The 72,089-nt window shown below is 37.4% G+C and overlaps 2 protein-coding genes across 4 annotated transcripts in view; both read left to right on the top strand.

Moving 5' to 3' along the window:
• The window catches only part of LOC106861427 (ciliary microtubule associated protein 1A-like), a 3,199-nt gene extending 1,941 nt beyond the window's left edge, over nucleotides 1-1,258 (top strand). Inside the window, exons 3-6 of the mRNA XM_088166598.1 lie at nucleotides 1-18; nucleotides 370-491; nucleotides 900-1,037; nucleotides 1,148-1,258. The exon at nucleotides 1-18 is cut by the window's left edge and continues 84 nt beyond it. Of these exons, the coding sequence (XP_088022724.1) occupies nucleotides 1-18; nucleotides 370-491; nucleotides 900-1,037; nucleotides 1,148-1,243 (374 nt within the window). The 3' untranslated portion in view covers nucleotides 1,244-1,258. The remainder of the gene's footprint in view (nucleotides 19-369; nucleotides 492-899; nucleotides 1,038-1,147) is intronic.
• A 5,967-nt stretch (nucleotides 1,259-7,225) lies between these two features.
• LOC148223336 (uncharacterized) lies at nucleotides 7,226-26,129 on the top strand. Of its 3 annotated transcripts, XM_088167210.1 has the most exons (6): nucleotides 7,226-8,230; nucleotides 9,723-9,889; nucleotides 12,558-12,643; nucleotides 19,203-19,298; nucleotides 24,407-24,467; nucleotides 25,572-26,129. In XM_088167210.1, exons 3-6 carry the CDS (start codon nucleotides 12,581-12,583, stop codon nucleotides 25,661-25,663), a joined length of 312 nt encoding a protein of 103 aa, XP_088023336.1. In that variant the 5' UTR covers nucleotides 7,226-8,230; nucleotides 9,723-9,889; nucleotides 12,558-12,580; the 3' UTR covers nucleotides 25,664-26,129. The 3 variants fall into 3 exon arrangements, 1 of the variants encoding a protein (XP_088023336.1); XR_015804508.1 differs by lacking the exon at nucleotides 19,203-19,298; XR_015804507.1 differs by lacking the exon at nucleotides 19,203-19,298 and having other exon boundaries at nucleotides 24,407-26,129.
• Nucleotides 26,130-72,089: the final 45,960 nt, after the last annotated feature.

Consider the following 72,089-nt stretch of genomic DNA (forward strand, 5'->3'; position numbering starts at 1 on the left):
AAGGCTACCGAACGCCAGGTATGGAACTTGGGGAAACAGATGCTCTTACAGCCTGCGTGTCCTCCAGGGAGGATCTGCAGCTTCTTCAACAGGCCTAGCTAAAAGCCTAGGCAGCAGGACAGTTGTGTGCTCAACAAGCTTTCTGCTGTCCCAGAGCACCAACTTCTCCCACCATACAGAAGAACCGGTAGCTCCGGTTTCAAACAGCTAAGGCACACCACATGCAACAGAAGCCAGAGGCACTGGGACGAGGGGCAAGATACCCTTCCTGCTCCTCACAGCCACCTTGGAAGCCTGACTCTTTTCCACCCAGGCATTCAATCCTTTCCAATAAGCCTGACCTATGGTCTATTCCTATTCCATTTCCAGGTCCCGGCGCATATAGCCTGCCTAGGATTCTGGGACCCCGCACAGCATACACCCATGCCGAACCATGCTACTCCATGAGATGGAAGAGTCAATACCAGAGCTGTTTTCAAGACGTGGCAAAGGTGAGCTTTACTTCTGTGTTCTCTCACAGCAGCAGTAGAAGCTCAGCAGCTCTCCTCAGAGCTGAGGGGCCCCAGTGCCTGCTGTATCCCCACGTAATGCACACTTCCCTGCACGTGCAGCAAAGAGCAAGAAGCCACAGGTTCTCTGGCTCTGCTATTCCAAGCTAAAAGCCCAACACCTGCAGTCCCTCACTTCTCCACACCAGCAGTTCACTAGCACTAATGGCACTAATCCCCCTTGTCCTCTGGGAAATCTACCTCTCTTCCCAAGAAGCCTTCCTTTCCAAGGCTCCAGACCTCCCACACCACTCCTCTGGCCAGCCACCTAAAGCAGCACAGCACTCATGGGCACCCAGCAAGAATCCCCACTGTCTCTTATACCTACCAACCTCCATGCTTCTCTTGCAGACGCCAGGTCCTGCAGCATTTGCCAAGGTTGAACTGGACATCTACAAACCCAGAGCTCCCAAGTACACAATGGGACTAAAAACCACACCTGCTGGCAAGGGTCTGTTTCCAGGTCCAGCAGATTACAGTCTTGGAAAGGTAAGGTAACCTGCCCCATAATATGTTATGCTGGAAAGCCTTTACTTGAGGACAGCTTTGGAGAACAAGGCACCATATTCATCGCTTTTCTTCCCACTTTCTCTTTCCAGGTGTCAGTGACCAAAGGCCGGGATCCTGCTTACACTTTTGGACTCCGACATTCTGTCTACAAAGCTTCTTTAATACCTGAAACACATCCTGATTAAAGACAGATAGCCTACAGAGATGTTTTTCCTGATCCTCCTTTGTGGCAGGGTGGGGTTAGGTGTACCTGGGTGCAGACCACTGGCTCTCACTTTCGTATGTCTGTGCCTCAGTCAAAGCATGGCAGGGTGAGGATAAGGGGAGAGCCGCGAGATAACAATGTGAGCCAGGCTGACATCTCCAACAACACCATTTCACCTAACCAGAGCAAAACACTGTGGAAGTTTTCCAGCCCTGTCTTGCACGCTCTTACCCCATGGCCCATGCTGGCGCCAAGGACAAAGCCCATCTCAGCATCCCCCTTTTCAGTGCACACAAGTGGCATCTGCCCAGGGTGTGTCTAGAAACACAGCTACCCTGCATCACCTCTTGCCACAGGCAGGGGCTCATTTCCACAGGCAAGTCCCCAGAACACTGACAGTTAAGGAGAAAGAACCGTTATTCCCGGTCTAAAAATGCAATCATCATAGGATCCTGCACCAGCCCAGGTGGCAAGGGACCTTGGAAGGTGATCTCATTCAGCCCTCGTTTGGGAAAGGCAGCCTGGAAGACACAAGCCAGCACCCAGCCAACCACAAACTTGATTGTGTCCATTGATGGGACTCTACTGTGCCCTTGGGAAGGCTGTTTCTCCCTTCTGGCTAAATGTTGATGCCAAAAGGATTCGTCCCTGATTGCTAGGGAACAGTGTGGGAATTGGAGCAGGCAGCTCTCGCAGGTGCTCCAGGGCAGGAGCCTCTCTCAACTCTATGGCCAGCACTTCAGTCTACTCAGCCTGTTATAAATATACTCATAAAATAATTAATTTAAAAATTAATAAAGAAAAAAGTGTTAGTTATGATTGCAAGTAGAAAATAATGAAGCATATGTTATAGTAATGTTCACTGTGCTGCTTGTTAAAGTATTCAACCAGACTAACCTTACCAAGAAGTTACCAAATATCTTATGCCTTCTTCAAGAAGCTATGGATATTGTCATGCACACCAGTTAATCCACTTGGAAACCGCCTACCCTTCCCATCTTAATTTGAATATGAAGGATTCCAATCAGTAGATCTCAGTAGATAAGGCCAATGCTTGTCTTAAAGTAGGAATATTATTGAAGTTATACAAATAGTGAAACCAATAATTCTAAAGGTTAAATTTAAGAATGAGCATATTTTGCATACTATGTAAAAGAACTTATGTAAAAATGACACAGCAGAAAGAGCATACACAATGAATGATTTTTCTTTGCTAATCAGAACAAAATTGGAGGAGTAATCCCCCCTGATCATGGCATTGAAACAGAGAAGTGTCTGCTTATTCACAGCAAAATGGTGTTGGATAAGTTTCTTTAATCCTATTAGGTGAAAAAAAGCCCTGTGCTCAGGCACCACTGGACTAGAAAGGGCTGTGCTGGGTCCCTGTGCACATGGGGACACAAGCAGCTCTGTGTGAGGACAAACTGGAGCTGCCTCACATCAGACTGTGCCAGTTTCAGGGCAGCCCCATGCCCAGCCCCAGAGGAGCCCCACAGGCAATACAGCAGCGCTGCAGCACGAACAGCTTAAGAGTCTCAACATCACAGTGGGCTTTGCTCATCACTGGATGAGAATGGTCGTGGAGATGTCACCTGGCGATGGACATCAATGATAATGGCTCCACCTAGCAATGGATTATGATGTCACTGTGGAGCTGGCATCCTGTCTTACACCTCACCCAGTCAGTGCCACATTCCAGCTGAGCACATTCCCGTGTCCATGTGCTGGAGGCTACCACTCTGCTAGGTGGCCAGCGCTGCATTTTTCCTCTGCTGCTGGCCTGGCCAGCAATTACTGCCTGAGGGCACAGCAGGGAGATTTTGCTGCATCTTTGCTTCTAACTTGCTGCTTCACTCCAGTTCTTCCTTCTCCTCCATCTGCTACTTGTTCTTCACTTGCTGTCTCTTTCGTGATGCTCGTTTCCCTTTCTTCCTGCTCTGGGCTACAGGAAAACTCTGTACCAAAACTGTATCAGAGAAGCCCCTTGGTAGCTCTCCTGTTTTTCCTGTAGTTTCTCTAGCCACCAGCATGGAGAAATCCTGGGTAGGCACGTGGAGACCTCATCCCCGAAGGGGTCCAATCCTTGCAGAGTTCAGCACCCCAGGTCCCAAGTATGGCCTTCCTGGGACAACAGGTAAGCCAACTATCATACGGAGGCAGTGGCAGGCACATCACACCACCTGCTGCCACTTAGAAACTTGCTTTCATTACACAGTTGCAGGCACAGGTACTTGCACAGGCTTTTCTTCCCAGGTCACCCAGGTCATGATCCCACCATGGCAAGAGCTCCTGCATACTCATTTCGAGGGACCAAATGTCCTAGTGCAGAGACCTGCTCACCAGGTCCTCGATACTTCATTGATTCATCCATCACCAAGACTGGGAAGCATGTGCCACCTACTGCACTGGTGACAGCACGTCCGAAGACCAAGATAGCAGTCACCCCAGGACCCAGTGAGTAGTATTTCTGCAGCCTTTCTTCCAGGCCAGACGAGCAGCCTTTCTGCTGCCCTGTGCCACTGGGGCACAAACCCCTCTGTTCATGCCCTGAATGCGCTTCAGAGAGTTCCAAGCAGAAAACAAGCAAGATTGAGCACCTCCTCCTTACTTCTCCTCTTTGGCTTGCAGTTTAGGTCCCCAGATTCAGGTCTTCTCTCACCTCCTTCTCTGTCCCAGGTGACTACACCACAGAGCCTGCTAACAAACATGTCTACCACACTGCACCAGTGCGGAGCCTGATGTCCCGGCCCAAGGACATAAAAGGTTTCCAAACGCCAGGTATGGAACTTGGGGAATCAGATGCTCTTACACCCTGCGTGTCCTCCAGGGAGCATCTGCAGCTTCTTCAACAGGCCTAGCTAAAAGCCTAGGCAGCAGGACAGTTGTGTGCTCAACAAGCTTTCTGCTGTCCCAGAGCACCAACTTCTCCCACCATACAGAAGAACCGGCAGCTCTGGTTTCAAACAGCTAAGGCACACCACATGCAACAGAAGCCAGAGGCACTGGGACGAGGGGCAAGATACCCTTCCTGCTCCTCACAGCCACCTTGGAAGCCTGACGCTTTTCCATCCAGGCATTGAACCCTTTCCCACAGGTCTGACCTATCCTCTATTCCTATTCCATTTCCAGGTCCTGCCGCCTATACCCTGCCTAGGATTCTGGGACCTCGCACAGCGTACACCCGTGCTGAACCATGCTACTCCATGAGATGGAAGAGTCAATACCAGAGCTGTTTTCAAGACTTGGCAAAGGTGAGCTTTACTTTTGTGTTCTCTCACAGCAGCAGTAGAAGCTCAGCAGCTCTCCTCAGAGCTGGGGGGCCCCAGTGCCTGCTGTATCCCCACGTAATGCACACTTCCCTGCACGTGCAGCAAAGAGCAAGAAGCCACAGGTTCTCTGGCTCTGCTATTCCAAGCTAAAAGCCCAACACCTGCAGTCCCTCACTTTTCCACACCAGCAGTTCACTAGCACTAATGGCACTAATCCCCCTTGTCCTCTGGGAAATCTACCTCTCTTCCCAAGAAGCCCTCCTTTCCAAGGCTCCAGACCTCCCACACCACTCCTCTGGCCAGCCACCTAAAGCAGCACAGCACTCATGTGTACTCAGCAAGAATCCCCACTGACTCTTATACCCACCAACCTTCATGCTTCTCTTGCAGACGCCAGGTCCTGCAGCATTTGCCAAGGTAGACATGGATGTCTACAAACCCAGAGGTCCCAAGTACACAATGGGACTAAAAACCGAACCTGTTGACAAGGGTATAGGTCCAGGTCCAGCAGAATACAGTCCTGGAAAGGTAAGGTAACCTGCCCCGCAATGTATTATGCTGGAAAGCCTTTACTTGAGGACAGCTCTCGAGAATGAGGCACCATATTCATCTCTTCCCACTTTCTCCTTCCAGTTGTCAGTGACCAAGACCCGGGATCCTGCTTTCAGTTTTGGAATTCGACATTCTGTCTACAAAGCTTCTTTAATACCTGAAACACATCCTGATTAAAGACAGATAGCCTGCAGAGATGTTTTTCCTGATCCTCCTTTGTGGCAGGGTGGAGTTAGTTGTGCCTGGGTGCAGACCACTGGCTCTCACGTCTATGCCTCAAAGCATGGCAGGGTGAGGACAAGGGGAGAGCAGCGAGGTAACAATGTGAGCCAGGCTGACATCTCCAACAACACCATTTCACCTAACCAGAGCAAAACACTGTGGAAGTTTTCCAGCCCTGTCTTGCACGCTCTTACCCCATGGCCCATGCTGGCGCCAAGGACAAAGCCCATCTCAGCATCCCCCTTTTCAGTGCACACAAGTGGCATCTGCCCAGGGCGTGTCTAGAAACACAGCTACCCTGCATCACCTCTTGCCACAGGCAGGGGCTCATTTCCACAGGCAAGTCCCCAGAACACTGACAGTTAAGGAGAAAGAACCGTTATTCCCGGTCTAAAAATGCAATCATCATAGGATCCTGCACCAGCCCAGGTGGCAAGGGACCTTGGAAGGTGATCTCATTCAGCCCTCGTTTGGGAAAGGCAGCCTGGAAGACACAAGCCAGCACCCAGCCAACCACAAACTTGATTGTGTCCATTGATGGGACTCTACTGTGCCCTTGGGAAGGCTGTTTCTCCCTTCTGGCTAAATGTTGATGCCAAAAGGATTCGTCCCTGATTGCTAGGGAACAGCGTGGGAATTGGAGCTCTCCACGGCAGGAGGCTCTCACAGCTCTGTGGCCAGCACTTCAGTCAGACACAACCCATTTGACAAAAGCCCTGTTCTCAGGCAGCGCTGGACTAGGAAGGTCTGTGCTGGGTCCCTGTGCACATGGGGACACAAGCAGGTCTGTGTGAGGACAAACTGCGGCTGCCTGACACCAGACCGAGCCAGTTCCATGGCAGCCCCATGCCCAGCCCCAGAGGAGCAATACGGCAGCGCTGCACTTCGGACACACCCGCGGCTGCCCCGAGCACCCCGCCGGCAGCGCCCAGGCTCTGGTTAACCCGAGGGAAAGGCAGGGTGTGACGGGCTGCGGGCAGCCAGAAGGCAAAGTCCCGGGACCGCCACTCACAGCCGGCCCCGAGATGCAGGTATCTGTGTCCCGGCAGTGCCGAGATGGAACATGGTGTGTCGAGGCGCTGCAGAGACGGAGCTTGGCAGAGCGGGCCCCGCGTGGGAGCCGGCAGCCGTGGGGGGCAGCTCCGACGGCCGAAAGGGAGCAATGGGTCGGTGGTAGTGGGGTTTAATTTCCTCACTATCTAGATAAATAGCAGTAAATTACACTAATTGCCTCCAGTCGAATCCCTTTCACGCGTCGTTATCTCAATTCACGAGCTTTTACACCTTGTTTTCCGTTCCTGTTTTCCTGCTGAGGAGGGGGCGCGGGGACCTCGGTTGCCTGCGGCTCTTCTCAGTCGAATCCCGAGCAGACATCTTCCTTGCCAGGGCTTCAGGTGCCCTTCTCTTCATTTTGAAACGCCTGTGGTTCATGGGAATTGTTTTAACTAAATTTATATGGAGATCCAAGCGAATTAGAAAGATTAGGAGAACATAAAGAATAGGAAAAATATTTTTAGAATTGCTGTTGGAGGGGATGGACAAAGGCAAATGGAGTTTTGGTTAACAAACTGGATGTTCAGTCGTTTTTCAAGCAGGAGAATATCGGAACTTGTTTTTTTAATCTACAAAAGAAGTGTCCTACTTGCATTCACAGACGAGGTCAGTGATGCTGTGCTCTATGGGAACAGTGCTGAGGCAGCACTGGACAGATTTTGTTTTGGACAGGTTTTGTGCCCCATGAGTAAGGTGTTCTTGTCTTGCCCGGAAGAAGAGCTGGAGAAACAGTACTCAGGGTGACCTTGGCCTTCATATTGGGACATCTGCAGATGTGCAGTGCTGGAGCTGAGCTTACCATTGACAGTGACACAGAGATGAATGTAGTACTGAGTTCTTGCAGAGCAGCTGTCTGGGATGGGATGTTTGGCTCTTTGCAATGTGTTGAACTTACACAGTTTTTTAAGTGGAAGCAGCAGATGTGCTGTAATCCCCCAGCTGTTCCCCTCTCACTCTGCCCATGCCCCATCCTCCATTATTCCTGGTTTACCTGTCATCTCAGGGACTGTGTATGTGAATCCCAGGTTGGTGAACTCTGCCATGATGTGGCCACATGGGTGATGAAACCTCCAGGTGCCCACCCAGGCTCCATCCATATCGGTGTCTACAGGGCTTATGGCAAGAATAGGAGCCTGGGGCCGTGGCACTGCCAGGCCCAGTGCCACACAGGAGCTTGTTCTGATGGCTCTTCTCGATTTTCTCTTATTGCCAGAAGGCTCAAGGGTGATCCCCTCTGCTCAGCACTTGTCGGGCCTCATTCAGGCATTATGTCCTCTTTGGGTTCCTGGAGACAGGCTGGCATATTTAAGAGGCTCAGGGGGGGTAAGGAAGGTCTGTGTGGGTAGGATGGTTCAGAATGGAGTAGAGAAAGCCTTGATGCACCTCGCAACCTGGTGCCTCTGGGTAAGGCACCTGATATGTTTTCCTCTTGAAAACACAACAAGCACACGTTGATGATGTCTGCAAGGCAGAAACATGCAATGAGAAAAAGAACAATGTGATTTTGTTTGTTAATCTAAAAGCTGTATGTTTTTGTAGTTTAGGTCACATAATATGACTGAATGTTTGAAGGCCTCAGACTTCTGTTTCCTGTCTTATTTTTCAGTAGTCCCTTAATTTATGTTTTTTCCTGGAGAGAGTGATTTGAGCCCGGTGTTTGTAAGCAAAATTTTCTGCTGAAGATAATATTTAGGAACACCTCTGTGCTGCCACTTTTGGGAGTTTGACAGCCTGAGCGTGCAAATAAAGGCAAGAGAAGCCTTTCCCCAGAGTGCAGAAGAAATGGAGCAGACTCCTGTGTGCATTCTCAGGTCATGAAAAGAAAGCTGGATGCTAGTCCCAGATGCAAAGTGTTTTCAGACTTCTCCCCAGTAAGTAAATGTAAATAAATTCTCCATACATTTGAACTGCCAGTGTGCTTAGCAATTATCAAAAATACTGGTGGGTCTAATAAGTTATTTTCATGTTTAAGTTTGCATCATACTTTTAGGGAAGAGTTATTGATGGGGAATTTGTCAAAAACATTAGTGATAGTGTTATTAGCTCACAGTCCTAGTGATGGGAAAGCAAGCAGCAGGTACACTCTAAGACACTGAATGTCAACCACCCAAAAGGCAAGGCCCGATACAACTAATTCTCTTCCTGAGACTGTGACTTGTGATTGATCTGGGTTGCTGAGTTTTCTGAGCATTAACCTGAATAATTTAAATATTTCCAGACTGTAAAGCTTTTTCTAGTCAGAAAATCTGAAGTGGCTTCCACTCCTCTTTAAGAGAAGCTTGTGTAGTTCACTTGTTATGGATTTGCTTGTTCTGTGAAAGTTTACAGAGAAAAATCTTTATCACAGCTCTGTTTTGTTTTCTTTAGTTGTTTTTGGACAAGCATGACCAGAGGGAATTGCTCTCTGTCTGGGGGAAATTCTTTTTTAGACTAAAATGTGATGAGGTGGAGTATCCACTTTAATATGTTCCTACATTTGAGAATAAAGGATAAGCTATGTTATACACCAGAAAAAAACCCAAACAAAACCAAACATCCTTATTCCATCTTCATTTTTTCTCTGGAAGGGATTTAAGGACTCTGGCCATCTGGATGTCTGGCAACTCAGTCAGAGCTGTGGCTACTGTGTGTGTGCAGATTAACTGTGTAGCACATGCACAGTAAGTCCAATGTGTCCAGTACACATCAGACCTGCTGCACATGTGCTGCACAGATGGTCTGTGCATACACAGTAAATCAGCTATGTTAAACCTACTGCGCATATGCAAACCATCTGTGCATTGCACATATGTATATTTTTGCATGGGAAATCCCTAGTCAGAGCATGAAAGGTTGTGGCAGAGAGGAACTCCAGTGGAAGAGAGACCGTGAGAGAGTCTGACAGTGGCATAAATTAAAGCAGCTCCTTGCCTGGTTTTGTTCATGCCTGGGCCAAAGCTGCAAATAAGTTCTTCAGAATCAGAAAATGTGACTAGCTGCTCAGTAGTTTCAATCTCTGCAACAATTGGCTGCAGGAGAGAATCTGTATCAAAACCATTATTTTCAAAGGCAGTCATTATCAGCTAGAACTGCAGCTAGTTTGTCAAGTAGCTCAAAATGAGCAAGGTCCGGAATTTTACTTATCCAATAAAATAGTGATGCTTATGGTGCAGGCCTCAGGGGTATGTTTAGCCAATTATCTTTCTTTTATTTCCCAGTAATCCTTTTGCTTCTCATGTGACTTTCAGCATTTTTACATAGGCTGTTTCAGCCTGACAAAGGATGTTTACTGGGTAGTACATAGGCACAGTTTAGATATGTATATAAAAATAGCATCTTTTCAGTGTATATGCAAGTTATTGCTTATTATGTTTACCTTCACAGGCTTGAGAAGTAGGCCAGTTTGACACTCCTGAAGTTCAGAAAGGTCAAGTGAAAGGTCACACACCTGAATTGGAGCAATCATCATTTTCAATACAGCCTGGGTGGTGAATGGATTGAGAGCAGCCCTGCAGAGAAGGACCTAGGTATACTGGTGGATGAAAAATCAGGTATGAACCAGCAATGTGCATATGCAGCCCAGAAAACAAATTTTACCCTGAGCTTCATGAAAAGAGGTGTGCTGTTCATTGGGCTGGGGCTTTCCCCCACTGCAGCACTTTGCACTGTTGTCTTGCCTGTCCAGCCCACTCTAAACAGCTTGTTCATTTCTACCCAACCTTCTCACCAAACAAGTCCAAGCCTTACCCGTTTGAATTTCCAGTCTCAAATTCTCAGTATGTACCTCCTCTAAGAAGTCATCTTCCTTTGTTAATATTCTCTCCCCTTTCCACTCCTACCTGTCTATGCTTTATGTTATATTTCTGCTTTTATTCCTGGTTTCTCATTGAAAATTGTCAATAGCTATATGCAGTGAATTTATCCCTACTTTTATTCTGAGAAGAGCTGTAACTTTCTTGATCAAGAACTTCCAGAAAAAAATCATCTTCAATCAAATACTATCAAGGCCAGGTTTTACAAGTTTATTAATACAGTAATAACACTACTGTGTAGTAAATCATATGAAGTCACTACTTGAAGTGCTAGATTCCACTATGCTGTAAATAATCCCTTGAACCAAAGGGAAATACCCGAGTGAATAAAAGAGGCAGGGTTTTTCTGTAATACAAATTAGAAACATATACCTCAGATTTGGGGTGATTTTGAAAGAAGACGCTGGAAATGTGATAAAAGTGCAACGAACAATAAAGTGTGACATATGAAGTGATCTGTCATTTCTAGTCAGAGTTCCAGCCTCAGTAAGCTGCAAGATAGATGGGGCACTAAAAGGGAAAAAAAAGAAAAAAAAAGATAAATAAAGGAAGGCTCTAAGGAAAGGGGGATAGGGATAGGGTTAGGAAAATTGTAGATTATTTGAGGCCATCTCCTTGACCCTAGCCTACCTCCACTGGTGCAACCGCTGGTCAAGGTGAAGTAAAACTGACAATAGCTATTCATCATACTGTAGACTTGAATGTAAAATGAAAACCACAACTACCTCATATGATGCAAGTACATACAGGAAGGGATTAAATCAATGAAAGATGTTATCCCAAAGAAAAATAGGAATTCCTATTAAATTCAGTTCTTCCTAAAAGGAGCTGATATTTCCCTGCCTTGAGCTACAAACACATGCATGTAATACACCCTCGTAGTCAAGTGTGTTGAAATTCTGTAAAAGTCTCTTGACCCACCCTCCAATTGCTTTTTGTTATTAAGCTGCATAATGTTCCCATGAATGATTTGCTTTACAGGATGAGCAAATGATGTACAGTGAGGATAAATAGTAATTATTTGCTTTTAAAGAGACTGCTTGGTTTTCCCATCTTTGTTTACTTCAAAAACTGGTAATGGTTTTATTTTTTTTGCCTGAATGAAGGAATTGAAAAAATATCCTTAGAACACCTGACATTTCTTTCTGCAAAATCTTCTTCCTTGAAAAGCAGAAGTACAGCAGGTAACAGATCATAGTCAAGGAATTTCTGCAGCTGGGCTGATGCATGAAAGTAAATGTTCCCCCCTGAATTATAGAGATAATGTCAGTCAGTAGAGAAAAACAGCTCCTTAAAAAAAAAACAACAAAACAAACCAAAGACATACTTCTGTTCTTCCTCCTGTTTTTCAACATCCCTAAAGGAGGAAAATTCAACATCAAGTGTCACAGTACCATGGTGTTAATATCTCAAAACAGTCTATTAATCTTGGCTAACAAAACACACATTTTTCAAATTTCTCAAGGCTGTGCTGCAATCCTGGGGCAGTCTGGGAACATCTTAAAAAAAGTGTGTGCACATGTATGCACACATTCTTTGAATGACCCCTTCATTCTTCAAAGAATGGGATTGTCCAAAATTTCTGCTCTTTGTATTAAAGTAAATTAATTAGAAATATCTTGTTTATGTGACGTTGCTATTTTTAGACCTGCAAAATGGATTATCCACATATAACTACAGCTTCACTGTTTAAACTTATTCTGTCTTAAAATAACTGCAACGCCTTCTCTTCCTTCCTTTAGCCCTAAAAATAACAATTGTCACAACCAAAGAACACAACAGTACTTCAGTTATTTGTCACAAATCACTCCCAGACAACAGCTTCAGTTCCTTGTTATAATTGGACAGTGAAAATGTTGAAGGGTTTCTAAAATAGAGGTGTTGGCCCCTTTGATTGACAGGTACCATCGAACTGCAGTCTGTCCAACCTTCTTCCCAAAAGCCAAGATCTCCTTCAAAACCATAGGAAAATTTTTATACTCAATAGAAATTGTCTATTTAAAGCATTGGTGCATGGAAATGAGTAATAAATCAATCAGCATTTGCCATTGATCAGCAGGTGGTGAGCAATTACATTGTGCATCACTTGATAAGTTGTTTTTCTTGAATGTTATCTCTCTTTTACTTTACTGTTACTGTAATTTTTTTTGTTTAGATTATTTAACTGTTATCTCAGCTTAGAAGTTTCACTTTTGCTTCTTCTCCCCATTCCACTGGGAGAGGGTGTGGAGTTTGGATTTAGTGAGCAGCTGTGTAGTGCTTAGTTGGCAGAAAGATTGAAATAACTACTGCTCTGGCCAGAGTGTATTAAAAGAAATTTGTTATAAACATTCCCTATATTGGTTTTATAGACAAATGTTGGTTACAATGTTGATTTCTTTGCTCTCACAGTTGTGCTTGTTTTCAGGGTTGTGTCCTGGAACACCCGTGATGCCTTACCTGCAGTATGTGGTGATGGTTATTGTCCTTGGGGCCTGGGCTAAGACTATCACGGTGGGTACTTTCTAGCATTGGATTATGATCTGATAGCATTGCTGGTTGGGAAACCAATCTGTTGTATGCATTCAGTATTGCAGGCACCTCTGTTCTCTGGGAGTGATCTACTGAGAACAGCTAATCACACCTTTTCTCTTAGGGAAAAGGCCTTTTCTCCTCAGAGAGATGACTTACAGGAGGGGATACCTTCCTACATCTTTCTTCCTTCCTTCCTTCTTACCTTGCTTCTCCAGGCTGATTACAGTAGTGTTTGAGAATTTTAAAGATGTTGGGTAATGTTTAAATACTTTTGAACCCAGCCTGGTCCTTTTACTAGGAGCCAGCATGTTGCTGCATATGGTTTAGGTCTTGTTTAAGGTCAGACAATTAATTAAGAAGATAATCCAGAGCTCTGACCAAATATTGGCTAGTTCTGAGCGGTAGGGTGTGTGGGATAATATGGGCAATTATCTGGGTGGGCACCTCCAGTGTGTTTGAACTTCACCTCTGAACAAGTGTTGTTACCTCAACCCTTCCTTCCCCTACACTGAGCTCCAATTAAGGCTGTCGTGGTTTAGGAGCAGTACTGCCCAATTTAAATGGAAAACCACAAGCTGGTTCCCCTTCGCCCCCATCCTTCTAGTGGGAAACAGGAAGAAATTATGGGTTAAGAACAGGTTGCTGGAAACAGCAGGGAAATAAGAAACAGCAACAATATTAATAACAAAAGTGTACAAAGAAAGGGTGATTTACATTCAAAAATGCTCAGCAAGCCCAGGACAATGATGTATAAACAATGGTGGACAGCTCCTCTGCATGCCATGCTTTCCCCCGACCACAAGCCATGTCCACCTCCTTCTTGGCCATGAGACTCCCTTCCTTCTGCCCAGCAGCAATGAGGTGAAGTGCAGCAACCTAGATACTCCCTTGCAGCTACTGCAAAAAAATTAACCTTATCCTGGCTGAAACCAGAACACATGGCTGTAGTCCAATTCAAGGGCAAATCAATGTAGTCTGTGTTATGTTCCATGAATAAAAGGGTTGTTTGCAGTCAAGTGATAGGGAAAGACTGCTATCTTTGGAGATATATCCAAGATTAAGGTAATACCAGCTTGAAGAGAGAATTTCAGAATTTTCTTGCATTTAAAGCCAATGAAAGGAGAAGACAGCAGCCAAATTGCTCACACAGATAGAGTATATGGCCCAATCCACTGCCCACAAAAAATATATTGGTGCAAATAAAAGTTTTTCTCAATTAAGGAGGGCAGAATTGGGTCTTGAGAGAGTGCAAGTGGTTAAATGGAGGAATGCACTTACAAAAGTGTAGTTAATTAAGTACTACAGTTTGACTACATTCATTTTATGTTACTGAGGTGGTTTGTTGGTGGAAAATGATGACGATTATGGTGCAGTGATTTAAGAAGTTCTATTGGTATTCATTGGTGCTAAATGTAAATATATTTGTGAAGCTGAGCAGGAACCAAAATAACTGTTGTGAAGAAAGTGGGTCAATTGGATGCATCACTGAACAGAGGTTCATCCTGTCTTTCTGAAAGATCTGGCTTTAAATAAAACTATTCTTCACATCTAGACGTAGGTCCGAATTTCTTGTGGCCTTCTGGCTAATATTCACATCCTGCTTTAAAAACTGTGCTCTTACTAGCTTCCCAGACTTGCATCAGTCTTTTGAAAAAGTTTTATTTTTCACAATGAGCAATTCACACATTCATTTTTAATCAGGAGAAATAAATATATTTCATCCTAAGAAGTGAGCTAACACAATATGCAAGGAAATGCTGCTTTATTGTTTTGTTTCTGGGCTGTTTGTTTTTTTCTGACAAAAAAAAAAGATTAAAAGAAAAGAAGTTAATATGTTTTACAACCGGTGAACTGAATTTGTATTTCCACTGCTGAGAGCCAAAAAGTGGTGAAAAGTAAGAACACCCAAGTTAGGGCTCTTGGAACCCCTTGCAATGAGTAGCACAGGCAAGTTAGTAGTCCGTAAGTCACTTTTTATCTCATGATGTTCTGAGTCAAAAGTCTGAGCTCTTGGGGCACACTTACCACTCAGATTACCCAGACACTCTTGACCTTCCTGTTAGCATGTTTCCTGATACTTATCAAGAAGCATGGAAGCCTGTAGAGCTCTGAATCAAGGAAGAACTTGTAGACTTATGGCTTTGGAAACCCTGATGTCTCTGTGGCTACAACCTTCCATATACTAATAAATTAAACAGGGCTGGGACATGAGTTTGGGCATTATTTAGCAATCATTTAGACTGTTTAATTGTAGACCAAATCACTGACATGGTTTTAGTCCAAGAAAACTTCAGTTTCCTAGTCAGGATCTGGGCAAGGTTCAGGAATTACTTTAGCCCAAGGAACAGAGAATGTGCTGGGTATTGTGGTGGATGAGAATTTTTTGTGGTAGAAGAGAGGGAGTTTTGTTTCCTAAATACACACCATGCCGTGGTGTTTGGTTTAAAAGCCAGAGAACAGTTATTTAAGAATTTGGTATAATATGTATCTTAGCCTCAAGGTATCCCGTCACATCTAGATTTTACAGAGTTTGCCTGTCATATTTTGCAGGTGTTGTGGTTTAACCAAAGCCAGGTTTCCAGCTCTGGGTTGACTTTGCCAAAGGGACTGCCACAGATTTAGGACAGAAGGTTTCACTGTCTTGGGCTAGATTGCCTGTAGTGAAAGCACTCCAGATAACAGGGTTGTCCTAGGGCTATGATAATCCAACACTTCAAACATATTCCTGCCCTCCATACCAAGTATGACCTTACTGATGCTCTGTAAAATGGTACATTGATGATGTTTCTTTATTTATATCAGAGTTTATTAAATTAATTATTTGATTGCAAAATATGAAGTTCATATATGTGTTTATATATAAGGGTGGAGTTTTTTATGGAATGTACAAAAATGTCTTATTTTCATAAACTTCAAGATGCTATACTAACTCTTATCAAGACTTTCACACTTGCCATGTAAGATATTTAATTTAATCTTAGAGATGTGACTGAAACTATAATTTCAAAAGGTTTGGATAAAGGTTGTTTTTGCCCTTCTATCTGCCTTTTTCATTTTCAAAAAAACAGCAAATGAAAATAAGCCACTGGAATATTCATATTCAGTTAAGCAAGTGAAGGTCCAGGTTTGCATCCCTATAGCATTTTTGTTTTAGAAATAGGCATTCATGTTTATAATTTATTACCTGAGGAAAATATAGTGATATCTTTTTCTTTAATCTCATCATTCTTTCTACTGAAGGTCTGAATTTTGGACAGTACAATAAAGCTTTTCAATATAGTATTTTAAGACTCTGCAATCCTTTACTTGTCTATCTCAGTCAGTCTTGGTAGATTTAGTGTTCACAAGACATAGTGGTAATACTACTTATGTGGTCCCAACCCATGGTTACCTTCATGAGATTGTAATATGGTGCTGTGGATTTAAAATGCATTTCAGATCATAAAAGTAACATATTCATTTGGCAGGATTTTAAGCTAAGGCTATTTGTCTGGCATGTAGTATGTTCCCTGTAATATTTGTTCATCTTCAAAGGAAGATTGCCAGAGTTCATTCTTAGTAATGGAGGTAGGAATGAGTAAAATCATATCCCAAGGCTCAGAGACATTATTTTATACCATATGTCTATTAAGAGACTGAGCAATCTAGGTATCATTAGAGCTGTTTTCCCATGAGAGTAACGGTGCTCTATCACACACGCAGACTCAAGAGCCCTGTGTGTGAGCTTTGGTGTGACTAGGTGCACCGTTCAAAATATAAAATGTGGGATAAATCCCACCAGTATGCCCCCCTGTTTGAATTAACCAAGGACTTTATGTCTGAAAATTTTCAATCAGCTACTGGACTCTGCAAAACAAGTACTATTCCTCAGGTTCTTGCAGCCTCAACTAGCATAAATAAACTTTGCATCATTTACACTTATGGAAATTCACCCATTAATTACCACCACCTGAAAATTTGCTTCACCTTACTTTTCATGCATGGAAATTCAGCAATAAGACCTGTTTAAATAATTGTGACCTGGTTAGCATGCAGCCAGGGTTTAACTGGAAACAGGAGCTGATGTGGAACAGTAGACTGTATTCTGAGATGTTCAGGCCAGACTATATTTTTTCCTCTTCCTGAACGTTTCCTGTGATGGAGGACTAACACTTCCAAGATGTTGGCACATCGTTTGGTCTCTAAGTAGAAACTAGAATTTAAAGTATTCAAGACTGCTTATTTTAGTTATGCTACCGTTATAGCAGCTTTCAGAGAAACAGAGAAAGTAGGATTCCTGGGAAGACTTTGAATAAAATATGGATTATTTTTCTTCTGATGTTTGCTCCTAGGCAAGGTGTTGGAGTTTGTAAGTGGCTTTTTTTTTTTTTTTATTTCCAGGGAAAAATGTTAATTACTTTTCTCTATTTTAAATAAAGTGATTTTTTAAGAAAATGGCAAGTTTTATTTAGGATTCTAAACCTTGAGGGAAGACTTGCATTTTTACAATGACTTACTTTCATTAATTGAGGTTCTTTAATGGCAACTGAAAATGATGCAATCTTGAGGCAGTGTTTCACAAATGATTTTGTGTTGCCTCCACTTTCAAAGGATCTGCCATCCCACATCAAAACATATATAAGGCGTACTACTTACTTTTCAGAAAATAGGGCAAGACAGGCAAGTCTTCTCCCATAGTTCAGAAAATCCTAGAACATTCTTTTAGGCCACATGGGAAATTATCTCATGATAACGACCATTGGAGTGAAAAATTGGTCTTTCTAAAAGACAGAATTTTATTTACCTGTAAAAATAACTAGTGTTTTTGAAAGTAATATACCATTCAGTTTTGTCTTTCAAGCAGAGGGGGAAAAGTCTGATGAAGTTTGATATAACCTGTGAAATTAAATAGAGCTAGGAGAGCAAAGTTGAAATATTAAGCTATCTCCTTAAAAAAAGCTACTTTGAACGAATGTCAACTATAAACTATGCTTACAGGCATTTAAACTCACTAGCAGATGCTGACATGATAGACTGTTACTTTTGCTGCTCTAGTCAACACAGGAACAAATTACCATGGTGCTCTACATCTTTGATTCCTGTCTTTGCTTTGGTGTTGATAAGGGTTTAAGCTCCCTGGGCCTCAGTTCTTAGTCATTTTATATTAATTCATAGCTTCCTCCTCATTCTTTTTTTCAGTTTAATTCTATATTGTGTTAGGTGAAATTTGCTTTATGATAATAGCGGTAATAAAGACTGATGGCATCTTTACTTAATGGAGCTATTTTGTGAATCTGTATCAAGCTTTTCTCATTGTGCCAAGAGCAGAGCATCTGTGATTATTGCAGTGTATTTTGAAGCACTCAATTTGAGACAGACAAGTTCTGCTTTTGGCTGCCTAAGTAAAACTCTCTTTTCACTGAAAATCATACATCTGCAGTGGAAAACAGTATTTGACCCCACAACATTGAGGCTGACCATCAGGGCCAGAATAAGAAGTTACTTGGAGAGGAACTGTGCATCACTTAGCTCTCTTTTTCAAGACATAGTGAGCTTTAAGCTGTGATTAGAATTTTCAGATATTCTTTTGCAGTGTTCTCCGAATTACAGCATTTCCAATTCTATAAAATTTTTTCTAAGTACATTCTGTTCTGCAGATCTTACATGAGTGCAGTGGAAACTCACAACTCAGGAAAAGAGGCTGTAGGTCTCTAGGGAAGCAGGTTTAAAGACGTGTCCTGTAAAAATGGTCTAGGAAATCTTCCTTGCAGATAGAAACTTTCAAGTCCTTCTTTCATTTCATCTAGGATAATAGTATTCCATCCTAGAATATCCTAGATAGTGATTGAAAACAGAACAATGTCCCCAGCAACATCAGTTGGATGATCTGATGTAACACTTGGTTTTAAAATTTATTTTAGCTCGTTTTCCTCATGATGTAAGGTCAGTTTACTGATGTTACTGTCTAGACTGAATATTAACAGTAAAAGAATTATTGATCAATGTATTCCATGACTTACTCTTTTACTATATTAATAACTATGAAAAAATGTTAAGGAAAAAAATATTAGACTTAAAAATAATAAAAAAAAGCTAAACTCCCCCCAGAACACTTAAAATACTTTATGGCCATATTATTAAAATCTCTATAAAAAAGGATATATTTTCACATCATTCTTTCTGATTTTCTTTTCATTCAAGAGACCTTTCTTAAATAGGATTTCTTTTACTAAATAAAAATTGCAAGATGATATTCTTAAAAAATCAGTCCTTTTATTACAAGCATTGTTAAGGTGAAAGATATGAGTAACTGCACTAAGGCAATCAACCATAGTGAGGAATCTTCCAAATTTGCTTTGCAATATGAAAATGGTATTAGATGGGGGCTTTGTCCTCTCGATTTGTAGCCCTTTTCATGAGAAATCATGTCATTACTTATGACAGTAGATGGTGGCAAACATGGCTTTATGTCACAGAGGCCCAGAATAAACAAGAGAACTTGACCTAGCTTTTTTTGCTTTGCTGTGCTGCTTTTTTTTTTTTTTTTTTTTTCCCCCAGAATCTTTGTGCTAAATGGCTTGAAGTAGATTTGGTTTTTATTTCTCAGAGAGGATTCAATGTGACATGTTATGGGAAGCTCTGGCAGAAATGTGTGGTAAGTAGGTCACAACAGCTCTGTTGATTAGCATATTGGTGATTTAAAACCACAGTATCAGTTATAAAGTGGTGGATGGACAAAATAAAATCTTGCGTATTTATTGGGAGAAGGAATTTTTACAGCATGAGACCAAGCTCAGTAACCATGCTGTACTAGCAATATATTTATTTTTCTTAAAACCATAACCCCCTCATGAAATGTTTTTAGCCCTCAGCTTAGCCTGAGGCCAAATCCAAGGAAAGTAGCCTAAAGCTCATGATGAATGTTTACTGACTTTTGTGGTCAGTGTTTCTCAGGAGTAAATTGTAAAGAGCACATGAGCTACACTTTATGTTTCCAGCTTCAGGCTGTGGAAAAGAGCTGGAGGAAAAGGTATGCCATTTAAAATTACCCCCGAATTATGTTCACAAAATATACTTCACCTTTTCACAGCTGTGCATACTAAAATTGCTTAAATATTGCATTTCCTACTAGGAAGTCAAATGCACCTACCTCATGTGGTTTAAATAAAATAAGAAGCAGGTTAATTTAGCAAACAAGATAGATAATTCAACATGAAAATCTAGGGGCTGAGAAATGATCTTGGGAGTTTCTGGATGAACCTTGAGATTTGGCACAAGGTAAGTGTGCAGCAATGCCTTCCCTAGATTACCAGCAGGATGTGCATTGCCTTTTTCCTACTGTCTTTATTCATGTTTCAGCAGCTTGCCACAAGCAATATGCCAAGCTCATACAAAAACCTGTCTGTGTAGCACATGAATGTGTGCATACAAACACACATACACCGTTCATTTCAGAAGATTCCATGCAACCTTAATAAAAAACTGCTTTCTGAACTACAGCATATATTGAGCTGCACTTGCACAAGCTCTTTGCTAAACAGAGGACTTTTACAAAATATAGTTACAAGATTTTCTTCTGTGACTGCCATGGTTATGATCTATTTCCATAGTTAGGTATTTTTCTGTATTCATTTTAGAGTCATGCACGTAAAATAAAGTGTCATTAGATGTAGAAGTCAGTATTAATAATCTTTTTCCACATAACCAATGTGTATGCATGTTATACTTACCTGTACAAGACTTTGAGAAAATTTGAATAGCATATCAGATTGGAGGTGAACTTTAAAGTTCATGTTTGATAACTCAACATTGATTGGCTGAAAACACACAATCTTATTCCAGACAACAATGAAATTTTTTATTAGATGTCCATCAGTGCAAACTGTCTAGTTTTAAAATTATTAAATTTTGTTCCAAGGTCAACTATGATAAAATTCTAAATATAAGTTCTGAACACTTTTAAATAGTAATTTCAAAATGTACATTTTTTTTTAAATTTGAAAACAAGAGGCAAAATAATAACTGATCTGAAAGCTGTAATCTGAAAGCAAATAAATTATGTATTTTTTTCCTTTGCATCAGGTAAAATCAGAAATCACTTCCAGTCAGATCTTCACAGATGAATAGCACACTGGTCTGCATAACCTGAGAAATAAAACCGTTGACGTTAATTAGAACTGGCTTTTGGCATTGTTTTATTTTTAGGTACACAAAGCAAGAAAATACGGAATACTGACCAAAATAGATCCATCTACATATTTTAAATCCTAATTCCAACACTGGAAATTATCTTACTCAAATTGGAGGGAATGGCAAATGTTAGCATACATTCAGCTGCAATATGTCTGTTCCCTTTAGAAAAAAATTCATATTTAGACAGCTAAGATTTTACCTTTACTTATATCTAATAAAGCCCAATTTTTTTTTTCTGAGTGAGCGTAGGGTAAAAACTGGGCTCCTTCCACTGAAGTTCTGTCCAGTAGAGTCTCCTAACCAAGTAGCAGAAGAAATTAGTATAATAATAGTAAAGCAATCTCCAGAGGTAATAACAGGTCAATTATAGTAAAGGGGCTGAGATAAAGAAAATATATCTTAACATATATGCATATATAAACCTGCAAATACATATTAAAAATATAATTCCATGTATATGAATATTTAGGAACTCTTATTGACTGCTTACAAATCCTCAACTTTTTCAATTCTCTTTTTTTTTTAATAAATTTATTCTTGTAGTTAATACAAAATCATGAGCATAATCTCAGCTTTTAACCTCTTTAGCCTCACTCTATTCCCCATTTACAGATACCACTGAATGATTTTTTTTTTTTTTTCAGTTGTTGTGGGTTTTCTTTGGTGTTTTGTTTTGGTTTTGGTTTTTGGGGGGTTTTCTTGTTTGTTTTTGGTGGGGTTTTTGTTGTTGTTGTTGTTGTTTGGTTTTTTTGCTTTAAATATTTGGGAGCATTTGGAGAGTTAAATATATTGGGAGCTTGTAAGTCTCCCCTGTGGAGTCCAATGTAATTCAGCAACATGTAAGCACTGGGACAGCAACCAAATGCATCCTCAATATGTAGTGCCTCATTTAGCTATGACTGACAGGTGCAAAATGCTGCTGAATCAGAAATGACAGATACAATAATGGCCATCACAGAAGATTCACAAACCAGTTTTTCCTGGGAGCATCTTCTGCAAGGGATGTTCCTATATACCTAATATGAGAATGTCTAATTACAATTTTCATTTGTTAAAACAAGGGAAAATATTGATAGAATAAAATAAAAATCTGCAAAGAACAGAGCCCAGATGTTCTTCATAGTGATTTTAGCCAGAGGGAAGTTTGGGGAACAGAAGTGACTAGAGGCTATGGGTAAATTTTCTGGGTAGTATGCAAAGAATTACATATATAATTCCAGCTGTTCTTAATGGGATGGAATCATGATTATAATAATGTTTCCTTATGTATCTGGTTGAAAAATTGCCCACAAACTTTCAAAGAATTAATTTTCATATGACCTTGCTTCTTCAGGTAGATGCATTCAATGAATTAGAAGCAACCAAGACAGAGTCGGTCTTTTTTACCTATTTCTAGAACAGCAAAAAAATTTAAATCTAAATCTGCCACTGTAATGTTGGTGGCATTCCATTATCCTGGCCTAGGGCACTGTTTGAATAAGCAAAATTCTAACTAATTTGAGATTTTTGACCAGAAAGAGATCACTACAGGCCTAGTGATTACATCTTTCTTTATTTGATGAGACATAGCATTTGAAAAGACCTCCTAAGTTATTATGCCTAGTTCCACTTGCTAGCACAGGCAAATATGTCATGTAAAATTACTATCAATCATGTAATTCAAAACTCTTTTAATATGCAGGAGGTTTATTTGCACTCCCTGTGATATAAAAATAACAGAAAAACAAGAGTTAGATCTTGAGCAGAAAGTTTCTCAGAACTGTTTGCATTGAAATGAAATCTGCAAATGCTGATTTTCTCTCTTGGAAAGGCACTGCTGAGAAACAATAGAGAAACACAAACCCACATCTGTACCTTGCATTTCTCTTTCTCTATTATTTGTGTCATGCACGAAGGTGGTTTTCCTGATCCTTCCGCTTCTGTTGCCATTAATTTACATTCTGAAAAATAGTTTTTGCTGAAAAGTTAGGGACCATAAATTGGTTCTTTATGACCCTTCTAGTCCATTTGGTTACAGAGCGAAACAAGATTCAGCCTGAAAGGAAAAAGCAGCTGAGAGTGACAGTGAATTTCATAAAGGGCATATAAGAGGCTGCAAGGAAGAGCCTGAATCCTCCCCCATCTCTGCTTCCGAGTTATTAGGCCACATCTCACTCAAAAGATTAAACATTTTATCTCACAGGTCATTCCATTTTATTGCAGTGTTGCCTTTAGCAATGCTATAGTTAAGGTTCTGTCAGTGTTTCTATTATAGGCCCCTGTTTTCTGGAATTTATAACTTAGGGCTAGAAAACTTGGAAAAATCATAGTAGGTATTTTTTCCAGCTGAGAATTTTCCTCCTTATACACTCTCCACTTTTTAGTCTATTTTTAAGGCAAATGGGAATGCCACAATCATTTCTTAAAGTTTTAAAATAAATTTCTTCTACCTGAATCCAAGGAATTTCAAAAAGTATTTATTACTTAATGAAAAAATGAACAGCAACGTGATCTGAGAATCTGTGAAATACTAGAAATGCAAAATGGGCATTCTGTATGTGTGTATGCATGAATGTGTGTGCATGTGAGCATCTGTGCATGCCCACACAGTCTTGGATTTTTCCACAACATTGTAGAGTGCTGTGTTTCAAATGGAGACTCAACAGCTGGTGAACTCCCAGTGAAATTAATTGCACACTATTGCATACACACATTACACTCAAAAGCTATTTCATACAGGTATGTTCAACTACATTCAGCAATCCACTCCCATGAATTTAAGATGGATATTCTTAATTTAAAACCATTTAAAATCTCACAGAACAACAACAACAAAAGAAACGGAGGTGGCTACATAAACTGTGATAAGTTTCTCTCAAATCTAACTGAAAGCAACAAGTCCAAAATGACCCAGAAGTAAGGTAAAGGATTCAATTGAGCATAGTATAATTGGTTTACCTCTTTGTTGTGTTAAGACTTAGCTTATTTTCTAAAAAACTCAATAAAAACGTCAGGTGCTGAAGAGTGAAATGAATAATGTGTTGGGGCAGCCAAGACATCATTATTTGATATTTATCAATAATCTCCAATTGCCATAGCTGCTGGTGTGTGGGCAGATTAGGGTTGGTTTGTGTGAGCTGCTGCAGTGCCTTGAGGGTGAATGGGAGGTGAGTGCCACAGGCAGGGCCAAGTTTGGGGTTGTACAGGAGGCCTGTGAGAGCTGGATGCAGATCCCTCTGCCCAGGCTGGGCAAGCCTGTGGTTCCCCTCAGCAGCTGTTGCTACCATATATGAGCATATGGGTCTCCTGATCTGGGAAAGCTCAAGCAGTGTGCCCATGGGAATCTCATGAGGTTTAACAAGACCAAGTTCAAGGTACTACACCTGGGTTGGGATAACCCCTGGTATCAACACAGGCTGGCAATGGACAGATTGAGAGCAGCCTCATCCCTGGAAATGTCCAAGGCCAGGCTGGATGGGGCTCTGACCAACCTGTTCTAGTGAAAGGTGTCCCTGTCCATGGCAAGGGATTGAAACTGGATGACCTTTAAAATCCTTTCCCACTCAAACCATTCGGTGATTCTCTGTCCAGGTGTTTTTGAAGGACTGCACAGCAGTGGTGAAAGTAATGGTGGAGGAAGAAGAAAGAAAAGGTAAGCCAGCTCCTTACAACTACTTTTATTGTCAGCTGTAGTCATCACATTTTTAAACTGAGCTATTCTTCATAATAAAAATACAGACAAAAAAGGGAAAAAAGGATGTGAAATGGGGCTAAATAGTTAAGGAAACTGTGTTCCTTCTATTTTTAGCTCAGTGGTTCAAAACCAGCATAGATCAATAGTGATTGAAAATTGTTTCCATCTGTTCTGGTTGTTTCATGAAATCTTCTGATGATGTTGATGCATTTACTACTGCACAGTTCACCACGCCATGAGCTTCCTCCACAGCTAACACTAAGTGACAACTTTGAAATTTCAGAAGATAGGAGGACATGAAGAATGAGCCAATCCTTCTCTTGATCCCCTGGTGTTGCCCAAGCAGAATTGAAACAGATGGTTTGGATGGTGTAAAAAATGTCTATTGCTGCTGCTCCCATTTAACTCACAGTAGGCCTCTTATTCCAACATATCTTAGGAAAATTAAAATTGATGTAAGTAAAAAGAAAGATGGTGTGGTGAGTCAGTGGTGGAAAGTCCTGCTATGCTAAACCAAATGCACTTTTTTACATGAGTTTAACTTTCATAAGTTCATTAATATAGGTGTTTGCCATCTCAAAGGGATACTCTGGCAAGGGACTGCTAGTAATGAGAAGCACACTGCAATATGGTTTGTCAAGTGCTTCTATTATTTCTCCCATGAGCAACAGAAGAGAGAACAGAATCCTGCATGAACAGTACCATAGGAAATTCACTGTCGTCTTTCATATTACAGTCATCATATTATTTTCAAATGCTAAACTGCAGTATTACTACCTGAGGAACCAAGATTAGGATGACCTTAGCCAAGATAACAATATATCAACTGCATCAGTCTCATATCTGTAAAAGAAATATAATTAATGTTGAAATAGGGATGTAGACACTGTTGTTCTCAGCATGCTTTATGGAGAGCTATGTCAATGTTTTAACAAAAATTAAAATACAGATCGGTATATCCATTGTACATCCTTGTCTCAGGTTCCTATACTCTTACACTTGCTTCATTTAACAAAATCTCTGTAAGAGCATTGTTTAAAATGAACATTTTCCTCCCTCCAGCACACTTTCAGGATGCCATGACTCTTCCCATTATGAAAAAAAAAGAAGTGAAGAACAAAGAAGACGAAAAATTGTGCAGTCATCTTACATAATATAGTAAATATAACAGTTTTTCGTCATTTTTATGCTGGTGTATGTCAGGAAGAACAAACTGAAATCCAAATGCATTTTCTACATCTTGAAACTTGTAGAGTATTTAACTAAAGTGGTTTCTTTCTTTCAGAACATTTCATTAGAACAAAAATTGCTTTCTCCCTCTTGATATTGCCAAGAGGAGTCTCACACCATGTAATTAAATCTCTGTTTTAAAGTACTTTTCTCAGCAAACAGAGGCTTCTAAGTTGAAGACTTCATAATAGATGTTATTAACTGTACATATAAATAGAAAATATGACCTGCAAAACATCATATTTGCTGAATGAGTTTGCTTTTTTCCAAAGTGATCTTCTTATTAATGACTCATGAGTTTATTTTTTATTATTTAAAAATAATGTCATTATGGACTATTCTGGAATAATTTGATGTATTTTACGTTCATATCCAAACCTATTAAATAAAAGAAGCATAAGTATTTATAATGTGTTGTATGCTTCCATTATTCAAGCTAATCCTTTTAATCCTATTTAAATTGGAAGATAGAAGTTAATCCAAATAACATCTCTCTACAAACAAATGTTAATAAACCTCTCAGTCTCCCTTGTCACCTGTCCTGGAAATGATGAGTGATTTGTCTAATTTGCTCTAGATAGTAAACAGTGAGGATGAAAAGCAAAGAATACCAAACTGCCACTTTGTATCTACAGCCACAATACCGAAATGCAGAGTAAAAACACTGCACGGCATTCTTCTGTATATGTCTTCTTAAAAACTAAGCTTTTCTTGGTGATAACTCTGAACTCCTGAATCTTTTTGATGCTGCAAACTAACTCTAGACTTGTGCATAGAGAATATTAACTGGGTGAAAGTTTTACTGTGCCATGTGTGCCATTTCAACGTCATGCTGTAGTTTCGAGGACTCTGGTATCTGGTAATTTCTTTAATTTGACTTGGTTTTAGGAAACCAGCAACAACGTAAGACATATTGAATGTGTAATTTTGGGTTTATACCATAGTACTTTGATCTGTGATCTGCACATGTGGCCAGTCACCAGAAACTGGAAAACCAGCAATTGTTTTTCCCTGCTGCGAGCAACAGTGTTGAGCATAACTCACTATTTTCAGGCTGGCTGTTCTTCCTTTTGCACCAAAACACAACTGCAAACTGAGCTTCTGCCACTCCGTTGGACAAAAGAAAACCCTGATGTGTCGACAAAAACCTGTGGGTCCATTTTTTGTCCAAGGACACATAAAATAGGATAGACCTGCTGGAGTGAGATTTTGCTTTGTTAGGTGAACAAATCATTCATTGCAGTTGGAAAGTTTAAAAGAATCTGAATGTTATGGATTGCAAAACACAAGCTAATTTTCTTTTGGAAGCCCAGGCTCATGTGTAGGTTAATTGTTTCCTCCACTTTCCTAACAAAAACACTTAAAAGTAAATAATGCTTCCCTTGAAGCCAAAACCCCCTAGTACCAGTGACGCAATTGTATCATGATAAAAATTTCAATATAGCTGTAAATTAATTTGTATATTCTCTGTGGATTCTGTATTTACTAAAAAATACCTGCATTAAAACCAAGAAAGCTAAAACTGTGAATTGGTGATCTGCAAATTGAATAAAAATTACTAAGGAGCTTCAAAGTATTGAAAATTATAAACTGTCTTTTTTGATAGAGTATATTAAGAATAATGTTTCCATTTAATAAAAATTAAGGCCTGCCAGGGATTTAAATTTTCAATTGGGAATTATCAAGCAGATAAATTAAAGGAAGAAAAGTACTTGCAATGAGGTACTGTACGTGAAGGAATTCCAAAGTATTTTAGGATTGAGTGGTTGAACTGCTAACTTAAAAACACAGTCTTTGATTTAAACTGGTCACCATGCCAGAGGACTAGAGGGTAACAGCTTTTTTTTTCCTCTCTTAGCTGAAGGAAGAATCATGCAGGTCAATACAGATCAACACCTTTTTCAGTACCAGGAAAATTAAACAAAATAAGATTAGAGAATACAAAGACAAGCCAGCAGAATTAATGAAGAAAAACTACTTCTCAAAAGAGAATGGGTTCAAAAGTAGATAATTTGGATTTTTTAAGTTTCTTGTGACAAAATCTCATAGGGAAACAATTCAGAAAAGTGAGTAAGTAGAGAAATAGAGTATGACTTGCAACAAATAGTCGAAACGTGAAAATATTAAAATCATATTTCAGGACTGATGGACAGGAAAGGACTGCCAGTGAAGCAGGATGTTTTTTATTTGAACACAATGTTTAAGTAGGTCAAAAAAGGAAAAAAATGTTGAATACACTAGAAAAGATCTTCAAAAGATAATGGGATGGTAAGGGCAGTGTGCTATAACATAAATGTAAAACGTACTGAAAAATGTAACAAACGCTGGGCTTAGTGAGCTTTTGAACTAGCGGTGAGTACTCTGTGCAGTCATTTTAATAGCTGATTGAAAACATTATTTATACAGTGAAATTTTTAAAAGCAAGCAATTTATGAAGAACTATTGTTCAGAAGGGTGAAAAACTTGTAACAGGAATACTCAAATAAATAAATGGCTCTGCCTCATGCTAAATATCTGTGTCTGGATACCATCCCTCCTAAAAGCTAAAAAAGCAGGAGACATTTCAGAGTGTATTATTAAAATGAAGCAAAATTCTGTAAAGACAAAGATGTACAGAAATGGATAGAATAGCAAAGATATACCAGACACTGCTTAAAATCAACTACAAGAGAATTTGAAAAACCCTTAAAAATATTCCTTTTGTCAGGTTTTGTTTCCTAAACTTGTACATTTAGTAATTTCTATGGAAGTTGTTTTCTAAACATAGTGAAATGCTGAGCTCTGTGAATCTAATTTTCATGAGGAACAGTCTTCAACTTAGTAGGATTCTTAATTTGTATATGCATAGCTAATGTAGTAATGTGGAGGGTTTCAGAATGAGTTCACTGAACTAATTCTACTGTCGGATTTTGAAAAAGAGGTTATTCTATTAAAGTAATTTTACAGAATTAATAGAATATTGTCACTGCTGCAGAAGCAGAACACCAGGCCAGAGATACTCTTTTTCTGATTAATACCATGTCTTCCTACCATGGGCTTCTGGGCTTGAGCCTACCTTCTGGAAATAATTCTTCAGCATTAAAAGATACACAATAAACATGCAGATAGTTTGACAGCATAGCAGAGAAGATGACTTGTGTGATGTGTGAGGCATGACAGTAGTGAAAGCTACCAGGTTATCTGACTGTGTGCTTGAGATGGACACTCGAACCTCATGCTGCACAGCCAGAGGTGAAACAGAGCATTTGCTTTCATTTGCCACCCACCATTTATAACCAGTGTTGCAAATCTGTCTTGTAACACAGTTCTTCCAATTAAGAGCTTTTGAGCTTAGATAGTTAACTTCAAACATGATTTTATGCTGAAGAACTGTAGTTATCCAACACTGAAGTCTGCTTCCAAGTCTCCTCTACCCAAATATACTAGAGGCTAGAAGCAACATAACACCTACTGAGGTGCAAATTTTAAGGAGATTTGATTTTTTACTTCTTATCTTGATATTAAAAGCCAGAGTTTACTTTCTTCTACATTCAGATGTAGAACAATGAGTTGAGACAAGCTGGCTTTCTTATTTGTTTAGCAGGCAGGTGGCTTGCCCATGATTTCCACTCTAATAGTGATGGATGCCCTAGGCAAGGAAAATTTTACATGATTTTGAACAGTGAAGCTTTCTGTCAGCACCAAGTTCTTATCTTCTGAAGCCTACAAGTGTGTGTAGGTTTGCCAGTTTACATAAAGATAGGTTTCATATACTTTTAATTACCCTTTTGGAGGCAGGAGAAAGGAAGTCATATTCACAAGTGCTAAAATGATCATACTGACGCAAGTCAGCATGCTGCTGCTAGTCTGCCTAGCCTCAGCCTCCAGTGAGTGGTGACAGACAGGTTATTCTAGAAAATGATTTAAAATATAAGCTCCTGCACTATTTCTTCTCAGTGATCTCTCCCTATTTATACTATAGGGAGCCTGGAGAGGTTGTCCTTTCTAAGCTGAGGTTAGCCTTTGGGAATAGTCACAGCAGTGAGGATCACTTCAAAACCAGTTATGTCAATTCAGTCTTTCCCTAAACATGTTATACTACAAAATATACTACAGAATAATCCAACTGTAAAGCCATGGAAGAGTGCTTGGTATAGACTACCATAGAATTTACTGTGTAGATTAAATCAATTAAAGAGATGAAATAATGACTGAGACCACTCTATTTGAAGAAAGATCCTGTGTATATCAGTGTTATTCCAAGAAAAGATCAACTTTTCAAAGAAATTTTGAAAGACCTGGTTTTTTTCCATTTCATTAATTAGATTTCTGGCTTGTCACTTACTGCCACTATTCATCTTAATTAATCATTACAAACACATGATGCATAACTGAATTGGAAATACAGCGAATATTGAAGGAATTAAATTTCAGACAACGCACCTAGCTTCTGATCAATCATTTCTTAATTTTAAGTCTGCCAAGAGATGCCAACCCTTAATGTTTATTTGTGCCATGGTGATAAGAACTGTTCTTAATGGCAGTTCCCTTGTGTTTTGTTTTCTCTCTCCAGGGCCTTGTAAATAAGAGGCTCAGTTTTCATGTGTTTTTATGATGAAGCATTGTAGCTAAATGAATGCCATGGGACACCTCTTAAACAAGTAGGCTACAGAAGAGCAAACCTGTTAAAAGAATATATTTCCTCTTCGTATAGAAAAACAAGTCCTGTGCAATGAATGCTTCTACTGACACTTTATGCACTTAAAGTGTAGTTAAAAGAAGTGTTGCTTGTTAAGGGAAATTACCTAAAAAAATTCTTATACTTCAAGCAGCATTACACCACAGCATACACTGGGACCTTTAATAATATACACTAATTACAGTTTTATATATATTTTAAAAGAATTACTTTTTTGTCCACTTTAGAAGGCCTTCACATAAGCTTCAACTGTATGATTAGTAGGGATCTATGGAGTAATGTGTGCAAGAGCGATGTGTACACAGCTGGTTATGCATGCATATAGAGGCATGGAGTCGTCACTTTAAAATAGTTTTGCTATGACTCCACCATGCACTGCATCTACACAAATATTTACACCTTGAAAATAATCAGGGCCAGAGACATCCTGCAAAATTTAGAACTTGCATTGACAGTACAAGTATCAGGAATGGGAGAAGCCCTCTAGAGCTCCTGAACTCTTCAAGGCTGTAGGACACTCTAAGACACCAGGAGCAGTCAGACAAGTAATGGGGCCAAGCACTGGGGGCTGGACTGAGGGCTGCCTGCTGCAACATCTGCACCTCAGTGAGGTGTCTAAGTCCATCTTTCATTGATTTATTGAGTTTTGGATCTGGACCCCAGAATCTCAGCCGTCAGTACAATTGGAAATGAAAAAAGCACATATATAACTGTTTCTATAATATATCAGTGGAAATAGTCCCAAGTGTTTAAAAAATACATATATGCAGTTTTCAGAAATATAGATCTGTTATATTGGAGTTAAATTTTTTCAATCCTTATTCACAATTAAATTACCTTTTTAGAATATTTATATGATTTTTCTGTTTTTACATTCCATCCACATCACTGACAATCTGTTATTTTTTGCTTTGCCAATGAATGAAAGTGCAAAGCATCCCTGTAGTAAGAGTAGCTTGGTAATTATCCTCTTGCCATACAGCTCTCAACTGGTTGTCACATTGCAGAAGTTATATTTAAAGAAACCATATTTTATTAAGTATTGCCAGAAGACAAAAGAACTGAAAATAGTAGGAAAGAAAAATAGTCACCAAGATATTTACTGTTGAGGAATGTGTGCTGTATTTTTCGCTGTTCGCTGTATTTATTGAAAAATCAATGGTAGGTCTCCTCCAGTGTGACTGTTTTGTGACAGACTTTTATTATAGGCTAACATTCCATTTCACCAGTTCATTTGTGTAAAACTTTTTGCTGGAGTGGCAAATATTGATAAGATTTCAGACTGAAAAGCAAAAAAGAGCACTCTTCAAAACAGAAGGAACACTAAGTGTAGTTCATTAAAAGGCTGGAAAAAATGTGTGAAGCATGATTTCTAGTAATAAATAAATTAGTGTTTTATTGTTTTTCAAGGTGTAAACAAATCTTTTATTTACAACTGTGGTAGATTTATTTAGCACATACACACATATGCACACATGCTAAAAACATATAATCCACACGCTCAATATTTAAATTTATTTATGCCTTCAGTGGAAATGTTTTTTAGCATTGAAATTCTTCTCATTCTGTGGAAAGATTTTAGTGTTTTAGTAGTTTCTTTTCAGATGGGGTGGCTGTACATTTTTGTGCTTTTCCATCACAGAAAGAGTGTTGAACTGCAGTGAGGTAACTCATGTATGTGCTTAGTCTGAAGTGTGATTGAGTCACCCAGCGTTCTCGCTTAGCAGGAAATTGTTGATGTTATATCAGCCTTTGTGGATGTTAGCATTTACAGAATCGGTAAGGAACAAAATATGGACATAGAGGTGACTCACTTTATGTCTATGGCTCTTGTAGGTGTATTAGGGAGTTCCACGCAGCATATTGAACTGCCTTTAATATTCAACATTTAGCTTCATTTCTGACTTACACTGAGCTTTCAAACTGGTATCCTCCTGACAGTCTCAAAGTGGTTTTGACTGTGTTCAACTCCTTTCTCTGTAGGGGTTTAATCTCATAAAGATTTCAGCCACACAAGTACTAGTGTCAGGGGTATAATGATCACTTTGAAGTTTGTTTGCTTTCCAGTGCATTTAAACACTTTAAGTGTTCCAGAAATAGGATTAGATGCCCCAGTGAATTCATTTCATTTACCCCCAGCAGTGGTTTTCCAATACTATATGGTGTTTACATGGTATCAATTTAGTGGCATGCTGATCTCCAAGATTCATCCTCTCCCTGTACCAATTCTCTACATCTTGATCCTATTCAAAAATTACTGTGATATAGGGCAAATAATACAGACAAAAGGAATATTTGGATTCTGGTATTTTGTCAGGGTTTTTTTTTTGTCACTACCGAAGCTTTTTGATACCCTAAGCAGAGGAACTTGACATGAGTTTAGTGAGGCAAACCACTCAGAAGGGCAGCCCTACTTTTTTCGTCCATGTATCCCTATCAGATTCTGAATATTTTCATTGTTTTTCTCCATAGAGTGAGATTCTGTGCTTTTCTCTAGTCTTACAGTTTGACATTCATTATGGAAGTATTTGCTGCTGCAGTGTCTGTCCCACTTTTCCTTACTCTTCTCACTCTAAGTCGTCAGTGAGAAATAGTTGATGCATCTCCACAGTTCCTTAACTGCATTAAACTTCACTTTCTGGGACAGAGTCTTTATACTTTTTAATGACTCACCAGAAAATGAAACTTACCTGAGACTTTTTTCTTTTTCTTTTCTTTTATTGATTTGAAATGATAATTTAGCATACTCCCAGGTGTTCATAAAGAATTAAAGGAACAGGGAGAAAAGGTCTATTTTCAATTAGAAAGTGCTCTTTTTTTTCTGCAGCATTTAATCTCTAATTATTTTTTCCATAATAAGACATTCTATGCTGCTGCAGAATGAGCTAAATGGTTTATATTTGGGGCAATAAAGGTTTTTTCACTTCTATTACCAAAGGGAAATATTAGGGAGGTCTTTGACTGTCCATGCTATATGAGCAAACACCACTTAAGCCAGACTCTGCTTCCTAAACAAGTATTTAATCTCCTCATTAAAGATATATGAAACTAGAAATCAATGAGCACTGGTGGCTAGAGCTTTATAGCGGAACTAATGGCTACACCTTGTCTAACATAAGAAACTTCACTTGTGGTTTACAGCTGCTACACATAAAGAAACATGAACCTGAAAGAACAGGCTTTCAGTTATGCTAATAATTACAGTAATGGTTCTAGATAAGCAGGTCACATAAATGTGTGACAATAATCAAGCATTTTCACTTCACATTTTATTCCCTTAAAAGACACTGTGAGCTCTTACTATTAGGTTTAGATGAAAACAATAAAAATGCTGCTCTGTGAATATAAAAAAGCTTTATTCAGTTTGTTATAAATCTTCCTACAGCAGAAAAAATTGTAAACTTGAAGTGCTGGAGATTGGGAACTGGAGAGTACAAGACAACATACAAGTGATTATATGCAGTGCTAATATGATCTATTTTGTTTTCAAAATCAACAATAGGCAAAATGTTAACCCTATTAACAGAAAAGAGCACATCACTGATACACTGTTTCTGGTTCTATATCTTCTTTGCATCTAAATGATTTGCAGGAGAAACAATGAGGAATTTTTCACACACTTGAAAATGCCTGAAATAATGTAAGAAGATACCAGAGTGTACAAGAATACTGTGGGATGTATTGCCTGTATTTTGTGGAGGCCTGAGGATGTATGACATTTAAAGAGCAAAGCCTTTTTGTACCACTGCTGCAAAATTTTGGGGTTTGCCATTACAAAGAATCTCACTTGTTTCACAGGAAAACAGCTTTTCCTGAGCAAAAATGTTGTTTTAATTTGAACATTGCCTAACCTAAGCTAAAGTGTAATATTTAAGAAAGAAATAAGTGATACAATTCTGTCCCTGTACCTTGTACCTTTACAATTCTAGGATTAGCTATTTAGTTGAGGTCAAGTGATGCCATTTTACTTGGATATATGTCAACACTTATGGACAAAACTTCAAATGTAAAGGTTGTAGATTTGCATAAAACATTGTCTTTGTAGAACTTCAAACACAGATCAGTGGACAGGATGCATTCCTGATTTCATTTAAGTTGGGACAGAACAGCACAGCTGGAGTGGTAATTGCAAGCATCAGAGATTACTGTGTTTGGTGTTACTAAAGCTTGTGTCTCCATTTGTATACATCTTCAAATAAATAACTTCAAAACTATTTATGGTTTGGGATTTTTTTTTTCCTTAGTAACGATCTCGTTGAAGGTGAGAAAACTCATGGAAGTGCTCTATAAAGAGATCACATAAGGAAATTATTTTTAGGAATTTTCCATTGCATACATCTTATAAAGCTTCCATTATGCCCCAAACCAACCTATGATCCTTCTACACAGTTTTAAAATGTGTATGCACACATTACAGTGAAAGACAGAAAGAGCAATAAAGTAGTAAATGCTAAAAATATGTAACTGTGCCTTCTTCCCATGCTTCACTTTTCCATAACTTGTACAAAAATAGCACAAGTCTAAATAATGCCTCTCAGTAGTCTTTTCCTATAGTTTTCTGTGGTTCTTAGTCACATTTTCTTGGTTACTTTTCCTCTGGGAAGAAAACGTCAACCTATCTTACCCTAATTTTATCTGTGCTATTTTTTGATAGCTCTCTTTTTACATATTTGTCTTAAATTTGATAATCACTTCACATTTTCCCAAAAGAATACATTATTTAATGAGTATTGTTTTTGTAGCAGGCCATCTACTAGAGAAACACATCAATTTGGGTAATAAATACATTATAGAGCATTATTACAGATTTGTACCTATTTTTAAATGGCTTCCTTGATATTTTCAGATACTATCAGCATAATAAAGGTAAATGGAGCATGGGAAAGGTTTAGTTATTGGTTTCTAGTGATAGTAAGTAAAACAATCCTGCAGGCAGCATGTGTTAGTCACTGAGTGCCTTTGTCAGACTGTGCTGCTTTTTGGTCACAGGATTCTCTCTCCTGACCAGGTCTGAACTCGCAAAAAAGTCCAGAGAGCTACAAAATTTTCCCTTGGATTCACACTTTACATACATTATTGCTGGTTACGTTGACACATGTGACAGATGCCTGGCCTGTTGACTGACTTTACATGTCATTTGTTTCATCATCACTTGTTAAACAATACAGGTGCATGACTAATTTGCAGATCTTATGAAATTAAGTGGATATCAGGGGAAGTGACTAACAGTATCTTTGCATATTGTCTGTCTTGTCACTTGTGAGAGCTTGTGCAGCTTAATTTAAACCCTTTTATACATGCTACATACACTCTAAAAGTGTGTTTTCAGTTTTACAAAGTAAATCTAAAGATCTAAAAAGGCCTCTATACTGTCACAGTATGGTTACTATTTTAAGACTCATAAGTGGTTAATAAATACTGCTGTTGATATTTGTTCCAAATATTTAGCAAACCTTTGAAAACTATGAATTTATAGTATCATTTGGAAATGCCTCAATGTCAGATTTGTGAAAACAACCTATTCTAAGAAGGTATTTCAAGCTTTGTTTCATCCTATAAGTATTAGCAGGTCAAATTCTGCAAAGAATTAGTTTTTACAGCTAATATCAAGCTAAGCCTCTAGAATAATTCTTGCTGAACAAAGGCTAGAATGTCTTAATGCAACATGGGCAATATTTTGGTCAGTATTATAAAAGAGCCCAAAAGTCCGACCTTTTAGGGTCTTCTCATAATTGGCAGGATCATTCTTCAAAAGCAGAGCATGTCTTTCTTTAAAGTAATATATTTAACATCAGCAAAAAAAAAAAAAAAAAAAAAATAGAAAAAAAAAGAAAAAGCCTGGAGCTTTCAAACCACATATCAACATAGATCCACAGGTTTTCTGCACATGTCTAAGATAAAGAGGTCTGATTCCAGAGATAGGACTGAATTATTTTAAAGTTGCACTTTTTTCTTGACCCTTGGCATTTCATTTCAGCTCCCATGCATCATATGTCCCTAATTCAAGTCTCTCTACAAATAGTACAATTTGCCTCAATTGCATAATTTTCTCAATTTGGTTTTTTAATGCAAATGAAGTCACCTGAGGCTTCCACCCGGTTTGAATCACTTCTGCTATCTTCCATGACCATTGATTAATTCATATCTACCACTGTGTGAGGTTTTTTTCTCAGTTGCTGAGTCTAAAGTCAATATGTCGTTTCTCCATTTAAATTTAGATGTAGTTGGAATGGAGATATCTGGAGCAGCATTAAAATGAGAAAAAAAGTTTATTTTGTATCACATAGCCAGCTAATTTAGACAGAATGGATAAATCTTTTGAGGCTATTAGAATTACTGGTTTCTTTTGGATACACATTTAATTTGGGAGGATTATACTTTCCATTCTTCTATCTCCTCACTGGTTAAGTGATTAAACTAGGATCTCTGTGTTGGTCTTACTGGCTCTGTATCAACTGCATTATACCACTAGATCTGGATTGAACTAAGACGCAACAGGGAAATGGAAAAAAAAATAAAGCAAAACCCACCTATGGGGCTAATCCATTAACTCACTGTTTCAAAGCTGAGATGGCTTTCCACAAGACAGGAAAGGGGGAGAGCAAGGAGATAAAGGTGTTGTACCTTTTTAAAGATGAACAAACAATTTTAAGTTCCTGGGCTAATATTCTTAACATTCATATGATTCTTCTTTGTTCAAAACCAGATATGGTATGAATCACGCTTTTGACAGAAAATTCAAAAAGAACTGGAACTTTTCTTAGCAGGAAAAAAAAAAAAACAACAAAAAACTTCTGCAGCCATTTCTGAATCTTGGATGTTCAGGGAAGTAAATCCAAACTTCTCTACTCCACAGAATAATATCTAAAGCCATGAATCAGAGTCAGCATAACTTTCTGCCAGTTTTCCAAGTACATCACAGTACAAAAGCATATATATTGATAAATATTTCCCATTATTCACATTGAATGCAAAGAAATTGAATTAATTTATGCAAGTATTGGCTTCTAGGTTTATTCTATAATCTGTATACATTCAGATTGAATAATAATGAGTTTTGTTCTATTGTCCAAAGAAGGTGAAAGGTTAGAATGACACACTGAAAGAATGGTTTTTCATTTGAGATTTGAATTGTTAAATCCTTTGCGATTTTACTGTGGTAGTATTTAATTTTTAATATGTAATTTTTATTGTGATTAACACTGATTCATTTCCTTTATTTTCAATACGAGTTAGATAAGATTCCACTGTTTCACTCTTTTCCAAATAATTGCCTGATCTAGGTCTCAACTGTGTAGGGTTACATGCCCTCAAAAGTGATTTCTCCAGATTAGGACTGACAGCCCAGTCAAGCCCAAACATCTCCCTAAGCACTGCAGACACTGCAAGGGTGTTTGACCAAGGAACAGAACAGAGGATGTGTGGACACCTTCAACAGAGGTGGCTGTTTAGGCTCAACAGCCATCCTAACTGCCCTCACTGCCAGATAAAAGGTATTCCAAACTGAAAAATAAACAGTTTTTCCCTCATATAATAATGTTGCTCTTGTTGCTACTGTTTGCTTCAATATTACATGAAATATGCATATGTAACTAGCTTTAGTGTTTGTGTCTGTGAGTATAAATGAAATATTTTGGAACGTAAAAAATATAAATTAAAAAATGCAACAGAAAGAGAAAGCCTAGAATTGGTGGATGAAAGGTCAGTATTAATTTAAATGAATTCTTAAGAAATTTTTATTTTTTAATTAAATATTCTTCATGCCTGTTTTCACACACACACACACACAAATATCATGGTCTTACTGACATGTTCTCATCCTAAGTAATGCATATGCAGTCAATGTGCAAAAACCGTTGCAAAAAAATAAAATATTCTTTCACATGCTATGGATTTCTCCCTGTGAATAAATATCTTTTACTTTATTTCTCAAAAACTTTACTTAGCTCCTATAATTTCATTGATGTTTATATTATAATCTTATTTCTGAATTTTAAACTGTTGCAAAAAACCCCAGAGATTTTTTTTTGCAATTATGTAAGTATTCCGGTCACAATATTTAACACAAGAGAAATTCTTCCTGTTTATACAGAAAACACCTTTCTTGTCAAGAATAAAAGCATTTGTATGGATGAATGAAACAGTTATATATGAAGAAAATGCCATTTACATGTAACCATTATGAATTTAATAGTACATAGCCAACTGACTGTACATGCAACTTAGAAAAAAATTTACTGTGTTTAACCTAGAATGCCTTATTGTAGTGAAAGCTTTGAGTACAACACTGTTAAACACAGTGAAATTTTCCCCTCACAGCTTGTAAATTTATACAGGACATGATTGTGTGCCCAAGGAAAACCAGATAGGTTAGGGTGATGTGCATAAAAGAAAATGTAATTTGATGACACTAAATACGGAACTCTACATGACTGATGAAAGTCACTGTTTTGTGCCTTTGCAAACAAGTTTCCATTGGCCAGAAAAAGAAAAGAAAGAGAAAGGAGGAATACTTTTCCAATTTCAATACAAAAGGGATACCAAAAGGTAAGCAAAGTATTAAAATCTGTTCTAATTATCTATCTATCTATCTATCTATCTATCTATCTATCTATCTATCTATCTATCTATCATCTATCTATTTATCCTTCTATAACATTTTAGACCATTTTACCCCCAAATATTGACTTTAACAAATCTTTTTAAGTGACTTCTGGCAAAATACATATTTTTCTTGGATTCAACCTACAGACTGCATTAGACATTTGCAGGATGTCAGCATTTTTTCAAGCTAAACAACTCAACTGTAAAACTTGGGAAATAATTAAAGACAAAAGAGTTTGAAGTAGTGCCATTCCTACTCTAGAGCAGTTATCATATATTTGGTCTTCACATATTAATTTTGACTGTATTTTTTAGCATTGCAATTTCATCTGTAAGTTTTGTGATTAACTTAAAGCAGTTCACTGTACCGAGTGTTTTAACTTAGGTTTAGACATGATTTAATGCCCTCCACATTTCACAACACATTCTCATTTCCAGGCTTACTCCACAGAAAACTTTCTGCAAATAAATCAATTTTCTTTCCTTCGTCCACATCTCCTGGATTTATCTCTATCTTTGTCCTACTTTTACACAATTTTCCATGATGAGTCAGTCTCTTCTTTGATTTATTAGAAATAATGAAATGAAGACCATAAAATGAAGTGAGAGTCATATAGAAGAACAAAGAGTTTTATTGGTTATAGAGCAAGGGGCTTGTTTGACATGTATTTGGTTTTTAGAAACTAGAAACTCCCGGCTTCTGCATTTTACCTGAGATTGTTCTTGTGTCGTGAGGCTACAGTGTGCACCAATCTGCTGTGTATATTTACTACACATTAAGACACATGAAATTAGCCTGTGTGAACACTCTTGTGTAACACAAAGCTCTCATAGTGTACGAAATATCACTATGGAAGTCAGCCCACTGTTTTTAGGAATAAAAGGTTACATTATGTTCATCAACCAAAAATACTGATACTTTGGAAATAGTTTTTAATCTGTCACCTGAAAATTTAGACAAGAAAAGCCCACCTGAAATAGATACAGAGTGTTTTTACGTTGGTATTAAATATTCTTTGTCCAGTCTTGAACTGCAGGTATACTGAGATTTGCAGAATAGTTTTGGCAGATAATATTCTGTATTTTGACAGTATGTATTGGTAATGCCCTCAAAAGAACAATGTGTAACTACCTTGCTGAATAGATAAATAATTTTCTGCCTAGAAAACAATATGAACTATTTCTTTTGAGTCCCAAAGGCATTAGGTGTTGTTAGGTTAAAGTTGCAATATGATAAATTGTGATTTTGTTTCTAGTCTCACAGAAACAGTGTACCTTATGAGAGGAATAGAAGATGGCAAATAATCTTAAACTGCATTACAAGACAATGTGGTGAAATATTGACTAACAAACCTTTAGTCATAGGTAAAATACAGACTGTATAATTATAAAAGGATTAAAATACATTAATTAATATGTGCCACTAAAAGGCCAACATTGCTTTTGCAAAGAGGTGTAAAACCTTAGGCTATCCTTAAATGTTTGAAGAAACAAGAAGAAAGTGGTTAAGAATAAAAGGACTGTTAAAGTTTTGTTTTGTTTTTTAAAAAACACCTTTAGATAAAATCTCTGACGACAAATTTTGCAGAAAATAAGTTGTCATAAGAAGGAAGGCTATCTTCCATATTGACAACATCAAATTTAGGAAGCAGACTAGGAATTCATTAGCAGTTCAAAGCAAAAAGAGGTTTCCCAAGTTTTGCTATGTTTTAATTTTTTTACATATAACTGAGAAAATGTATGCTAGAAGAGACAAATAGATATCTAATTAAACAAGCAAGACAGTTCTTGATATATCTTTGAAGAACTACGGAAGAATTCCAAAATAACTGTGTAAAAACAGTTCACATAAAATATATATAATCTAATTACGGAAAAAAGTCAGAGAATATAAAAATACTTGTTGCACCTCTAGATGTTCTGGAGTTTTTTGTCGGCTCACATCAGCACAATTAATGGTGTAAAAAAGGTAAACAGACTGTTGTAAATTATTTTAATTAAGAAATGAACCCCAAATATCATTGCCAAAAATATTTTGACTACTGTGCACAGTCCACCACAATCTCAGAAATCATAGTACAGATACTTATTGTGTGTTCATAAACTAATCAGAAGTTATTATTAATAACAGCAGTATAAGCATTTCTTAACCCTAGGAAAATTGTTTTTGTTAAACTTCTGACATATCTCCCTGCACTGATGTATGTTTTGTCACATTTTTACAAGTCTTGACAGCTCACAGGATGCACCTTCTAATAGGAGTAAGTCTAATTTTAAATTGCCTGTTTTTCTTAATATACGTTCCTTGAATCTGCAGTGTGACAGAAACTGTGTGTTTAACTATGTTGTTAGTGAATGAAAAAATAAACCCTCTAATATGAGCATATTTAACCAATGCTTTCCTTTTGCTAACAATTAAGGGCCAAAAACCTTTCAATGTTGCAAATAACCTGATTTTCAAATTAAAAAAATATCAAATAAAAGAAAATGTAGCCTTTCATACTTTGATTTCTTATCTGGGTTTTCTTGTGCTATATCTGAACATGGCTCCGAGTCTGAACATGGTATTTGATTCTTCCCTATATCCTATGTGTTTACCCAAGATACCAGCTATCAAAGAGCTTATAGTTGCCTTTCTTAAAGTATCCATTCCAGAAGACCTGTGATATTTATTCACAGCCTTTTGTTATTAAATTTCCAAGGGTTCTGTTTTATTCTTCCTTCAGGATAACAGCTGTGTTTTAGAAGACAAAAGTTACATGAGAAAGGATAAAGCTATTACTTACGGCTATGAGTGATAAGAGAAATTAATACTTCTCTGTTCTAACTACCTGACAATTCATTTGCAAAACCCTTTCTATCACTTGGGTTTTTGGAACAGAAACAACCAGAACTCAATAAGCTGTTAATGGCACTGAAACACTTCTTTTCACTCCCCTCTCCCCCCACACCACCTCACCCGATTTTATCTTTCTATGTAGCATGTAGAGACAACTTATAAGGAAAAAAAAAAATCAAGAAACGGATATTACTTACATAAATCTAAATATAGAATCATCTAAACTTTTGCACAGCATCTGCCATGCCTCTGAGGACGTGCACAGCCATAAATGTTGCTGTCTGGCCTCCCCTGGGGCTCCCAGGAGCCCTCATGTCAGCATCCCTTCCATGTGGAGCTGGCTTTTCCTTACTTACAGTGATAGTTCAGAGGGGGTACTCATGGGACTGAGGTAACCATGTCTAGGGAAATGTGTGTCTTGGGAATAGGAATAAACTCAGAAGAGCAGCAGATTTAGATTTAAATCAGCTAACATAAACACTGAGTAAATTAAATTAATATTGAATTGCTTCATTCCTAGAGTGCCTCCATGGTATTTCTACTTATTTCCTATTTAGTAAACACCTGCAGCTGGATCACAGTATGTTCTCATATAATTCCAGCATCCAAAACATGTGCTACTAATAAAACATCTGTAGATGTATCCAATATGGGTCGCCTCTTCATGCCAGTGTAAGATGAATGGAGAAGTTTATGATGAAAGGTTTGTGGTCTGGCAGAGAAGGGAGAAGTCTGGATTAGCCACTGAATGCAAGATGTTTCATAGCATGTTACTAGGACTGAAACTGCACTCCAGCTATTCATCAGCACTAATCTACTTGGTGCAAGAGGTAAGTTATATAAAGGGCAGGCACTTGGGTGAGTGGTACAAGTATTTCCTCCTTTGATCCTGTGCCTTTCATGGTGGATTTGATTCAGCACATTACTATACCAATTCAGAAATACAGTGGCATGAAGCTGGTCAGATGCACGGGAATTGGAGTTGCCCTGACCCAGCAGTTGGTGCAGATGCATTGCTCTGAATACCCAATTTCCCACTTGCAAATCATCTCCATGCATGCAAAACCAATCTAGTTCCAAATCAAAGGATCCACACAGCTACAAGGCAAAGGTATTTTATCACAGTTTACAATGAATGCACAGATTAAGAACAACCAGTTCTTTAAACATATCCTTTACTAGGTGTGTAAGTGTTGCTGTCTGGGTGTGTTAGATAAGTGCAGTCTTTGGGGAGGAGAAGTCCACGGGAAATGGGGAGGATGACTACAAAAGGTCCATAAACAGAGATACTGAATTACAAAAACTGTTTTATTTTCCTTGCTGCCAGATGCATCTTTTTTTTCCCCCTTCTCTTCTCCATCCGCCCCCCATTCATGATGTTTAACTGTTTAGTGTCATAGGTAACTTCTGCTGATAGAATCTTGGGGATAAAAGTTATGCATGAAAACATTTTTGTGGGCATTTTCATTGTGGAAAACGAAGACACTGTGTAAGCTCTCCATGCTAACTGAAACCTGAAGATTATTTCAGGCTTCACTAAGCACACAAGGCTCTGATTTGGTATCATTAATGACTCATTTTCTCTTTTAACTTCTGTTGAAAGCATTCATCCATAACCATAGTTACCACTGAAAAAATAGAAGCTACTAAGTCAGTAATAATGCACTTTTGCTTAAAAAGCCTTTAAAGGATGGATTGGATTTCACAACTCAGCAGCAAAAAGCTCATATACCAAGAAAGTAAGAAAGGTTATTTTTTGAAAGTAACTTCAAAAACAATCAGGTGATAAAGATGTAATGCTCTCTTAGTTCTATCTTTAAAACACCTTAGCTTTAAATTTTACTTTGGGATAAAGTTTATTTTCAGGGAATAAGAGAGTAAATATTTTTCTGTGCTGAGTCCTGAAGCAAAAAATCTTAAATGGAGCCGAATGAAACAGTCTCAATATAGCGATGGTACCAATTTGTTCTGCTTTAATATGTCTTCTTCTAACACCCAAACTCTCCACTGAATTCAGTAGTGGATTATATAGAAGGTAATTTCTATATTTACAGGTTTTGTTTACACTTTCATTATACCTCTACTGCATTCTCTGATGTCTTGATGCAGTTTTCAGTCTTATAGCCACTTTAATCTGCACTCAGCATATCTGAATGAGTTTGTTGGCATAAGGGAATTTTGAAGGTTATATTGCACTATATGAATCAACGAAAAATGAAATGCACTTGAGACATGATCAGCCAGTTTTAATTCATTACAGAAAGTTACAGATACCAAAATGCATTTAATGTAATCTGATATCTTTATTCATACTTGAATTTATGAGCAATTCAGCAGGAAAAGAATGACAAGTTTGTTTTTAAAATAGTAGTCTATATTGAATGCCATTTTAATGTATCTCTGACATATTTACATCTAGCAAATGGAGAAAAGTAGAGTCTTTGAACATAAATTTATATTTTCACAGGAAAAAGCAGGGGAATGCAATTTTTTCATTTCCTGCAATATGACGTGTCATTATTAGGCAGGTCAGCTTAAAGATAAATGTGTAAATAAAACCTCTGCATGTGGAGTCCAGTAAACAGATTAGAAGCTTGCTAAATTGTTCATGTTGTATTTTCAGAAAGACGTGAATAATACCCGTGTTCTGTAAAAGGCTACTTTGTACCTGCAGAGGAAAGCTGTGCTTTGATCCTGTCTGGCTAAAGGTTCATAGCTCCACATATTAAGAAGCAAGTGTCTACAACTGATTTTTTTTCCTCAGGAACAGACCGTAGGTGGCCATAAAGATAACTCTGCTGTGGTATTGTTACACAGTATTACTTTTGTTAGCTATGCCTAATCTTAAATCCAAAGATAACTAGTGATGTATCATGTTGTGACATGGCTTTGGATACCTCTCTTGGGAAAAGTAGATTTTTCTGTACAAGTGACCCATCACAATGGATAAGAGTGATTAATTAAAGCTGAAATTTTGGCTTCTCATCTTCAAAATACTTGATAGCAGTGTGCTTAGAATTTGCACTAAGATTATTTGCAATTCCTTACTTTCTTAATGGAACTAAGAAAAATCTACTGATTTAAGCAAAATGTGACAATCTAGGTGAATGCCTGTAAGAAGACGTTAAAATTCTTGTCTTTATATGAAGAAATAGATAGCAAGAAAGTAGAGTCTGGTTTTTGATGTATGATTTAGGGCTCCTAATATTATGTGGGGTGAAAGTTTTCATAATAAATGGCTACTCTCAGTATATCCGCAGATGGAATCCAGAGGTACACAGAATCCATATGTAATGTAGGACTACACATAAACACTCAGATTATGTGCTTCCAGCAATTTAAAATATAAATTACAAGATTGTGAAATTCAGACTTAGTCACATAGGTGAAATATGCAAAATACTGCAATCTGTGTAAACAAGTTGAAGCAATCAATACTATGAAAAATTGGATGTGTTGTCATGTTAAAACCGAAATATGGGCCAGAAACACTGAAATGCAAACTGAGATCTGGTGTCCAATTCAAGTAGCATTAAAATACTATGGAAAAGCTTTTGCTCATAAATTAACTTTGGCTATATTTAAAAAATTCAGTTGGGGGGGGGGGGCAGTGGAATTGGAAGATTCTGATGACATATTTTTATTCATGTTTTGCTAGCTTTCCTATATTTGTGTTTTGACTCCTTCACGCATAATTACATGATTATATAAAGTTAAAGCTATTGTTTATTTACACTTTAGGTGCTCTTCATTCTTTAATGTTGTATGTGCTGCATTTCTATTAGATACATTTGCTCATTAGGAAGTCAAAGTGTGTAAGTGTGTGTTTTGGCCTTTCAGGATGCAGAGAGTGATGGCAAAGAGGCAGCCTAGGGTTCTGTTGTGTTTCTATCCAGCCCAGAGAGACTACGAAGAGAAAAGGAAACTTGGCATAGCTCAAATAAAGTTTTCCCTCTAGTCTGGTGGAACCCAAATTGAGCTCTTAAGAAACGAGTAACACCACTGATGCCTCTGACAGGGTTAAAAAAGTACAAGACTGTGAAGATAGTTTGTTTTTTTTTCAATGGCACTTAAATGTATGCTCAAAAACTCCTCTATGTGAGGAAAATAAATCAATAACGATTGTGATTTATTACTGCTTTAAGAAAGAAAGAGGATCTTGCTATGGAAGAAATAAAGAAAAATTATTGAGGCATAACTTGAGAGAGATGGAGAAAGACTACTTGATTGAAGATTTTGTTATTATTTTCAATTTTTTTTATTATTTTTCAATTGAAAGAGTTTAATCCCTGCTATAGATTTGCTTGTGTTCTTGAGCAACATTTGGCTATATGAAGGAAAACCTATGGCTTTCAAATCTTAGAAAAAAATCACGTCTTTTCTAAAGACACTTTTCACAGACTACTACTATTCCACCCACAACCCTTCCAGTGTGTATATTTTCTACAGGACTGTATATTTTGCCACAGATATGCTTCTTAGCGTCATTTTTGTAGAATCATAGAATCATTAAAGAGTTTGTTTTGGAAAGGAACTTTAAACGTAGGCCAGCAGGGATGTCTTTAACTAGGTCAAATTGCTCAGAATCTTGGCCAACCTGAGTTTGAACAGTTCCAGGGATAGGGCATCTACCAACTCTCTGCCCAGGGATATGTTAAAAAAAACCCAAATATGTTAACAGCTGAATCAATAAAATCTGTCCACCAATTTACAACTTATGATTTGTCCATGAATTTGTACCAATTCTATGACCAGCAGTGTGGGACTGTGCTATGGGTGCTCTAAACCCATGGCCAGTATTATTCCTTGCTACCTCTTAGCTATTAATTGAAATGTCCCAGAGAACAGAATTTCTGCTTAGTTTGCTTTTATTCTATTCTGACAAGAAAACCAAGAGAATGTAAAAGTCTGGTTGACTGGCTAGTTAGGCCTTTAGTCTGCTGAAGGGTAAGATCACAGAGGTCTGGGAGAAATATCAGCTGTGACCTGCCTTTTCTGCTTTTATTTGAGGAAACACAACAGTCTGGCATCTGTATCCATTAGCCACATCAGACTCAGCCCCTGTATAATGTAGGGAGAGCCAACAGTGACAGAATTTTCATTATTTCCTGGTTCCCCAAAGTCCTGTATTGTGAGATGGAACAATGCATTCAAATACTGCAAGCCACTGTGAGATGATGAAGTGTGAGGGCTGGTGGGCTGGCTTGTTTATTATTTCACACTTCCCCTCGTTTGGCCAAGGCAGCTTACTGTGTTCAGAAGCAGAGTGAAGACCCTGTCTCAAAGATATTTTGGTCTAATCCTCTGTGGGAAAATGCAGAAGCAACAGGAAAACAAAAGACCAAAGAAGGGAGAATGGTGATGATATTAAAGTAAGATTATTGACTCAGTGAGGACATGCAAGAGTCACAGCAAAAGTCTGTCTTGATAGCAGTGAATTGGTTTAGGTTTTTTTGTGTGTCAGGATATTTTTCATCCATATTTTGGTATAGAATAGCTGTTTGAACCTGTTCCTTTTTGTATATTTCCTAGAAAGAAGAAATAGACTGTTGTTCTTATGCTTTGGACTTTGAAAATGTAGTTGAAAGAGAAATTAGTATTTTAAGTTCACGTTGCTTGTTTTTTATATTATTTAAATATACAATTGAAAATTCAAATTAGACTTCAAAATCCCGATGAGTACTATAAATATGTAAAGATGTGATCCCATTATAGAGACATATTAAGCGACACTTTAAGTTAAAAGAATGGGCAAATTGAATAATTTACTTTCTTTGTCAGGTTGTTTCTTGCTGTTCTTGACTGGCAGTGTCATAGGCTGCTGAGTTTAATTTCAGTGCTTTAAAATTTATCAGTCTAAATCCTAATTATTTGCTTAACTTTCTAGGCTTTTTGTGGGTTTGGTAGTTAGCTGCAACTGTATAGAATTCTCAAATCTTAATTTTAATTCATGTATTCTCTTTCTTAAAAAACAGTTGGTGCTAAATTTTATTAAGCTCAGGCCTATTTTCTTCAGTTCATTAAAAATCTTTAAAGCAACCAACCAATCTACGAGACACATACGGGCAACAGCACTTTTTATTTTGTCTCCAAGCAGCATTACACACATGGATATTTTGTATACTTGAAGATTATTTTCATTTCCACTCATCTCAAAATGAGCTAGTCTCAGATAAACTCTACTAGGATTTCACCAAGGCACAAAAAGTACCCTTGCTACTTGCTCTCTTTTGGAAACACTCCTTTTGAGGCCCTCAAAACAGGGAAGTGGGATCAAATGTCATTCTTTTTTCCCCTAAGGAAAGCATTTCCACTGCACTTCCCTTAGATCAGTGGGCTTTACTCCAAATGTCAATACTTTGTATATAGTCAGCCCCAGAGTTTTAGGTAGAATAGCTCTAGGATCATCATGATGTACTAAAGCAATTAACAGTCTCTTACCATCCTAAATTATTTGATTTATTCTAGTTAGGGAAGTATTCTGGTATGTAAAAACTTCTAACAGGCAGTCATTCCAGATGATTCAGGGCATGTTCAGCCTGGACCTTGGCGATAATTTTTAGTGTAATCCTAGGGTAAATGTGAAATCTGTCTATCAGTGCCATGACAATGTTTTTGTTAGTATTTTGTTACACTGGACTGATGCTTTATATTAGCAAAGACAGAACTATTGGTTTTAGTCATTCTTAATTATATTTTGCCTGTTTGAGTTTGCAATTTGAATTCTGATCTTCTAATACAGTGTATTTATCTGACATATCCAGATAAATCTATGAAATCAGATACCAGTCCTGAAAAACTGTTTCCCATGTGGTTGTACATATCAGTTGCTGATGAACACATAAACTCCTCTGATTTACTGAAAAGCATTTCTTGTGAATATTTTTCAATTTGGGAAAAAAGGCTAACAACTGTTCTAAAAATAAAAAATTATGTTGTGATGCATACCCAAGGTTGTTTACTAATATTTGTTGAGATGTAGGACATGAAGGGATTAGTGTAAAACATTGTACATTATTGAGACAATCTTTTATTTCTATCAGGTATATGTATTTGTATGTATAGCTTGTTCAGAAGATGAATTTTTATGTGCCTGATAGTAGGAGATGTTCAGCATCTGTAGTTTCCACTGAATTCAACCAATGAAGTCTGCACAGCACAAAGTGATACAGTGGTGACATTGATGACCATTTTAAACCCTGTTCAGATTATACAGAGAGCAGATAGAGCTCTAGAGGCATTTGTTTTATCAAGACATTTCAATTTTCATCTTCCTGAAAAGAAAGCCAGTGTAGAAGAATAATATGTAACATTTTTTTATATATAGTACAGTATCTCTTCAGATCTTTGGGAAGATTAAAATGCTCTTGGGGTGTACCAACCCAAACCCGTATTATTGTAGATGATGATTGCTTAGTTTGGGAAATGACTCCTCTGGTTTGGTTATGAGGCAGCAGCAGCAGATGGTAGAGACTGAAGTCAAACAGGTTTTGCTCTGTAGAGAATAGGGCAGCTGCAAATTCCTGAATATTGACACTGGTTGTGAAAACTGGTTGTGAAAAAAGTCTATCAAAGGTAATTTAGCTTGTGGCAGACATGTTTGTTAAGAAATGTGCAGATGTAGAAGGTGCTATTGCAAACTCATTCTCTATGCCAAGGAAGAGGAAAGGTAAAGCTGGTACAGGTGTGATTCACTGAATCAGTCACTTATTCTATGCAGAAATGTTCTGTTGAGCATCAGCAGAACACTGGAGAAGCTTTTCTTCCTCAATAAAGTGCTCAGAGTAAGGCAAACCTTTTAACATCCGAACAATATTTGATGGGTTTTGGACAAAAAGTAAAGAAAACAGTATTTTTATATAAAATACACTGAGTGTAATGATGGTGTAAAAGAAAAAAAAAATGATGGTGCAAAAAACCTCAGACTTCCATGGTGTTATTCAATATTTTCTACTATTCATTATTATTAGCAGAGATTAATTTAGAGGTCGCTTCCTTAGATAAAGGTGATAAAGAAGGTGATAAATGCCCTATAGTTGAAGTGTCATTATAAGGTTTACTCAAATGTTTATGTTAAAATCAAACAAACAACACATTCCTGCTAGTGTTGCCTACCTCCTTGACACTTAGAAATTTTGACATTTTGTGTAAGAATCTGATTCCTTGTAATAATTAGACAGTATCACATCTCTACAGTTTTTAGAGCATAGGTATCTAACCTTTGCACTCAGTGGAACAATGTTCTCTTCAGGTCGTCAGAGCCACTGCATTTAAAGCATTGAAGTATCTGCCTATTGATTAGAATACACCTTAATCAATATTGCTCTCTGTTTATACACCCACTGGAAGTACTTTCTACCATGCCATTTTCACACTGTTTTTTCTCGTTATGGATTTTTTCCCCTGTTAGATTTGTATCTACAAATATTCTTTTTTCTGCATCTACTGAGAATTTAATCTCTCTAAACCTTTTTTATCTCGCTTCCAACATTTTACCAGAAAACTTTGTGATGGTGATATCAATTAAGGATGCTCAATTTTATTGAATCATTTCATTTATCTCAATTGAGAATATTTATCTGTTATGGCTTTCAACAGATATATTGTCTCTGCTCATACACACTCTGTCCTGCACAGAGAATAAAGATCAGTTAAGCAAAAACACCTCTGTATATTCAGCAGAGAATAATCTCTTATGCAATATTGCTATGGCAATGCATCTATAGCTTGGAAAGATGGGACATACGGCCCTTTTTGGTCCTTAATCATTGCAAGTCAGCAAGGTGAGAAAATCTTGTCATCTACCCAAGATCTTGGAGGAGTATTTATGCCTAGTATATCCTGGCCTGATAATTTTTCAGGGAGGGCTGTTCCTGCTGATTCTATTTTCCTAAGACAAATGCAATGAGCATTTAATACTATTATGTTGTTTTATAGTTGCACTGTGAAATGCAAAAATGTAATTTATCATTTGTATTCTAATTATTTTCAAACTAATAAAAATATAATGACATTAGCATAATATAAAGAGTGCATTGCAAAGAACTGCAAAATGCACAAATGATCACCAAAGTTTCCGTTTCTAGTTTGGATGATGATTTTCAAAATATTTTGGATGTGTTACTAGTCTTTAGAAGGGTGGATAATGAGACTTAAGTTTGGTAGTTTACTAAGCTGGGGAAGATAAAATAGATTCCTGTTGACCAGACTAGGAATCCCAATTTTCCTACATGAATTACACTTAAATGAGCTGATCTGACAAGAATTGACCAAACTCTTTTAGCTCACTCTGACTGAAAGTGAGCTTTAGCAATTACTGCTGTTTTCTGCAGCTAAATTTTCTTGGGCTTAAATGAATAATCCTCTCCTGTGTATAATTTGTTGACTATATCTTACAGAATGGTCTGATTCTATGTGAACTTTCTTTTTTAATACTTGGCTCTTACTGATTCTTTATTCTGTGAGACTACTTCATATTAGGATGTTGAAAAAATTAATTGTTTTGAATAGTTGCATTCTGTATAAAATATTGGAAAGGGAAATGCAGTTTCACAATTTTTCTACATCAGCTACAGGATATTGAATTATTTTAATTTTCATAGGCTGCCTTATTAGTTGAATTCCAACAATATATTCTTTTGTATAACCAAACAATGAATTGCACAAAAGGAATTGAGGTGAGGCATAATTCCATACCCCTGGAACCTGATGAAGTTTGTTAACAGTGCACCAGCACTGAAGTGATGTATTTCTCCTGAAAATCCAGTGCAGACCCACAGGAATTGAAGGCACTCATACATTTTGTCAGTGAGCAAGGCTTTTATGAGTACAGCTTGAGCACAGCTGTGTCTTTTCCAATATGTGGCCAAAAGACAAAATGCAACATGAGATTTTTATACATTCCAAGGCCCATCTGCCATGAAAACCCACTTATCTTTGTGGCTACAAGTTTGTTATTGATCCAAAATGGTAAGAAAAAAAAAGAAAAGAAAAAAAAAAGAGAGAAAAAAGAGAAAGAAGAAACAGCACTAGAAAAAAGACAACAAAGGGGAAAAATGCAGGGGAGAAAAGAACCATAAATCCATTCTTTTGTTGTTCTTCCAGCTGCATCTGTGAGCAATTGTCACAGTTACTAGTCAAACTGTATTTGACTTGTTGCCAACATGAATTTTCCAAAACCTAAATGTAAACAAACTCTGCAAGTGCTTCCTCATTTGCCAAGCCAATAATTATTTACTTTGTTTGGGCCTAGCATTACTGTCAGTTCAGCTTTGCAGTCTGTAATGTGTTTGCTAATGAAACCATGAGGTCTAAAGCTATGCATTAACCTTGTCACCTTTCAATTTTGAGCTCAATAAAGTTGCACCACGGTTTTGTAAACTAGGGTTGAAGGATAAGCAAATGATTAATTATATTTTCTGTTTTCCTTTATCTAAGTAAATTGTTCATCTTTAAATCTGCCCTGCATTTAAGGTTAACTCACTGAATCTGAAGCACTGGGAAGATGTATCATTTGCAATGGTTATAATTACCTTTTGTACTACATATCTGAAAGCTGGCAAACATGCGTGACCATGACTTGATAAGTCATGAAATAATTTCACAATGGTAACTCAGAGATGGTAAAAATATAACAAGTTCATGGGAGGCACTCAGCTGGGAGAACGATAGGGATATTTCTGTTGTGTTTAGATACTACATTCTATCTGGGGTCTGAAGGCTGTGCTTGTATTATGTTTGCTTATTAGGTTTTTAGGATTTAGGAGTATGAGTTCTTTAATTCTGCAATGGGATATGTCATTTAATCGAGGAGTATAGCCTATCATTTTACTGCATCTCACACTAGACACAATTACTTTTACTTAAATAAGTATTACTCCTAATTTTCACTCTAAAACACTGATGTCCTGTCATGCATTGTTAAAAGTTAAATTTCTAACTGATTCGAATACAAACAGACCTGTTACCCCATATAAACAGATCAGTGGAACAGAAGACATTCAGGTGTCATGTGATGTGTGCTGGGATTGTACCACTGAGAACTGTGATTTAAACATTTTTCCATAAAGTGTCCTTCCTGTGGTGTCCAGCGCCAGGTTAAGGATGTTTGGTATACTGTATAGTTTCTTGTATACTCTAATATCCAATGTTCTTAACAGGTTTGACATACTCTGACATCAGCCAGAAGTTAGTGTGTCACTATAGTCTTTGTTAGGTCCCTTTGGCTAGGCAGAATGGCATTTTTTCACCAAAGTTGTAATAGAATGCTAAGATACTAATATTGAAGTTCACTGATTTTATTTCTTTTGCATAGGTGATCCTAACAAAATAATTTAGCCCCTCAAGTGTTGTCTTATTAAATAATTTAGTACTTTAGTTGACATCTGCATTTTTTAGTAAAAATCTCCTTTTGCTGCTTATGCATTCAAATCTTGTGCAACATTAAGTGTTATTTTAAAAATCTTGTAAATAATTTCTGTCTCAAAATGAGATTCCAATCTCTGCTCAGACACATTACACTGAAAAGTAGAATAATTGCTAGTAGAAAATCCTCTGGTATTTCTTAGGAAATTTTTTCCATCCATTTCCATTTCCATCTTTCCCAAATAAGTTATTAGAATAAATGTAACTTCAAAATGCTTAGGGTGCCATGTGACTAAAATCATGTGGCAAGTCAGAACTTGAAATAAAATCCAAAAGGATTCCAACAGCTAAACAGTCTTGTTCTAATGGTGCTCTGCAGATATTTAAGGGCAGTGTATTTTGAGGAATCCTCACACAGAATCTAGTAGACAGAAACTCACTTTGCCATCTCATTTTATGTGGACGTTTAGAATATACAGAGGGCTAGAGAAAAGTTCTTGGTCATTTAGTCCTCAGCTGCCAGAATAATTTCTTGTTATAATATGTTTCATGAAAACCCGAAAATATTTATATCCAGAGGACAAGACCAATATTCTAGAAAGCTTTGGTGGGATAAAACCAAAGATCTGATTGTGTGCTTCTAGCTCCACTGCATATGGGAATATTGTCAAAAAGTAATACACAAACAAGTACTTAACTTCTGGAAAAACGCTGACTTATTTTAAGTCCTAATGGTTTTTGTCTTGGAATTCCAAACTTTATGTAGCTTTACCCCAAATATCCCTCAGTCCTGTTACATTTGGAAGAAAAATTTCACAATCTCTTTTTTTTTTCTTTTTCCTTTGATGAACAAAATAAGGAAATTGTGTTTTGAAGATTTAATTTAAAAGAAGGTATTGAGGTGATATTTAATATATTATTAGAAAGAGGGGGGCTTGTAATTTTTTTTGTATCATACAGTTCTGTCTCATGCTTTTACTGTTTCATTACATGGGTTTCTTTTGAAGATTTTTTGGCTTGTAAGCTGTTTTACACTTGAGTCATACAAAAAAAATCCTCCTCTGCAACACAAGTGTACACAAATCGCTGGCAGAGTCTAAATTGTGGATAATTGGATTGAGCTATGAGCTTAAAGATGAAGGGGACAAAAGCGTGTCCCAAAGCTGCATTTGATAGTCTTAGAGTCTTATCTGGGGATGTTTTACACCAGGCTTGAAGACTGCGTTTGTTCATAGTGATTTGTACAATCTACAATGACATTTTATTTGAGCTGGAGTCATACAGACAAACCATAACATGTTTTTAGCTCTTTCTTTTTTGGTTTTGATGAGATATCACAGCAAAACCCTCTGTAGAAAGTTGCTTGAAAAACGCGGATTTAAAATGTTGAGATGAATATTGTAATGGATGATGACAAGATGCTGCAATGAGCTGCAATGTTAATATTTTATTAGAGGTAACTCACAGAAAAAATGTGTTAGGAATCATGTCCTTTTACAGGCTACTGTAAGCAACACTTTGAACTTAGGAAAAATATTCTTTAATTGAACACTGAACATAGGAAAAATATTCTTTAATTTAGCATGTATTTTTTGTCACATAAATTTGAAACCTTCTTTAAGAGATTTGATTGTTTTTTGAAGCATCATTATTTGCAATAAATGTTCCTGGAAAGCAAAGACCGGTTTATCTTGTGTACCTGTAGTTATCATTTTAAAAGAAATTACATTGGAAATTGAGATACTCATGTTTATAAATTACTTCACTTTACTGGCACAGTACAGAATGCAGAATGGAAGGAATTTCGCTATATGAATATTTCTTATGCCTCTTTTATATTCTTATATTCATATATTGATATACATATATATTATATATAGTCATATATTCTTATATGCCTCTGACTTTCTTCCTTCTCCTCAATGTTGCTGTTAAAGTTGTTACTAAGCTAATTAGTTAATCAAGATAACTTATACAATGATGTATCTTCATGATAATACAAAGTTGTTCTCATTGAAGTCAGTAGTACAAAATCCCATGAGGCAAAATTAAATTCCATGTCTATTAAATGCAGTGTATATATAGGTGAACAGACTGTAATATTTGCATATTTTGTCCTATTCTGTCTAAAAATGCTTAAGATTTTTCATACGAAATATTTTTGGAGGAAATCAGAGCAGATGCTATGATTCATAGGAAGTTCTTAGTAGTATATATATTTCCTCAGACTAATGCAGATTTTATTACCATTTTAACAGATAATAAAATATACACCTTGCAATATTTTGTTTATTTTTGAATAAAAATAAATATTTTTGAATGGTCATTTGAAAGGAATCCAGGATATGCATTGCATAAAATGACATTAATTTCTGAGTACCTTTCTATGGTTCAGAGCTCACAAATGTCTTAAATTAGTGATCTCATAGTGTAAAATTCTCAGATGCCATCATTAAGACTAACCAATGGTGCCTTATGCCAGATCAGAAATTAACACAAATGTGGACTGTTTTTCATATGACAGCAGTTTTATGTGACAGGAGAAATGTGGAACCAATTCATTTTACTCTCCAGATGGATTTCTGTAGATTACTTTTTAACTGATCAAACCCCACATTACAAATACAAAAATGCCTATCCGTCTTAAATGGAGCATCAAAGTGTTTCTATTACTGTTCCAACTGTTAATTGTAATTAGTCATATTGAAGAAAGCCAAAACCTAGGCAAGGTCAGGGTCCCACTCTGTCAAGAACTGTGCAAAATATACAGTAAGACCTCCTCTCCAAGAAGTTTCTAGACTAGGAAAATGGCACTGACAAGCAGGAAAAAAAGGAATTAATATTATTCACATGATAATGATCTGAAGTATGTATTCTCGAGTGATAGATGTGGAATATTTCAGTAGCTGAGATACTTCTCAGGGACTTGGTTTTCTGGCATCACTGGAATATGAAGCCTGATAATATCAGGAAACTCCAGTTGAACAGGCAAAACTCACTAGTTTTGGAAATTTGGAAATTTTCCAACTGCCCTGTAATCTAAAAAAAAAAAAACTGTGAGGAAAGAACAGAACTGTGCCCTATTACTTCTAGACCTAAAATGACCACTAGCCTACTCTTGTATTATGTCTTCCCCCTAAAATTGGGAAGTCTGTATTAGAAGATGATATTGGGTTTTGTCCATTTATCAGTTGTTTTTTTTAGTAATTTGCAAGTCGATACATTGGTGTACTTGTAAAATGTCACATAACAGTATTTTGTGTCACTTTCTCAATAGCAAACACTGGCTACTGAAAAATGATGCATTCTCTTCTGCCTTGCCAAACTGTGCTTACATTAAACTAAAACTGTGTCTTCATATTAAATCTAATTATGGCTTAAATTACATGTGTCTGAGAATGTGTTCAGTATAGGAACAAAATTTTTAGTACTAATCCTTCTCTGCATTTTAAATATCAGAGTCAACAATGAAATGGAGTTCTTCCTTATTTGTATAAAGTAGAACTTTTCTATTTATGACCTTGTCAGACAGGACTGTCTGCAGACTATGAACATTATTCTCAGAGGAAACTTGTTCTGGCAATGACACAAAATTGTTAGATCACAATGTTTGGTTGGAAGATTATGAAGGAAAATGAGGAGTGAGATGTTGCCAATATTTTGAATCAAGAAACTGTATTGTGTCTTTGAATGGGAATGGTATTCACTGTCCTTAAAGATTTTGATTGGCAAATACCTATATTACAATAGAAGTATATTCCCCTAAAAAATGAGATTTAATACAAAAATGCGTACAGGACATTGCAACTCAGTAGCAGTTTAGACAAATATTCAAATAACCGAGAATCATCATCACAGATGCTACAGAAATGGGCTTTTATTGATGGCAGAATCTCAAAAGTCCAGAGATTTAGATCGTTGTGATTCAGCTTGTTAAAATCAGGACTGTTTGGAAGACTTTTTCCATTACTTCATGTTATAAGAACATTCTTAAAAGTCCCTGCTTTGAATTTGGAATGCTCTGAGATGTGACATTGTTTATGATAATGCCAATAGTAAAACTAAGCAGAGTTTTACAGCAATAGACTAATGGTGCAGGGAAACCTCAAAACCTTCAGAGAAAATTGTTTTTATTGCAGTTATGACAGGTTAAAGATATGAGAAAATACAGTGGTATGTCAGATGGGTTGGAATTTTCCCTACAGGAACACTATGATTTCTATGTGAAATTTCCATACATGGCTATTACATTTGGAAATTATGAAACTGAATACTCCTGATTCTGGACTGTCCAGTTCCTGATAGGGTTCAGAAGTGTTGAAGAGCATTTCCCTCTGCCCTGTCTATTTGGGCTAAGGGCAACCAGCAAACAGGAATGGACAAACCACATAGCATTGTGACACATGACTGTAGTGGGTGTAAAGGGCAAGGTTTTGGGAGGGAGTGAGGATGTCACAGCTGGCTGCTGCAGGAGGGATTGTGCTGGACACAGCCGACTCCAGCCAGCTCCACAACAGGCCCATTGCAAGCCAAAGCTGAGTCCATCATCCAAGCTTTTGGCACAAATAGATCCCCAGAGAGGCTGAGGCCCATGGATGAGTACACCAGAACATAGAATTCCCTGAAGGGAATGCAGACTGTGCAGGAACCACACTGATGCATGAGAAAAAAGTGGGATGGAAGCAGCAGCAGAATTAAATTACTATGCCTTAATTATACACATTGATCACTGTCTTGCTGAAGGGACTGAGTGTAACCTGTGGTGGGACCAAGGAGTGGAAGACAGGTGCTTGTGACAAAAAAGTGAGGCTGAGACTATGGATGGGGAGGAGACATACTTGGAGATGAGCTGAGCACAGTAGTAAAGTTGAGACAGGGAAAGAGGGGGTGAAAGTGTTTTCGCTAAAGGTGTAAATGTTTGTTTCCTTTTGCTGAAGGTTTTGGGTTTGGGGTTTTTTTGTTTCTCAAGACCCAATCCAAAAATATATTAATTTGCAATAAGTAAAGTTCTCAAAAATCTGCTTTACTTTAAACTGTAGTTGGCAGGGGATCTTCTTGCCTTTATTTGGACCCACAAGTAAACTTCTCTGCTTGCATCACCTTCGAAAACTGGGACATGTACTGTTTGTGCTGGGATAGAATTAAGTTTAATTAAATATCTTAAGTTAATTTACTAAGTTTAGTAAATTAATTTCAATTTTGCTTGTATTAGATCATATCGTGTTGTGCTCTGGATCTGTGACCAAAGCAGTGTTGAGAAGATGGGGATGTTTTAGCTGTTGTTGAGTAGCACTTGCACAGCACCCAGGTCTTTTGTGTTTCTCATACTTCCTTGCCAGTGAGCAGATGGGAATTTGGGAGGGGACAAGCCAGGACCACTGACCTCAAGTGTCCAAAAGGATGTTCCATACTTTATGATATGATGCACAATAGAATTTGGCGGAAACAAGGAAGAATGTTTCAAGTAGTGGTGTTTGTTTTTTCAAGTGGAGGTTACATTTCCTGAAATGGCTGAACACCTGCCTGGACATGGGAAGCAATGAATTAATTCCTTGCTTTCCTTTTCTTGCAATCATGGCTTTTGCAGTTCCTATGAAACTGTCTTTATCTCAATCCACAAGTTTTCTCACTTTTGCCCTTCCAGGTCTCTCCCCATCATTCTTGGGTAGAGTGAGCAAGCAGCTGTGTGGTCCTCAGTGGCTTGCTGGGGTTAACCCATAAGAGGTCATCTCTGATGTATCCGTCACCAGCACAACCCATTCCAAAAGAGCCAACAGGAGGCACCACCACCCGAGGTGTTTCTTGGGCCTTGCTGATTCCTGCTGCTTGTAGAAACTGGGCTGTCTCCTGGACTAAAATGGGAAAAGCACTGTTGTAAATCATTATCATTCACCTCACTATACTTGTAAAATGCTTTGATGTTATTTGCCTCCTTGGCATTCAGCCACAGCTCTGCTGGATTGGAAATACATACTGGTTCAGCTGTGCATATTCTGCCTGAATCTGCTTCTGTATCATAGCTGCAGACAGATCAGCTCGTGCAGTCTAAGCTGTGTCTGACATCCTATTTGAAGAAAGTAAGACCTATGCCATAAAATGACATATAATAGTTATGTATTTGCCAAGATCCCTACATGAAATCCATTCCATGTTTTACTGAATGAAAGGTTTGAAAAGGAAACAGAGAAATGTTGATAGAGAAATGGCTTCAGAACTCGGTATATTTGATCATGATATTTGAAAATTATTTTTTCCTATAGAATCCAATTATGGGTTCTAGTGGGTATACTTTTTTTCATGAACATTATAAACTAACAGATTTTTCTGTGCTATTTTTTCTGACCTTAAAGAGAAAGGGGAAGAAACACAGGACTCAAGGTAAGCAGAGGAGAGTGGGACAATCCCCTCCCATGCCTGGCTGGTGATGCCTGATGAATCCTAGGGCACAGTTGGCTCTCCTGGCTGCCAGGGCTCTGCTGAGTCATGTTCAACTTGCCACCAACCAGGTGGCAACCACCAACTCCAGGTCCCTTGTCATGTCACTGCTTTCTAGAGTTTCATTCCCCAGTCTGTATGTACATCCAGGGTTGTCCCATTCCAGGTACAGAATCTGGTACTTGATTGTTATTTCATGTGGTTGGTGATTGCCCAGCCCTCTAATTTGTTTAGGTCTTGCTGCAGGGGCTCTCTGCCTTTGACTTAGTCAACAGCGCCTCTCAATTTAGTACCTGCAAACTTAGCATCCCTTCTAGTCCTGTGTCCAAGTTGTTAATGAAGATGTTGAAGAGCACAGGGCTTAAGATAGAGCCCTGCAGAACCCCACTAGTGACAGGTCACCAGTCTGATGCCCACCACCTTCACTGTCACCCTTTGCACCTGAGCCATGAACCAGTTGCTCACCCATCACAGGATGTGTTTATCCAGCTCTGTGCTGGACATTTTATCCAACAGGATAGTGTGAGAGACAGTATGAACAGCTTTGCTGAAATCCAGAAAGATTACACCTGCTGGCCTGCTGGCTGTCCTAGATCAGCTATGTAGGTTACCTAGGTGGGTTACTGTAAAAAAAAATCAGATTTGACAAACAGGACTTTCCGCTCATGAAGCTGTGCTGCCCATGACCCAAAACTGTATTATCCTTCAGGTGTTTTTCAATACATCCCATAATTTTACCAGTTGAAATGAGACTAACAGGCCTGTAGTTTCCAGGGTCATCCTTACCCTGCCTGAAAACTGGCAAAATGCTAGCCAGTTTTCAGTAGACTGGGACCTACATCAAGTGAAAATTTATGTGCCTCTTGTATCTTTGGAAAATAACTCAAATCTGAAGAGACAAGGCCAATGCTATAAAGAGTGCCAAAATACCTTAAAAACATTCTCACTATGAGTAGAACTTTCCTAAAATGTTTGTTAAAAGATCTCAGTCCCTCCTACTGAAGTCAATAGGAGAGCTTTTTCCATTGACCTTTCCAGGTTCATGAGTTCAGGGCAGCAATTAAGACATTTGAAAAACCATCCTAGTGTTTTAAGCTGATCAAAAAAAGAATATGACATTCTCACAAGAGAGGTGGCTCTTCAGAGGTTTCCTGATCAGTGTTACAGATCTGAAAGTAACTCAAAATAGCTCAGTCAAATTTTGCTAACATACAAATGCTTAAGAAACTGCTCTTAGTCTTTGAAGATTTTGCACTTCTACCACCATTAGTTGCAGAGCTATTTCTATTCCATATATACATATGAATGCTATTCTGTTAAGTATAATTTGATGCAATGCATATGAAAAATACTTAAAATAATTAATGTTTAGCGAGGGTGGTTTGTCCTTTTCTTCCCCTTGCTTTTTGTTCTTGTCTGTAAAAGTTTATTCCTTCAGTAGAGTGGATTTTGTGTCTGTTATTAATTTTTTCCTATTTCTTTCATATTCTGTTTTGTGGCTCAATACATATAAAGTTAATAAGTCTGTTCCAGTTCTTGAAAATGACTTCATTTTTGTATTCATCGTATTAAAACAACTACACAGTGTAATCTGGATGATTCCATGCATTGAGATAACTATTATCACAATGACAATATCTGTTGAGATACATTGGGATGTTTAGGAAATTAATTTCACTTCTTCATTGCTTTATTCTCTTGTCTAGTTCCACACTATTTTTGCCATGTGTGTGTCAGAAATTTGTGCATACCAGATTATAGCATGGTCATCTGGAAGGTGTTCTATTCCTTACAGATCTCTGTTCCACAAAGATTTATTGCATTCAGCATTGGCCTTTTCCAGATGATCTCCTTTATTTACTGAAGATTATTCTGCTCCTTAGGGTGTGACAGTTGATAATTCAAAATCTAAAGAAGAGAACAAGGAGGGGACACAGTAATGCCATATTCCAAGATGGCTATGGAAGCAAATTATTTCCCTTTTGTCTTATCAACTCACATCTCAATTTCTTCTGATGTCTGTGCAAGCATCATCATATAGGACAGAAATGTCTTTCTTCAACAATAAATTTTTCTTACTGGAAATTTCCTGTCCTATTTCTCCACTGTGCATTGAGTCTGTGAAGGGAGGACCAATATCCTGGATGGAAAGTGAGAACAGACACAGTAGCACGGTGCTCCTTCAGGCTGACAGCTGAGTGCACAGTAATATCATTAGTTTTGTACAAAATGGATTGCAGAAATTTGTATTTGAAGCTATGGGAAAGTAAGGAATATTCTTTTTCTAGAGCTCAGCCTTAGATGGACTTAAATTCTGCTTGTGACATTGCACCTTAACTATGGATCTTTCTTGGTAATAATTTTATTTTGACTTGGTATAAAAGCTATTTTTTCCTTTTCATTTAAGCAATTAGAAAATAAGATTTTTCTTTCTTTGATAGTATTTTTTCTTTCCACTGCACTGCTCTGTGTGGTCTCTTTGCTGTAGTATCACCTTTGTCTTCCATCCTAAACACGCTAAAATTGCCTCTGTGCATGCCACTGAAGAAGAGGCAGTAGTGCAGTGCACCCAAGAGAAGGTGCATGCTGTGTCTGCAGACACATGCTTTGTGTAAACTGTCTGCATCCTTAAACCTGTTAGAACACTTCATGAATTTCGACACAGATTGTTAAGGTACAGATTCAGTTGTGATATTGCCAAAACATGCCCTCGGGGTGCAGGCTTACTGAGAGCAATTTACATTGCATGTTTCAGTCCTCAAAATGAATTTGTGCCACAAAAAACAACATAGGACTTTTCTCCACATCCTCCTCTCAACCACATAATCTGGAAGAAAGCTAGTAGAAGCACTTCCATATGGAAAAAAGATAGCTGCAGCCAAAACAAGTTGTTCAGCTTATTAGGATCAGTATGAATAAGTTCATTGAAAATTTGGCATGTCTTAATGTTATTTTCTAAAGAAATGATTAAATGCTGATCATATTTATCATTTAAATGAGCTTTTGAATAAATGACAAAATATTTTGTGCCTCAGGGCATAAATATTTTTACTATGTGAAAGTTTAGATTGTTGTGATAATTTCCAAGTTTGGTGAATGGCAGCATTTTAAAGCTAGTAAAAGCAAGAGATAATAATAAAAAAGCCCTAATATGCCAAAGTCTAAATTAGAAATTTGCATTTCAGGAAAAGAGGCAATGGATAATGAATTTTACTCTTACTGGTAAAGCACAAGAGATTTTAAAAAGTTTTAAAATTTATAAGCAAATCAAGCAAGTGCAAACTGTGTGTTAGGCAATGCAGATAATCCATTTATGGCTGTCATGAAGGCACCTGTGAGATGTCTTTGCTTCCCTGCACTGTGAAGATGCAATTTGATGAACAGGTTCATTCAAACTACACTGAGAAGGAATTTTCCTGTATATGAAAAGGAATGTATTTTGATTAACATTCAAATAAGTCTGTTCATGGACCCTCTGACTTTAAAGAGAAAGGAGGAAACTAGGACCTATGGATATGTCCACCACTACACTAACCTCTATGCGTTCTGTGTCCCAGCTCTGTCCTCTGGAATGATGACACAAATTTCCAAAATTGTCAGCTTTATGTTCCCACTCTACTTGTCATGCCCCACTGAGAGTTCTGCATCCAGTCCTGGTCTTCATAATTCAAGATGGAGATGGACAGACTGGAAAGGGTCCAAAGGAGTCCATGAAGACCACCAAAGGTCTGGAGAACCTGCCCTTTGAGGAAAGATTGAAGGATCTGCATCACCTCATCCTGGAGAAGAGAAAGTTTGGGGACACCTCATCACAGTATCCTAGAATGCAAAGGACAGCTACCAAGACGACAGAGGGGGAGAAGACACAATGGGTACAAGTTGCATGGGGAGAGGTTTCATCTCAATACAAGAAAAAGATTTTTTTTAGTGATAACTGTCATCCCCTGCAACAGCATCCTTAGTGACATGGTAGAGTTCCCAACACAAGAGGTTTTCAAGATGATCTTATCTAGACTGTTTCCTGTGAAAGGTTAGACCAGAAGATCTTCTGAGATCCCTTCCAACCTGTGTTGTTCTGTGATTCTGACTTAAATATCTTCCACTTGCAAAGGCTAGTGTGGTTCTTATATTTGGTGTCCTGCTTCTTATTTACCCATCACTACATAAACAGAATTTTTCCCTTAGTTTTAACAATTTAACTATTTTTCAAGTTACTGGTTATTAAGGTAACAGTCAATATAAGTAAATTTCACTAATACAAAGATACTTATGTCAAGGAACAGAACATTTGGTGTTTTCTAGATGAATAGCTAGAGTCTAATTCAAAAATGCTTCAGAATGAAAATTCATTTCTGATTCTTATTCAAGATATGAATTGCAGCTTTTGTACCATGTCCAAACAGGCTTTCCATTAGATGATCATTCTGCCTGGCAGAGATTATTTTAATATTTTAGCAAATGTTACTGGCATAGGCAGTATCCACTGAGGCACTTCTCTTTGAGCAACTTGTTTTTAGCTTAAGACTACTGGGTATTTAGTCCTTACTGCCAATTCCCTAACTTCCACTGCCATAAAGGGTAATTATGGCAACACTGCACCACAAAACTAACTTTGTCTACCTATAAAATGTTTTTCATTGTATACAATTTCCATGATATTTTGTCAGACTAGACTTATGTGTATATAAATATTTGTGGTTGATAATCTACCAAATCTATTTATTTTAGACCTTAAATTATGTTATTTTGAGACAGAATAAGTTGCTTTTTAGACCTCATAGTGAGAGAGGTTTGCAGATTAATGTATGCTTTTGTGTCATTTCTAATGCAAGTCTTTCAGGGAATGCACATTGCTGAGCCAGTCTGGCCTGCTTTCTATGGTGCCTTCCCTCCCTTTCTTACTTTCTTCCTTTTTCTAACATATGGTTTGCTTTATGTAACAGAATCAAAGAGCCTACAATTTCTCATGCAGAGCTAAACCATGCAAACTACCATGTCTGTGGTCTACTTTCAAAATGATATTAAGAAGAAAAGGAGAAAACAGAGAATGCACTAGATGAGCTATAACTCGGCCTGCCTCTTCCCTTGCTCTGTTTTGTCATCAGCATATTGCCTGAACTTTGTGTCTTTCCTTTTCTGGGACAAGTTTTTGTTGCCAGCTGGAAGAATGATGCAGGGAAGGACCATGAAGTTCACCTTCAGCAGACATGACCATGGCCAACTAAGCCTCTCTGTAATAAGCAGGCAGCAGTCATGAATGCACTGTTACTTTTGCTTTCCTTTTCAGCCCCTTTGTGCCCCTCTAACAGCTCTTACAAAAACTGCCTGCTTTCCCAAGAAGCCATCTCTCAGTTTGGAATGACATTATCTATCACAGGATCACTTTAGCCAATTTGTCCCTCCTCTGACAAAAAGCCTCAGAAGGATAATACCCAGTCACAGAGCCTCTTCCTTCTGGGTACCAGTATAATATTATCTTTGGGCTATAACCTCATGAAATGAAAATGAAATGTTTTCATGCATGAAAACTTTTTAATGCTGCTGCAGTAATTTCGACTCTAGAGATAATCCTAATAGCAACATGTGTTCAAACTGTTATGTATGGTTTGGGTCTTCTTTTTAAAATATATGTAGGACTTCTGTGGATCTAAAGGATTAATTTATCCATGTACTCTGTTTCTATTTATTCCATTTTAAGGCTGTGGTCATCCTAAAAATTAAATTTTATATGTTAATGAGGGCTGTGGTATGTTTGTGTTGATTTGTTATCACTTGCCAGTGTATAGCGACTTGGAACAAAAGGAATCATAGGCTGGGAAATAACATTTTACACATTTGTTCCATGATAGAATGATGTCTAGAACAACAAAATCCTTTTCATTTATTACTGTCCTTAGATGTCATTGTACACAAATAAAATACAAATGTTTCAGGCTGGCTCTTACTGTGACTATGAGAAAAGTTTTGAACAATTCCAGTATCAGGCCAACAGCTTTACCACATACAACATTTTAAAAGTAGACAACACATTTTTTCTTCCTCAAATTGTGATACACAGTTCCTTCATGTCCTTAAGCCCTCAGAAAGCACTGAGTGTTTTGCTTGGTCTGTCAGCACTGCAAGGTACTTTTAAATAGAAAGGCTGAGGTGTTAAATAGGAAGGCTGAGGCTGTTGAAATGTGACACAATAATAAACTGCTTGAGAATATTTTAGCCATGAATGAGATAGTGTACCAGGTGTGTTCTGACCTAACCTACTCCCACTTTTTTACCTTCCTTTTTTACTTAAGTAAGAAGAGATAGCGTTCTTCTTGTCCCACTCATTCTTCCATCTGAGTAAGAAGCAGATAAAGATAACATAAACAATAAATTGTTCAGTGCAGTTGAAATTTTGGATTGGAACACGTTGGATTCTCCAAACACATAACAGAAATAGGTTCTTGGCTGTGTAAAGCAGTCAGTGGGAAATATATCAGATCCTGGGGGCAAGCCACATATCACATCTGGCTAAAATTCAGAAACTGGCAGAGTTTCACTGCTTTGGGAAATTTAAAGTGAATGTGAAGTTCAACTTCATCAACAATTTTAGTTACTTCTTGGGAAAATAATATAGTACAGATGTCTAGCATTTGCAGGCCTGTACCAAAACCTGTAAATCAAGAAGTAAAACACTCCTAGTTTTCACTGAGCATTTTGTTTCATTATAGTCTATTCCTGGATCCCTGTATATTCATACATCGGATTGATCAAAATAGTGTTTTAAAACACATGCAATTGTGAGATAGGCAATTTAAATGTTAAAAAAAAAAGGGTGGATTTACACTCGAACTGTGCTATTTTTTTTCATTAAGTATCCAGCAAGACAATAAAAAAGCACAAGGTGCAAATTCACCTAAATATGCTTTTGTGATACTAAACCAAAACATGAATTTGAATCTGTATCTGATTAAATTTTAGAACTTGAACCATGTATAATAAACAGCATGTGGTATTTTATCCTGATGACACATCCCATCTAAAAAAAAGCAATTTTTCAAATGCGATACCTATATTTCTAAGAAATTTTTAGTCCTTTCCTGTAATGAAGGATGGCAGTCCAAAATAGCAGTTTACAATAAACTTGAAACATAAAAAAGTATTTTTAGTGTTTCTACTAAAATGCAGATGAGGTCTTTCTAATATTAGGAATCTAGCAACAAACACAGTTTCACTATATAAAATAAGTGTAGCACAGCTACAAATATTTTAGTCATTAAAAGCATTCCTTGAATTTAAGCCTAGAACTAGTAGTGAATTTCCTCTTTAACAAATGTATTCTGATGTGTTCACTTTTAAACTACATAGGAAATTCATATAAATGAACAGAGATGATCAAATGTGGATTCTATTAAAAATACCATATGGCTCAGCATTTAATGTGTTATAAAATGAGAAACTGAAAGAGGCGGGGTTTATATTTCTCTTAATACTTATGTGCAATTTCCATTAAAATTAATGATAAGCATACCCCAAGAACAGATAGCATCTCAAGTTTAAGATTGCATTCTGGTTTTGTACACTTTAGAGGTGGATCATTTAAAGAGTAACACATAATGCCCCAATACCTTATTATCCCTCAGACTGTTGGGAAAGTTGGAAAACATGTTTCCTTGTAGAATTAGTTTAGCTCAGAATATAAAATTCAAATTAACTATCAATTATTATTTGCTTAATTTGTTTTCATTTGTCAAACCCTGACCAGAGCATGCTTTGTTTCACTAGATAGGTTGGCAGTAGTAAATCCCTTGTGTAATTTTTTTAATCAAGGGGCTCATAAGGGGCCTTGCTTTTATTTTACTACTGAAATCTTCCTTAGTTGCTGAGTACAGTGACAAGTTCCATCACCATGTTGTCTCTGAAAACCAAGGCACTATAAAACATCCCCACTTAACACACTGTATATCTTAAAATAAATATTTATTTAGTTATATATGGTGGTTCTGCCTCATGGAGACCCCTGGAAACATTGGCTCTTGTCTTGTCATGAAAGTCCTTGTGATGTAGAGGAGACAGATTGTAGTGGCAACGAATTAGAATTTACATCTAAAAAAAAAAGTGTTCATTTTCTTTGATAAGTTTCTGACAAATAATAGTACAATGTACACTATGCAGTGGATTGAAAGCCTTTGATGACAGAAGAGTACTCTAAGATAAGGAAGTAAACTCCTGCACAGTGTGCACATCTTTTCATCAGCATGCAGAGAAAAAATGTCAGATAAGATACAGTCATGAGAGAGATGATTAAGGAAAGAAAAATATGCCCTTTCTTAATTTTAATGTACAAACTACGTTCTGTTCCTTATATGCTTCTAGAAGCCCTTGTCCTGCAAACAGGAATGTGGAAAACCTTTCTTCTTCTCCAGCAAATGGGATTATTCATCTGAATGCATTGCTTGTCAACTGACCCTACTGACCCTATATTAATGATTTCTTATTTTCATACTTGCAACCTCAACCCAAGTGCCATTGACTCTCAGCTCTTGGTGGAGAGGGGGAGTATTTTATGACCAATCCCCTTCCTAGAGTTGTATTATACATGTTTTCATCAGTACAACAAATTTATATGAAAAAATCCAATCTAACAAAAAAAAACAACCAACCAACCAAACCCTATCAAACAACCTTGCTATGCTGTGAAGGCAAATGAAAAAGAAAGTAGCAATAAAAATTTAAGTTTTAGAAATCTGTGGCCCAGGACAGACCTTCTAGGGGAAGGAAGAGATTTAACATACATGGTAAAGACACCAATATCTGTGATTTTGCACTCTAATTTTTTTAGCGTATCTCTTTTTTTAGTTGAAGCATTTCTGTTGGCACATTTTCAACCATAAAATGTTTGTGCAGTGAATGTAATTCAATTAATCACTTAATATGTCAGAGAAAACTATTGAAAATCGAATGCTAGAGAATTTCAAAATATTTCATTCTCTCTATATCAATAAGTGTGGAGTGCTGCAAGTATATCACGTTTCTTCATTGGGATGGCAATGAAAATGCTTACAGTATTCTGCAAAAATAGGAATAATATAAAAACATAATTTTCAAAGATGAATTAAGAAGTATAATTTTTAAATGCTCTGAAATCCAAAGTGTTTTCTTATTATACTACCTGATCTGGAAATACTTAATATTTTATTAGGTCATTGTTTGAGGGAGCAAAGAGAGGTTTCTCTTTTGTCATTTAACTAGTTCAAACTCGTCTCTCCAAGCTCTGATTCTTCTTCCAATAAAAATCAATAATAAAACTTCTCTTTGCTGTTCTGTACTCTGAAACATACCTCAAATACTTGATTAGTACCTGTAAATACTTGTATATTACAGTATAACGTCTTTCGAGTTTGGACAATAATTTCAGAGGGGATTTATATATCTTGACAACTACCAATGCAGAGATAATTTTCCACTTAAAATTTTGGAGAAGTGTTAGTAAATCCTCCAAACAGAGAGACATTATCTGTTCTGGATAGAAACTGGCACAACCTAATGGACTGCTGTTTTAGGTAATTATGATGTTAAAATAACAGAAGGTGATCTTTATTACATCTGGATAAACACATCCAAAGATGAAATCACAAGCTGGGGACCTAGTCTTCAGAAGCAGAATGTGTGTGGGAAGACTATTCACATTCAGAGTAAATTGTTCACTGACTGCCATAAGTAGGCATATTTATGTCAATGATGTTTAATGCTACAATCACAAGTATCCATGCCACTAAATAAAAACATAATCCAAAACCAAAACAAGCAAAAACAAACAAACCAAACCAAACCAAAAACCCTAAGAGACCAATCTGAGCTACCTCTCCCCTTCTTTAACCACTGTCATTGCCAATTTTTTCAATAATATTTATTCAAAGCTTCCTGGGTCTGTCACTTGTACTTTACACTTCTAAGAGGAGTCTGGTAAGTCTTCCCTATAACCTCCCATCAGGCAACTAAAAAAAGTAGTAAAATTCCCTCTCAGCACTGTTTAAGAGCAAAAAGACACCTTTAACCAGTACTGCAGCACAGATATTGAACATTTGAAATTTGTTTAACAAAGGATCTAGACCACATGCATTGATGTTTCAATTCCATCTTTAGTAGTTTGGACTGAATACCGTGACAATCTAAATAGAAAATACAGCAATTTGAATTACAGTACAACCACATACTTTGTTGGGTTGAATACCAGTCAAACTGTGAAGTTTGAAGACTGAAATTTCATATCCTTCTTTAATCATGATGTATTATTTGCTGAAGCAATAAAATTTAACTGTAAAGGATAATTGCTGATCTGTAAAAGAATGTGGTTTTGTCAAAATATGTTTTAGGAATCATACTAGTAAGATTAAAATGTTTACAACCTATGACTTGGTGAGCATATTAACAGACAGTATTTATCTAAGGCTAAAAAATAGGCTTCCTCTGCTTTCAGCTACTTTAAAGAAAATCAAGAAATAACTTCTGAGATTCAGAAATTTAACTGAATGTATAACTCTCGACATGAAGATCACAATATAGCCCAGATCTGTAACTGGGCTGTAACATATAATCTGTATCTTCACTCATTCTTTCAATTCTTGTGTACCAATATTAATTTTGGTGACATATTTAAGATTTAGAAAAAACAAGCACCAACAAATTCTCCATGTGCAACACACTGAAAATAAGCTAATCTAAGAATTATCAAGGCATCATTAAAGTAAGTAAATCTAGGAAATGCACAGTAATAATTATTCCAAAGCCTGTATAAGAGTGGTATGAATAAAGTGTTTGCAAGTCAATGCCTAATATAAATATCCAGAAAAAATTCAAATTAATAGATAAGATGTAGCATAGTAAATAATTGAGAAATTATTGAATGAATCAGTAAAATCCTTTAAAAACTCTTGCCAAAATAAAAAATTTCTTTGGCTAAACATGAACTCTCTACATATGCCTATTTCTCTCTCAAATTAAAAAAAAGGGGGCAAAAAAAGCCGCACAGTCATGTTAGTCTTTACAAAGGCAGTAAAACCAGCAAGATATAAGGTATAAAATGCTTATAAATATTGCTGAACTCTCATAACAGTATTACCACCAAATCAGTGAGATAAATTGATGTAGTCATCAGGGGTCTGAATTAAAGTCCAATTCTACCTTATGTCACTGATTTGCTGGGTCACTCGAGCAAATCAGTTATCTTCTTACTTCAAACCACTTACTCCCGTCTAAAAAGAAAAGAAACAAAAAATACCTCTCAACCATATTTTGTGACGTAGCCTTTGAGCTCTGTGGATGAAAAGTGCTACATAAGAGATGAGTTTAGAATTTATTTAGTGGTACATGCACACATCTGAACAGGTGAAGCAATATTAGGCCTTGTCAATTTTAGTAATGATTCAAATGATAAGATGTATGTGATGTTGGTTTATGCCTGTCAGTGTAACATGTTGAAATTATCAGGGGTTCTAGTAACTTCAGCAATCTTGGCTGAGCCTTTCTGTGCTATTTAATTTACTTTCTCCTTTTCTATCCTTTTCTGATGTTAAACTCAAAACTTTGACTAGAATGATAAGACTGAGAGGTACTAGAGAGGCATTTTATAATTTATACTACAGGGGCTGAAAAGGCTGTGCTATGATATCACCCTACTGCTGAGCAAAAAATTATGTTTAAATATTGTGAACCTATTGAATAATCCAGAAGACAGTTTTTAAATCTAACTAAATTGTTACCTGCAAGTCTTTGGTTTCTTAAAATAAAGGAGATCTCCACACTTCTACAACAGAAATATAGTAGTAATAGATTCTATTTTCTTGAAAATAATAGATGCAGTATGTTTTCCCCATATCTGGGAGATAGGTGTAAAAGAAATGCGTGTTTAGCAAAATTATTTCTAACTTTCTATATGAAGATGAACTTTAAGTGACCAAAATTGAGAGAAGAATTTTTAAAAGGAAATAAGGAAGCAAAGAGACTCAGCATAAATCTACCAGATATGCCTGTCAATAGCAGTGTTCTCCTCTTCCAGTAAAAGCTGCAGTGTAAGCATACTACTGACAGATCACATTGGAAATAGGTTAGAATGAATGCAAGTAATAAATATCAAAAAATATGGCAATGCTGTCTTGTAAACTCACACCCTGCAGCAAGAGATAACACAGGATGATACACCAGTTTATTTGTAATCCAGGTATTTCTTTGGAATACCTTGTAATTCTTAGACTGGACAGGGAGATTGTGGGATTGGCAGGGAGTATGCACGTCTGTAATTTTTGTTAGAGTGTTGATATGTGTACATTCGTACTGATAAGAGTGATGACAGAAATAGAAAATCCTAAATTGCTTTGGAGAATGAAAAAGAGGGCTGGATAGAAAAGCTTCCCCCTACCCTTTGCCTGCCCCCCTTCTCCACACTATATACACC

The sequence above is a fragment of the Sturnus vulgaris genome, chromosome 6 (genome assembly GCF_052056855.1).
Source record: "Sturnus vulgaris isolate bStuVul1 chromosome 6, bStuVul1.hap1, whole genome shotgun sequence".
NCBI classification, from domain to species: Eukaryota; Metazoa; Chordata; class Aves; order Passeriformes; family Sturnidae; genus Sturnus; species Sturnus vulgaris.

Bases quoted from the DNA above. Each gene is read 5' to 3' on its own strand.
- LOC148223336 (XM_088167210.1), top strand. From the start codon at position 12,581: ATGCCTTACCTGCAGTATGTGGTGATGGTTATTGTCCTTGGGGCCTGG. The intron at 12,644-19,202 runs GTGGGTACTTTC...TTTTTCCCCCAG, and splicing joins CCTGGGCTAAGACTATCACG to AATCTTTGTGCTAAATGGCT. The intron at 24,468-25,571 runs GTAAGCCAGCTC...TCCTCCCTCCAG, and splicing joins GGAGGAAGAAGAAAGAAAAG to CACACTTTCAGGATGCCATG.